The following is a 72,089-nucleotide window of genomic DNA, read 5'->3' as shown; positions in this document are numbered from 1 at the left end:
AAGCACCCCCTGCACAAGCAAAAACAGCTGTATTTCCCAATGTTTGTTTTTAGAAGACTTCGGCACAAGGAAAACATGTGGGGACACATACTGCTTGTAAATCAAATAGGTGTCACTGGTAGCTAACTTACAGTTTCTTTGACAAGACTGCATTGCAACAAACACATGTGGGGACACGTGTTGTTTATGACAGTTGCAATGCCTCCTCTGCTTCATCAAACCCGCCCTGTCCATAGTCTGTGTCTGATGGCCACATTATGGAGTTACCATCCCTGCTAAGCAGCCAATGCTTGAATTGACTTTTTTGAATCACGCTGGTTCACCCATCTTGAATCCTGACGTTCTCAAATTGGCTTTGAATCATTCATATTCATGGTGGCCCTGAATCATGTTGTGCCAATCAACGACTTTGAATCATGGTATGCACATGCTGGACTCTTGCATCATTATGTGTTCATTATGGATTATTGTTTCATGGGGTGCTCAGTCCATCTGTTTGTTTGCTCCTTAACACTGAATTTCGTCAGATTTGCATCCTCTCACATTACTCACTGTCTTTCAGTCTTCTCTTCCTCAACCTTGCTTGTACCTTTCTCTCCTCTCTGTCTCCCCTCACCATAAGTGATGCACTTGCACTATCAAAAATGTTTTCAGATCTTGTACGATAGTCACTGTTTGTTCCTCCCACCCACCACCTCCCTTCCCTTCCCTCACCTATTGTCAATTGCTCTTGCACTATCTGAAATATCTGAAATGTCATCAGGCCTAGTACGATAGTAAATTACCCATTCTTATGTCTCAAGGCCTTGTAAGAATGTTATTGTATTTTTCCCTATGCTCCCTCCCCTGCCTTGAAGCGCTTTGAAACACATGTGTATAGGCGCTATACAAATAAACTATCATATCAAATCATAAATCAAGTAGCAAAAACAAAACACTAACTTGCAGCTGCAATTAAGCCATTAGCCCTCACAAAACTGCCTAGAAATAAAATTGGCAGGTCCTTTGCAGTAAAAAGCTTGGTGTTATTGTGTGATAGAGATAGCTCAAAGAGCTCCCAAGTTGGTGTGTTTTAGGCAAACAAGGCCAGGTAGAGGGTAGGATTGGCAATAGGGCAAAACATGACCATGGGTGGCCAATGGGTTGATAAAAAGCCAAACACCCAGAAGCTCTGTGTCCCTCCTGGCATGGCCTCGTCCTTCTATCTGTACTCAATGGAAGCTTGTGGGTAACACTTCACAACTAAAAGCTAGTTAGAAGCCTGTGTTGGTACCAATTCTGGGGCAAAAAATAGCCTACTCAAGACCTAAAACTGTTAATTATTTGGATAGCTATGAACAGAAAAAAAGGCTCAGTTCCTTACGAAAAAACTAAATTTGGGTTCCAGGCAGGAAAAACAACAAAGAACAGCAAAGGAAGGGTCTCGTCAGACGACACCATGACACAGCAAGGCAATGCCAGAGCATTCAAACAAAAGAAGTTTGGTGGTCTCTTTAATATATTCACTTACAGGCATTTGGACAATTTCTCATATCTACCAAACAATAGAAAAAGCGATAAAAAGTAATTTCCTTAATTCGAATAATGTTGACAACCAATTGTGTACTTTTCTCAATGTATTATTTACTTGCAAGAAAAAGAAAAAAAAATGCAGCACCTGCAAGTGATGCTCTACATGCTGTGGCTTTTAGCTCATGATATTAATTCTTGTAAACGTGATTCTACTGTTATTGTATCTGTACAAACAGATCTACAAATAACTCTGATGTAAACTGGTGCAAGCTTTATGCTGGACAACCTACACAAGATAAGTGGTGAATTGGAGTCTAGAAAAAATGACACACTAAATGTGCCAGCCTTTAGCCTTTTTTTTAGATAGGCACACGAACAAATACAATTGTGGCATGTCAAACAAAGAGTTATAATTGAAAACAATCAAACTGCTTCAAAAGCGTGTTAGGGAGAATTCTCTGTAAAGGCTAATTTCCCAAACCTCCCCAGCCGCTTTGCTGGATTTCTGGGGTTTATTCCTTTCTCCTGCTAAGAGAGAGACTCTTTTCCTGCCACTCTTAGACATGTTTTGAGGTGTTCCTTTGACTTTGTATGTGTTTTATGGGCTATGGGGTCCTTTACCCCATAGGGCTTCATGTGTTTTTGGTATGTGGGTTACACAGCACCCTCCGTGCTGTAACCCAGGGGTGTCGTAGCGATCCCCAAACATAGACTCCATACCCTGGGACTGACTACTGTCTCCCAGGGCATGTAAAGTCACCATTGGCTTTACTAGTCTCAGATTATGAACAGAACCAGTACAAACCATCCTATTGTGGACGTACTGGTCGGGGCAATTTGATTGCCCTGGGGTCTGTTGTTCAAGGGGGCACTGTCCAGTCCCCCCGATGAGTTTTGGCTGGTGGCAGTGGATACTACTTTTTATATTCGACCGCAAATATATTCCTATAGGTTTTTCCGATTGTTTGAGGCTACCACTTTTCAATATAGCCAAGAACATACCGCCGGTTTATTAAATTAATATTAATTCACCGGTTGGTAATTTTTGCCGAAACTTGGTTCCAAAATGGTGTTTGTGTTTGCTTCTGTGACTCCAACCCAAGTCGAGCCCTTTGTTCCACTTGTTGGCGGGCTTCTCCACAGAAGCCTCCAAAAGTGGTGCCAATCTGTCTGGGTACAACAGGGGGTGTGGGAAGGGGTCTAGGCACCCTGGACTGAGTTGCCTCGGCAACTCAAGTCGAACTCTTGTGTGATTGGCACAAGTGTGAGCCGCCCGGCTCACTACTTAGCATGCTTGACAGCTAGGCTGAATGAATGGGGGTTTTCTGCATAAAAGCAGGGCTTTGGGGACTGGAACTGCAGAAGTCGCCACAGGACCTAAAGAATCCGAGGAGGGAGAAGCCGAGCCGACCTGCAACGATGACACCACCGGTGGAGCCCTGCGGAACCGTCTCACCACTTTTCCCGACGACAGAGGAGATCTCCAGCCCGGAGAGTCTTCTTCCTTTGACTGGTGGGGATAACCAGTTTGCCCGTCTTTTCGCCTTCCTGGACCATCTCATGGCCACCTTGCCCGTGCCAAGCACCCCGGCAACCGGAATACCACGGTTTACTACTACCGCAAAGAAAAGGGTGGTACCTTGTAATTGGGAAACTCCATGGCTGGTTTCTTCCCTGGCAGCTTAACGACCTTCAGCTTTCCTCCACGTCGAGACCGCCTCTTCCTCTGGACGAAACACTAACTTGCACCCACTGCCAGGAACAACTGCCCCCGCTGGAGCGTTCTTCCCACTTTCAGGTACTGTGTCCCGCCTGGCTTCCCTTGCGACAGATCGTTTGGGGTGACAGTAAACCCTCGACTTTCTAACCTGGGCTAGCCTGGGACCTGTTAACTAACTTTTCCTGGCTTGATCTCAATCTTTGTGAACTTTCTACAAAGACTCTTTGGGCATAACCCCACTGTGTGATCCTGGACACATTTCGCTTGCTCTCTCTAAGAGTGGGTCTGGCATTTGAACTTCCTTGCTCCCCAGTAGACTTTGCCTAACCTGCCTCACTGTGGTTCTTTGAAAAGTATTGAAATTTGTGTGCTGTCATAACTCTGCCTTTTTCCCTCCCTTTTTAATAACTTATTAGAGTACCATCTTATGTTAAGCGCTCACCTCTGTCTGAAAATAAGTGGTGTGTCTTTAAATAAATAATTATATACTTTACACCAAAGCTCTGGTCAGTGTTTGCTTGTGCTAGTGTATCTCTGCACCTATTGTGTATACTCTATATACTGCCTAACTCAGCTTGAGAGAAGTCTGACTGCTCAGCCGCAGCTACCAGGTAAACCTGGGTGGTACAGACTGCTACCAATTGGGTTTACTGCCAACCACCTGTAGTCCTAAATCTTTTGCAGTGGTCCCTAAGGGAACTGCACAAGTTTCTGCCTAACAAAGCGTAATTATTTTATCTCGTTTTTATTTCCTGAAAGGAAGGTAAATGTTCAGCAGGTACGTGTGGCTGTAAGCGGTTTTACAACTCTGATTTGAAAATAAACTCACTGGGGGTCATTACGAGGTTGGAGGTAAGGGGAAAATGATGCAGGTAATGGATTACCGCATCGCTTACCACTCCGCACGATTAAGACACGCCAACTCAATATTAGCGGCACTGTAATTAATGTTGCCGCTAATAGCGGCAGGGGCGCAGGCACGCGGCCCTTCATGCCGGCAATACCGGTATGGCATAAACAGGAGAACATCACAAGTCAGGCGGACATGCAAATAACAGCCTACTGAAGCCCGAAAAGTACCTTACCGGCATGGAGCAAATACCGGCATTGCGGACCACCCGTAAATGGCCAGGTGCAGTGTTCCCAACTGCCACAGGTGCACATAATCAGCACAGGTGGAGGCAATATAGACTGTGCCAGCATAAAAGGAGCACACCCCACCCCTTCCCACACCCAGTTACACACCAAAATGCTTCCAATATTACTCGCAATGCTGGGGCTGGAGAACATGATTGCAGTGGAACTGCTGAAACAACAACAACAGGAAGCACAGAGGAGACGCAGGAGGAGAAGGAGGGTGAGGCAGGCCCAGCATGCCCCACCAGTGCAGCCAGTGGTACCACGCAGGCAGCCCCCAATCCCTCGCATCAGAGCCAGTCCATTCAAACTAACCCCTGAGCAGATCCACACCCTGTACCGTATGGACCGGGACACCATCACCACCGTTGTGGACATGATACATGACGACATTGTCAGCCTGATTGAAATACGCACCGCCATCCCACCCCTACTGAAGGTAGTGTCTGTGCTCCACTTCCTGGCCACAGGCACCTACCAGCACACAGTGGGGGACATGCATGGCATATCACAAGCATTATTCTCACGTACGCTGAACCAAGTGCTTGATGCCCTCCTGAAGAACACAGGCGACCACATTTACCTACCAGGGACAGCCCAGGAGATCTACAACACCAAAGTTGGTTTCCATTCACTGGCCGGCATCCCTGGTTGCATTGGCGCCATCGACTGCACCCATGTGGAATTGGTGGTCCCACATGCCATGGAGGTAGTGTACCGCAACCGTAAATTATATCACTCCATCAATGTGACTCAAACAAGATCATCACACATTGCTTTGCCCGATTCCCCAGATCAACCCATGATTCAATAGTCATGTGGAACTCCACGATACCACGCTACATGGAGCGACATGCAGGGCAGAGATCCTGGCTTCTCGGTGAGTTGCATGTTAGGTTCATGGAAATGATTTGTGGGTAGGCGATTGGGGAGAGAGATGCATACCTCACCTGGCTGAGATGGGGGGGGGAGATGCATACCTCACCTGGCTGAGATGGGGGGAGATGCATACCTCACCTGGCTGAGATGGGGGGGGAGAGATGCATACTTCACCTGGCTGAGATGGGGGGAGAGATGCATACTTCACCTGGCTGAGATGGGGGGGAGATGCATACTTCACCTGGCTGAGATGGGGGGAGATGCATACTTTACCTGGCTGAGATGGGGAGGGGGTGCATACTTCACCTGGCTGAGATGGGGGGAGAGATGCATACTTCACCTGGCTGAGATGGGGAGGGGGGAGAGATGCATACTTCACCTGGCTGATGGGGGGGGGATGCATACTTCACCTGGCTGAGATGGGGGGGAGAGATGCATACTTCACCTGGCTGAGATGGGGGGGAGAGATGCATACTTCACCTGGATGAGATGGAGGGGAGATGCATACTTCACCTGGCTGAGAGTGCCTGAGAGAATGGACCATGCTCATACCCCAAAGCAGGCCAGACTGGATCTGACCCCAAAATGCAAGACGTAAGCTGCCCTACCATGAAAATGATGCAGTGTTACAACCATCCCATAGCCATCAACATGTGCACTGTACATAATCAGACCGTATCCCCCACAACACAATGCAGCTGCAAGCAATTAGTATGGCCAATGCACAGCACCAAATACCATCAACAGAAAGGACAGTGCTCCATTACTGCATACAAAGGAGTCACATGAAGGCCAAATACATTTAAACACCACTACACTAACACAGAGGTCCACCAAAAATGCATCTCACCATTTGTCATGCATAGTGAGAGCATCATGAGGCTGCCATCAACGGTGACAGGATGAAAGCATAGAAATGACTGCACATCAGCCAGATCATGGGAACAACCAGCACCAGCGTGGACTAACACATTGGGCCTCATTCCGAGTACGGCGCTAACCAATGGCGCTGTTAACGCCTTGGTTGATGCCGTACCCGGAACGGCAGCGCCTTGGTGGATGGCGGAATCACCGCCCCATTCCAACGTTGGCGGGGCGGTGATTCCCCATTCACCAAGGCTCTTCCCCATTCCCAAATGAGCCCCCATAGGGCTCATTGGGAATTTGGAAGATGCAAATAACGGTGACCGTTCATTACGGTCACCGTTATTGGCTTGGAGGCCCCTTTGCGCCCTCGATTTTAACACCTGCTCAAAGCAGGAGTTAAAGGCGAGGGCGCAGAGGGAACTCGGAGTATGGCGGTAAGGGAATACCGCCACCGGTCTCGTTACCGGTGGCCGCTATCCCTTACCGCCATACTCGGAATGAGGCCCATTGCATGATCCCTCATAAGTAATAGGACCCTCCTGTGCCCACTAGACGATGGCACGCACACCTGTCCATAGGAGGAATACACACATAGCAGTCACATCATGTGTCTCTATTCATGCATGGATATGTGGTAGCAAACAGGAAATAAATGCATGCTATGGTGTCATTGATACAGGTCCCATATGATGTGATGACTTATACATATACATTTTTTCCCACATGCAGGTGATGCAGGCTATCCCTTGAAGAGGTGGCTACTTACCCCAGTCCAGAACCCGCAGAACAGGCACAAGGAGGACTACAAGTGTGCGCATACCCGTACCCGTGTGGTTATTGAGCAGACATTTGGCCTCTTTAAGGCACGGTTTCGCTGCCTCAGAAGGTCTGGTGGGGCACTCCTGTACGGCCATGAGAAGGTGGGCAAGATTGTCATGGCATGTGTCATGCTACACAATATGTGCATCAGACGGAATGTGCCTCTGCCCCCTGACGCTGAACTGCAACAACCTGATGATGAGGATGAGGAGGGTGGAGATGGGGCTGCACTTCAGGGAGGCAGCGATGCACAGGAGGGACGTGACATGCACCTGACTCTGATTAACCAATGTTTCTAGCACACATGGATGGGGGGTGTGACATGGAAGTGGCACTCAGGGCATGGGTGTGTCAGGGACACAGGCACTGTGGACTATTCACCAATAAAGCACACTTACACAATAAGCAATGTCCGCACATGTGAATTATGATTTTCCAACAGGTGTATTAAAGAAACATAACAAAGTGCACAAGCCCTCCATCCTACACACCCTCTTCCCGCTCCCCCCTCAACTCCCCCACACACCCTCTCCCCCTTCCCCTCTCAACTCCCCCACAGACCCTCTCGACCCTCCCCCCTCAACTCCCCCACACACCCTCTCCCCCTCAACTCCCACACACACCCTCTGCCCCCTCCCACTCACTCCCTCACACACCCTCTCCCTCCTCTCCCCCTTCCCACTCCCCCCTCAACTTCCCCACACATGGTGTGCACTTGCATGCACCGTAAGTCAACATGAGTTCAGGATGCCTGCCAGAGCCTACACCCCTTCTCCTCTTCCGGCATCAGGTGGACCCTTGGCCGACCTGCGCAGGTTCTGGCCAGACCTATGCAGGGGGCTGGACCTCGTGGAGCTGGCATTCGACGATGTGGCGGGTTGTTCGGCCACCTGTGCCGGAGCCATGGCCTGCATTGCTGCCACCATTTGTGAGAGTACCTGCCTCATTGCTGCCAATTCGCTACAAATTTCTTTGGAGCTTGTCTCAATAGCAGATCTGATGGAAGAGGTGCTTTCCCTCATCTCATCCCTTGCATGTCCACATTCTGTGATATGCTGGGTTAACAGCCCTGCCAGCTCCTCCTGCCGCTGTTGAATTGCCCTCATCCCCTCTTGGCTGATTGGGACACTGGTGGAGCTATGATGTGCCACTGCCAACGTTGGTTCCTCATGCAGGCTTTGTGGGGGGGCTGAAACTGGCGGCCCATGACTCCCCAGGAGACAGCTCTTGCCTGTTGATGTTGTCAATGCTGGTTGGTGACATTTGTGGCGAATGCAGTGGTCCTGTAGCGGCAGTTGTGCCTTGTGTGAGACTTTCAGCCTCATTGACGGACACGGCTGATGTGGCAGCTGTCTCCCCAACAATACTGCTGGCACCCGAAACAGTGCCTTCAGCCACTGGCTCCTGGGTGTTGGTGGCTGGTGTGGGTCCTGTGGTGTTGGCCGTAATGGAAATTGGTGGTGTAGGTACTGGGATTGTCTTGCCCTTGTGCAATACTGCAGCTTGCACTCTTCCCCTTGATGTAGAGTGGCAGTTTGGTCCCTCCATGCCCCTGGCCTTCTTGTGGGGCATCCTCCCTGGTGGCTTGCTCACCAGTGTCTGATTGCGTGCCTGTGGGGGAGCAAGAGAGGGAGGGCATTAGTGATGGGTCAACGTGCATCAGGCATGCATTGGGGTTTCTGTTTCTCTATGGAATGGCAGGAGATTGCCATTGGGGTAGTAACATACGGGTTGCTTGGTTTTTGGGTGGGTAATGAAGGGATGCATCTGGGAAGAGACATATATGGGGTGCATCATGCATGTGGACGAGTTGGTGCTGTGCACTGCATGTAGGCAGTCTTGCAAAAATGTGTCTGGTGAACCCTGCCTTCCATCATTGCACTGTCAGTTCAGGGGGACATCATCGTGTTGTACTTTAGAGTGTTTATTTTGTGACACCTACCTGCATCTGCCGAAGACGGGGCTCCTCCCTCCATGTCCCCCACTCCTTCTATGGCCTCCATCCCTATTGTACTTGCGCAGATCTCCTCCCACGGTTGCAACTTGATGGGGGAGTCCACACCACCACCTGTAGCCATCCCCTGTTTCCGGTTGACCACGAGGATGTTACGCCACCTCCGCCCATATGGCCTTCTTGCGCAGCAATGAGGGTCGGGACATGTTGGTAGAGAAAACGACCTCTGCATGTTCCTGCAGCGTCTCGGCGAGCATGTTCAGCTTCTCCTGTGAGAAGCACTCCTTGTGCAGGCGGTCTGTGCTTTTTTGAAAGATTTTGGCATTCTTATATGCTGCAGTTTATGGTACAGGTGAGGAAGAGATGTGGTTGGGATTGGGTCCTGTTTACAGAGGATGACAATGGATTGTGTTTTTAAAGATGGCCGCTGTGCTGTTTCCCGTTCCTGTCCGATGATGCTAGTTCCGGTTCCGCTTATTAGCGGTCACCGCTAATAGCGGTGGCTGCTAATACAGATGGCTTGGATGGCGGTGGAGCTATCTACGCTTCGCACAATGCCGGTAAGGGGGATTTTTCGCCCTTTACCGGCATGGCGGTAAGCTTGTCCCCGCAAAGTCGTAATAGGCCGCTTTTAGCGGTCTATTTCCAGCACAGACACGGTATTTGCTCCATGCTGGTAATGACCGGTACTTACCTCCAACCTCGTAATGACCCCCTAAATCTTAATTTACCTTAAACCAGAAGCAGAGCATACACGGTGCCTTTCTTTCCGAGAGCAAAATAAACCAGAATTTCTACGTGTGCTTCAGCTCCTGCTTTCCCGCTCGAGGAAGACCAGCAGTTTGAAGGGTGAACTTTGCGTGGAGCATGACGTGAGCCTCACGCTGAACTGACACATTGCCAGGGCCATTCCTCAAATGCTTTTTAACTAAAACTGTGCCGGTGTCCTGGGAGCCAGTCTCATTAACTGCTGGCTGCATGAAAGTGTTTGTTGTGCCTCGTGATTTCACATATTACTGTAGCAGGCTCTGCCAAGCTACACTTGTGGAAGTGGTGACATTCTCTAAAATAAAGGGCACCTTCCTGCTGATGAGAATAATATATGTTATTTGTCTAGAATGAATTTAATTACTGAAGGCAAATATGTGAGCTTTTAATCTGTTATCTCTTGGCCAGCAAACACGTTATGTACATGTAAAATAATGGGTCTGTTAACAAAGAGAGGCTGGCATGTCTGCCTGTGTTTAAGGACATGTTGTTCTGGCTTTCCCATTAGAAATCCAGAACTTCAACTTCCAGAAGGCAAAGAAAGCAAGCATTGCCAATGCCAATAGTTCTGGCACTAACTGCTGCACTTTATATTTATATGCAACAGGGTGCAAGGAAGAGAGTACACATTTTCAAATGGGAAAGCGACAAGGGATGCAGCTATTCAGTAGAATGAGAAGGGGAACAGAGCAACGGAGGAAGCTATTGGTAGAGGATTTTATTGTTAATGAGCAGGAGGAAATATGAGTGACGAAGGGTGAGAGTGAGAGGGTAAGAAATAAAGCGAAAGTGCGAGAGTAAGGATGAAAGAGCATAGGGAGAGGGGGTTAAGATTGGTGGGCGTTCAGAGAGGGGGAAGGGTGGGTGGGGTAGAGAGGGGTTCGGGTAGGTTGGTGGGGGTAGAGGTTAGGGTGGGAGGGGGTAGAGATTCGGTAGGGTGGGTGTGGGTAGAAAGAGTAGGGAGAGTGGGTGTGGGTATAGAGAGTTGGTAGGCTGGGTGGATGGTGTAGAGAGAGTTGGTAGGCTGGGTGGGTGTATAGAGAGTTGGATACGGTGGGGAGATGGGGTAGAGAGAATTGGGTAATGTGGGTGGGGGTAGGGTGGATGGGGTAAGGTGGGTGAGAGTAGAGAAAGTCAGGTTTGGGTGGGTGCGGTAGAATGAGTGGTGGTAGGGTGGGTGGGGCAGAACATGTGGGGGTAGGGTGAGTGGATGTAGAGAGAATGAGCCTAGGGTGGATGTGAGTGGAGCCTGGAGGCATAACTCCCAACTTTTTGTGTCAACAAGGCGGTTGAAAACACCCGATGTTCTTTTTGGCCGGTGACAGCCCACAGAAGTGAATGGGTGTATGAGGGTCTTGGTGGGTGATTCAGCTGCTTGCAAGGCGGGTGACACCCGCCAAAAGCGGGTGAGTTGAGAGCTATGGTGGAGGTATGGTTGATGGGTGGGGGTTGAGAGTGGAGATAGGGTGGGTGAGTGGGGGTAGAGAATGGAGGTAGTGTGGGTGGATGGTTGGGGTAGAGAGTGTAGGTCTAGTGGGTGGGAGTAGAGAGTGGAGGTAGGGTGGGTGGGTGGGGGTAGAGAGTGGAGGTAGGGTGGGTGGGTGGGGGTAGAGAGTGGAGGTAGGGTGGGTGGGTGGGGGTAGAGAGTGGAGGTAGGGTGGGTGGGGGTAGAGAGTGGAGGTAGGGTGGGTGGGTGGGGGTAGAGAGTGAAGGTCGGGTGGGTGGGTGTTTGGGGGTAGAGAGTGGACGTAGGGTGGGTGGGTGGGGGTAGCAAGTGGCGGTAGGGTGGGTGGGTGGGGGTAGAGAGTGGAGGTAGGGTGGGTGGGTGGGGGTAGAGAGTGGAGGTAGGGTGGGTGGGTGGGTGGGGGTAGAGAGTGGAGGTAGGGTGGGTGGGTGGGGGTCGAGAGTGGAGGTAGGGTGGGTGGGTGGGGGTCGAGAGTGGAGGTAGGGTGGGTGGGCGGGGGTCGAGAGTGGAGGTAGGGTGGGTGGGCGGAGATCGAGAGTGGAGGTAGGGTGGGTGGGTGGGGGTCGAGAGTGGAGGTAGGGTGGGTGGTTGTATTTTGGTAGAGAGTGGATGTAGGGTGGGTGGAGGTAGAGAGTGGAGGTAGGGTGGGTGGGGATAGACAGTGGAGGTAGGGTGGGTGGGGGTAGAGAGTGGAGGTAGGGTGAGTGGGTGGGGGTAGAGAGTGGAGGTAGGGTGGGTGGGGGTACAGAATGGAAAAAGGGTGGGTAAGGGTAGATAGACTGGGGTAAAGTAAATTCACAAAAACCTACGATTGTGAACACCCAGACTTGGTTCATCATCTGCATTTTGTCCTGTCAGTAGATCCCTTCAGATCCGGCTCAGAATTGTATGGGGTTCTGGAGCCCATCGATCCCAATGGTATGTCACCCATGTTCATCAGTAGGGTAATGAAAGGATATGGTTTGGCAGGGGCAATTTCTACAGTGATTATAAAGGTTCCATCAGCAGAGAATGCAGCACCAGCCTTCCTTTGCATGGCTGCACTAGTCACAGACTGGTCTTGCTGTCTGCCTCCCACTCTTCCCAGCTGTACTTCTCCCCTTATTGTGATATGAATAGGCTTTAACTGGGAGCATCCAGTGCAGCGAAGCAGCAGAAGAGAGGAAGTAAGCGCAGCTGGCTTCCGAGCTGTCAACATCAGGAATCAAGAGAGTGCCTAACAAGGGAAGAGGGCTGCTACTGCTGTGTGTGAAGGGCCAAGCCAACAGTCACAGAGGCTACTGATGGGGAATGTTTTCGCCCCTAAACTTTCTGATGGACCCTTCTTAGGCAAGTGCTCCAGGAGGCAAGCTCGAATGTGTGATTATAATGCCTCAGTGTTTCAACCTAACAGAGATGTCTGATGCGTGCCTGGGAACCGCCACTGTGCATATGATTTGTGCATTTGTTATGCAATGTTCATAGAGGGGTGCTTCTGGTACAACGGAGGACACTGTGCGATGCAACTTTTATTGCTGGAAAGTTTTGCATTTGAAAGTTGCTTGATGCCATTGTTGCTTATGAGGCATATATTACTTGCTGCTTTGTACTTTCATTTTCTTTGGCAAGCTCTATGGGCATCCATCCTATAGCAGAAGACTGCATGTGCTCTCCTGTGCCCCCTCAGGAGCGTTCACCATCTGAAGTGCATGGCTACACTTCAGACCAATGACGAAAACTAAGTGCCACCAGGGGAACAATGTTCCCATCATTTTCTCTTAAACTTAAACCACATTTGCTAAACCCTCTTCGAGAAGCAGCGGTAACCAAGGCACAACTTTAATAGCTCCTCCCCTGTTAGAAGATTGGCCCCTACCTAGTCTTGGTCTCTTTTGCTACATTCATGCTGGCTAGACCCAGCCTCACATCAGAATAATGGTGAGAAAGCTGGAGAAGGGCCCATGGCCAGATAGCCCGCCCACCCTACCCACATACCACCATTCGTCTCTGGAAGACAACATTACTTTAGAACCCGCAGGGCATCTGACGTCTACTGCCCTGTGAATTCATTGTCCAACAGTGGAAAGGGAAGACAAGAACATATATACACGAAAAAAGGTGAAGGATGTTGACTTCACTTTATGATTCGTTTAAGTAGTCGCTACCATGCAGCTACCATCCTTCAGCATTTAATTTGGCTACTCCAAACATAACAGAGACAACATTTGAATAGTGATAGTGGTAGTGTATCTATAAAGCATTTATGAAAAGCCCTATATAGGTTTACATAGTATGCACATGCTAACAATGACATTTCTTCGTAACAAATGTACTAGTGAATCATTTCTCTCTACCAGAACCATATTTCTGCAGCATTTTTTTTAAAGGGCCTTACTTTAATCCATTGTACTGTGAACGCATCCTGAAACAAGACACAGATAACAGATTCAAGGTTCAAACAAAGCACCTTTATTTTCTTGAATGTCAGGATGGTGTAAGGCCTAACTTGTCCTATGCTTAGGTGGAATTTCCCTACCTAAAGAAACATTACAACACCGGCGGTAACCAATGGCGCTATTAACACCATGGTTGTTGCCGGTATTGTAACGAGTTTGCGGGGCGGTAATTCCCCATTTACCATTGGCCCTTCCCCATTCCCAATTTTGCCCTATAGGGCTCAATGGGACTGGGGAAGGTGGTAATTACGGTACCGCAAATTGCGGTACCGTAATAACTCGAAAGTCCCTTTGCGGGTCCCTACTTTGACGGCTGGTCCAAACCAGCCGTTAAGGTCGGGAGCCGCAAAGGGACCTCGTAATCAGGCGTTAAGGGTTTAACGGCGCCAACACCTTTTACGGCACCGTTAACCCCTTAACGCCAGGGTCCTAATGAGGGCCAGTAAGTTCAACTAAAAAGTCTGTCTATGTCCAAAACCTATACTTGCCCTCACAACTAAAGTGAAACAATGTGTAGCGATGTCAGCAACAAAAGAAATAGTGTTTTAAATAAAGTTCTAAGCTTCTTCAAGCTCTTGGGTTACTTTTCAGCTCCCCTTCTTCAAGTTCAAGACTTTACACTCCTTCAGGCTCTTCAATGTTTTATACAGATTGCTATCTTCCAAATTCACTTCAGCAATCTAATTCACAAGTGGAGATGTTTTTTCTTTACTTTCCCTGGCTTTTCCAGAAATGGTATCCTCAGTCTAGGTGCAGTTGTTAGACCACACGGTCCACACATTACAGGTCACGCAACCGATAACTGTAGGCTTTCTTGCCCACAGAGGTTTCTCTTTCACTGCACCAGTGTTCTGGTTTTCATTCACTATGGCTTCTCCTTGACAGTCTCTTGGCTTTGTAACAGCGTGTTCTTCCACACAACTCACTTCATGGTGCTCACTCTCTTTCACCACCTTGCTTTCACAATCTTCATAAGTGATTCAGTCTTTGTCTTTAAGTGTTCATTATGTGTGTTTCACACATGCTTTAACTTCATCCGTAGGCTTATAAAAGTTTTTCTTTAGTTTGGTATTCAACAATGCTTGCTTTATATTCAAGTTATTTTGCGTATAGTTCACCGTTTGCTCATGGTTTTAAAACACCCCTCACTTTGGGTTCACCATCAATTGCACACATAATTGAGTTCATCTGGCATTACCATGTGCCCGATTCTAGCCCCAAGGAATACCCCGGTACTAGTTTTCCCTGCAATTCACTCACGTGTTCTCGGTGGCTCCTCTGGGCATACTCTTTCTCCATTCTGCTTGGGGTTTTTGGCTCTGCACACACTTGTCTGTAGCTCTGTGAGGATCTCATGCCTTCTGCGAATCTCAGTGTGGGTTGCAGGTAGCTCTGCTCTTCACTCACCGATGATAACGGTGGACTGGAGCACTTCAGAGTCTTCCGTACCTCACAGCTCCAACTGTGGGCACCAGGCAGAGGAGACTCTTGCAGCCTTGACCCTATCATGGCCCGCTCAGGCCCCAGCATCCCAGTTTCTCCTTAGTGGTAAACGGTGAGCAGGAATTCTCTCCTCTCATGCCCATCACTTCCAGCCTGGCTTCTCTCCTGCTGGTTTCCCCTTCCTTGCTGGTGGCTCCACATTTCATACACCTGTGACCTGTTAACAGGTTGCAGGTGCGAGCCCTTGATTTCAATTGCCTGACAACAATTACTTAGCTTCTTTGGACATGCCTGACCCTCGCAATCGTTTCCAGGCTTTTTCATCATCTCAGTACCAGAGTGGTGTATTTGAGTGTTACTGTGTTGCATCTTCCTCGTCTCAGTACTAGAGTGGTGTGACTGAGGGGAAACAAGAGGAAATTAATGGCAACAACCTATGAAAGTAGGGGGAGTGTTTTATTATCACAAGGGAAAGTTGGATACCATGCCTCGCACAAAGACATTCTCAACCAACTCCCCATGGACCCTCGCATCTCCACCCCCAGGTTCAGGATCCAAAATCAATGGCATTTCCCTGGCCACCTGGGAAGAGGTGTGAGGATCTCCTCAGGTTTCTCACCATACACACATTTGTGAGAAAATATTTAAAGGGCACAAAGATTGCCACTCAAAGTAGTCCAAAAATAGCCAATTTATACACAAAATAGGACAAAATAGCCCAAGTAGGCAAATCACCATGTGGCTGGTAAAAGGAAAGCCTGGCCACCTTGCTTCTTACAAAGCTACTGATTGGAGCAAAAAGCAAAGCTCTTTTAAACTTTTCCCAAATGTAATGTTTATTTGCGTTTACACAACATTTTAATGAGTGTATTCAATGTTTTGAAATGTTTTACATAAATGTAAACTACTTGCAATACCTTGTATTTACAAATGTTTGCTTGTTTGTAAACCTAACCATGAGTAAGTTTTAAAAGGTTTACACATGTCTGTGAACCATTAAAGCAAATGGTCTGCAAAATTGTTGTAAATGGCTGTAAATCTCGTTTAAAGGATCCGCAAACCATTTGTAAATCTTTCAAACCATACATTGGGTATGGTTTACAAGCAAACAAACCAGTGTAACTGCAAGGTTTTGCATGTAGTTTACATTGCTGGAAAACATTTGTAAACTTAGTGTACACGGATTTGAATGGCGTGTAAACTCCAAGTAAACATTTTGTTTGCAAAGTGTTTAAACCACCTTTGTAAATGGTTGCAAAGTTGAGGTTATGCAATGGTTTACATATCTGAGGACATTGGTAAACTATCGTTTTCATGCAGTGATTATTAAACTCGTTTTTCAAACCTTAACATTTATGAACCATGTCAATGCACAGATCTGCTTCAAAACATTTTAAAACGTTCTAGTTAGTACTCGACAAACAAACACAATACATTTATGCAATCAGACACCTTGGAACATAGAACATAGCGCATGCAACAAATAGCACAAACAACATAAACTCTCCCTCCCTATCTCCCTTTGCCCTTGCACATCTTAATACCCTTATTTTCGGTTTGCTTCTTTTCCTAACTCTCCGGTACCTTTAAAGAGTTTTCTCCCTATGCCTTTTTGTCACCCAGGTGAGAAGGAAGAAGAAGAAAAAGTAGGAAAAAAACGCATTTCTAAATACTACTCAGAGTCTTCCTTTAAGACCCCTACGTTTTTCACTTATTTCTCTATATGTATACCCAGCACTAGTCAAGATAGCACTATGCGGCGCCGTCTTCTACCCCCCCACGGACATAGGATCCCATATCCTCTTTTCACCTTTTATTTCCGTCACTTGTCCTAATGGCCATATGCGATAGAAAAAGAATAGAATATATAGAATAGGCCAAGAGATCCCCCCCGTTGCTTTATAGTCTCTTTCTCTTACGTCCCCTCTGAATTCCTTTTCCCAAAGGCCCTTATTCTGACTCCTAGTCCTATCTCCCTTCTTTCTCGCTTTTAATATCACCCACACCTGATACTCACACGCCCATCTTGATCCGAGACCCTCTGGACCCGATCGGTCAGGGAGCCGCCCGCGCACTCAATGACCACACCCTGCTCTGGTGAGAGGTACGTGGATTTTGTAAAGGGGGATCCTGTACGCTCTCGCCCTTTTGCGTGCGCACGTCTAGGTGTACTGGTTGCCGTTGATGGGTAGCTCTTGAGGGGGCACCCTCCGGGTCGTGACGCGGGCTTCCCGTGCCAAAAGGAACAAAGAGAACGCAATCGCGTCGGGGTCACCAATGAAAGTGAGAAGTCCCCAAAAATACATCCACAAGCTCCCAATAAGAGTCAGTTAGGACACACCCCTGAAGGGAATGAGACCCAGACCAAGTGCTGGTGATAGCAAAAACTCTTTATCTAAAATAGGGTAAGCAAAATCTACTTTGCAAACTCCGAGAGCGCTCTGCTGAAGTACACGATAACACATAGTTTTGTTACAGTTTATTGTAATCGATGACGGGGCAGCCTAGGGGGCATAGGAATAGTTGTTATTGGATACTAAGGGCTGGTCCATATGCCATCTATAGGGTTGGTGCGTCGTGGTTGGTGGAGGCTCATGTGGTGCTTTGATGATGCTCCTTGGGTCAGTCGGTCAGCTGGGCTTATTGGAATGGCATGCTGTACCGGACGGCTCTCAAAGTGATACATGTCGACTTATCTAACATTGCTAACATTTGCCCTTGTGGCCACACATACCTGTTCATCTAACACTACAATTTGTATGTCCTGCAAATCCTAAAAATCGTTAATCTAACATCATAGGAGAAACAGTACATAATTCAGGTTATTTAACACGGGTTAGAGGTCAAAAATGGTTTCACGGGCCCTGGTGTTAGACCTATCAATGGACAGGTTAACAATGTGTTATTGCAACGTAAGATACATTGTTTGGGGGCTCACAGGTTCAGTATGGATGGTTGACTTTGGAATATCTGCCTGGTACTTCAAAAAGAGGGCGTAGGATTGGGGGTGTATATCACAAAACAGGGGGTCAAGTCGTGAGCGGTGCATATCATAGTGATACTAAGTTTTACTGCAGAGGTTAGGGTCAGTTTTATATAAACATCATTATTTAGTACTCTCTCGGTCAGCCCTGGCATGGTGGGCTGTTGGGGGGGATGGAGCCCATTCAAGGTGCAGTTCTGTGTCGCATCGGGAGACGGGATCTCATAAATGGTTCTTTTAAGCATGCATTTATCACATTACAATTATAATCTTCATATCACATGGATACATTATCATCATTACATGGCTCTGTGCTTTTGTTAATATAAAACTCAGAAAGGTGATTTGGGTACACAGGTGCGTTTTGTAATTCACATTAGTTACTGCTGGCTAGTTCCACAACACACTCACTTAATATACAATATAGTATAATCTAATACACTTTATATGAGACAAACAGGTCTTATTAGTCGAAATTGGCATTCAGACATTTTTCATAAGAAGGGACTATGCACAGTAATTCGTTGTAATTCTGCTAACACCCAAAATGTGGAGTGGCATTTCATGAACAGACCATTCTTGAATATGTTGTTAGAATGGGATTTATTACTTCACATTAAGGCATAAGTAATAAGGTTGAAGGCAAACAGTGCACACTCGTAGGTCACTATCAAGTGATCATACAAGATTAAAGGCTGTGGGGGTGATGTTCTTTATGGTCAGGGTCTGCATGCTGGAAGGCAGATCTGCAGAGACAAACGTCTGTCTTCTCGACCAGGCGGAAAGCAGAAGATACAGTGTAAAGTTTGTTTCGCTCACACGGCCAGTCTCCCATAAGAAACGGACAGCTGCAGAGATGACAGAGGGGGATGAGGTGGGGGGAGTCGTTTACTCTCTCTGCGCGTCTCAAAGGGGAGTGCTGCAGACCGCCTGTCTGGTTCCAGTGCTGGTCCTGTCATTGAGCGACCACAAAATAGAGTCAGTGGGCATATAAGATGGAGTCTTAATGGGTTATACTTTAGACTGGTCACAAGGGTTACAGTTCACTGGTGTCATTTATACACAGGTGCTCTGTGGCTGGGGCACTACGCCCAAAGCAGTTGTGCCGAAAAGTGACCAGCCAGGAAGTGCACATGCCTCGGAATGCATGGGGGGGGTTGTGACCCCTCCTCCCATAAACTATCAAGGCTTTATTGGCCTTCATGACCCGTTCTTACACTGCCACTTGTTTGTTGAGCCCATCATTCTTTTCACAGAGAGCCTCATTGCTCTCTGTGCATCCTGTATGGTCTGGGAATAATGAGACAATTTCTGCTGCAGGAGACTCACCTCCTGAGCTTTAGCATCTTTTTTTCTGAGTGGTCTCTTCCAGAGCACCTTCTACGTGCTCCAGTAGATTCCCATACTCTGTTTTTAGCTCACTGAGTTTCTGGAGGGCTAACTTCCCTATAACTCTATTTTTAATTTGCTGATTTCCTGGCATATGGCATCTTTCTCCTGATTTAGGGTGCCTCTCTGTTCAGCCAGGTCATCCCTTTGTTGCCTGATGATATTGAATTTCTGGCACTCTTCATCAAATTCTGTTTGAGAGTGGAGGTCTCTCAAGATTAACTTATTGATGTTGTAGAGTAACTATCTGCTCTGCACAGGCCCTGTTATAGGTTAATTGTTGAGTCAGCTTCTAGAGAGTCAACCTGTTCCTGACATTCTATTCTTACTGTGTCTAATTTGGCCTCTTGATCTGCATTATTTTACTGTTGGTGAGCCAAATCTTCTTTTAATTTTATTATGTAGTTTTCAGATTCTACCTCCAACTCTTGGCTATTTTTTAATGTTTGTTCTGTTAAATTTAAATCAATCTGGATTTTATTTAATAGTTCAGATTGATTCTGTGCTAGAGTTTAATTTTCCTCCTGCTTTTCCCGCATCACTCCCATGTGCAGATACAGGTAGGCCGTGATTCTGGCAATTTTGATTTGCTCCTCTTTAATTTTTTGGTTCATATATAGCTCGCCGAGAGCTCGGTGTAATAGGCCATCGCCCTGCCATGTATCCAGGTTCATGGTGGTGACCTGTTTTATTATTTCTTGTAGCCAGACTTTTTCATCCTGATCTGGCCACTCACCACTTGTGCAGAAGATGCTCCCTAGCCATATTGATTTCTACTACGGTCATTTTGGACAGGTTCTTTCTTTATTAATTAATTTATTTATGTACGGGTAACCTGTATTCTGTTGCTTTTTCTTCCTTTTTTGGGGTAGATTTCGCTTTAATTTTAGACAAAGGCCTGGTACTTAGAGTATTTGTTTTGGGAGGCACTTGTACATTGTAACCCAGTATTCGAACCCCACAAAGTATTACTACCTTGCAGGTTAGTGTGCTGTGTTAGACTGCCTCGGGTCGCAACCAAAACCCAGATCCTGGACGAGCCCCAGGTTTGTTAAGGATTTCAATCAGGCGACACACCTCCTTGGTCTTGGCCTAGTATGTAGCGCCTAACTGAGGTGCCTTTCTCATTATATATGTGGATTCAATTTTGGGATGATACACCACCCATATCACACCCTCCGTTTCAAATACCTGGGTCACAATAGACCATGAACCAGGCTGGTTGGTCAAATGCAATATTTATTTAAAATTCAAAAGAATCACACACTTTTTAATATGGGGCAGCAATCACCAATGGGGTGATAGTTAAAATGAGAATGTGAGCAATGCACTGAGTTTGACTTTTTAATGGAGCAGATACACTGCACAGCATAATAGGAACACTTTTTTATTTAGGACAGATAGCACCCAAGTTAGAATTTCCCCCTGCAATTTTCCCTCAACCCACCAGTAATCAATTCTGAGTGGATACAGGGATTTTAAACCCCATGTAATGTGGTGAAATGACATTCAGAAATGAATCAATCAATAATGAATGTGTGTTAAAAACCTTGTAGCAAATACAATTCCTTACTAAAGCAACAATGCAAAGATACTATCAATCGCAAAAATGGATTACCAAAAGCTTTTTGCAATTCCCGTCTAAAATCAGCCAAACTATTTTTAATAAAAACAGGTGAAATACACTGATTTTGAGTGTGGTTTCTATGTTGGGGGATAGATATATATCACAGGTACAAAATAGAATTGAATGTAAGTCTCTAGCTGGCAAATTGAAACAGTTATGCAATATAGAAGGAGGGGGGCGCGCTTTTAGTAAAATGAAGGGTGAAATTGGAACGGAAATCAGTTTGCGAAAAGAACGGTTTTACTTTAAACTAGATTTAATGACTAAGAAAAGAGGAACGCCACCCAGGAATTCTAAGTTACGCTGCAGATGTAACCCTTCACGCAGTGTACCCCTTTTCTTTAAGGAACATTACCTTATTTAATCAAAATATAGACATATGATCTATGCAAGACAGAAATGAAGAGTAAAGTACCACTGATACTTGGAGATTAATGACAAAATGCACAGAGAATTCTGACAGTTGGACAAGTGATCAGGATAAGGATAGGGTGACTTATAAAGTGGGATGAGGACAATGCAAGACAAGGTATACTATAGATTTCTATGGGGGTTGAAATACTCACAATCCACTTTTTAGTTTTTGGCTTTTTTTACAGTCAACTGGGTGTGGTCACTACACATCACAGCAGCTGGCAAACAGCTGTGCGGTTCTGGTCACTGGCTGTCAAGGACTGGACAGGCAATTCTGGTCACTGGATACTACAGGTCATCAGGATACCAGGATTGCTGCAGCATGCAATTAGGGGCAGCAAGCCAGGCTGGATCAGGATGCAAAAGGTACCACCGCTTTCCCCTTAGTGGGAAATTTAGTGGGTTTTAGATTTGAGGTCTTGCTATGAATGGGATCAGCACCGCTTGTGTTTTGCAGTGGGCCCAGGAGTAGGATCAGCAATGTTTGGCTTTCTAGTTATAGTTTGGATTTGGAAGATGATGGGAACAGGAACGCAACGCAGGAAATCAGGAAGAGTGTGTGTCCAGAGTCTTATCAGGAACCCTTATTTATAATGACATCATCACGGTACAGGTTGGGCAGGGTTAACTAAGCACACCTCTAAACTACTTGGATTGGACAAGGGTGCTAGTCTCCACCATGCTCTTAACTGGTTGGATTTCCAAGGGAATGATGTCATATTTATGAAGTGAGTTTTACAATGTCCAAAACTCGCACAATTACTTTACTTAAAATCTGATTTTGCCAAAAACATACATTTATACAATTGCAAGCTCTTAGCAACTTTTATACACAGGTTACATATAAACTCTGAAGGCACTCACCACTCGTGTTTCTTCAACTCAGGTACCACTCTTGGTAATATTTTTAACCCTTGTATTAACGTGGATTTACAGGTACACAGCATATTTGTGGGGCGGTTGCTTGAGTGTGTATCATTAACATAGCACGCATTGCACATATCCCTGGTGTTGAACACACTATTCCACTCTCAGTAAAAGATATTGTCATGTTGAGCTTGCTGAGGAGCTCCCTCCCCAGCAAATTAATGGGTGATTCCTCGTAATACAGTAAAGGCACTCGCACTGTATCCCCCCCCACTGTTATGTACAACTCCTCAGTGTACAGAACCTCGACCACCGCCCCAGAGAACCCATGCGTTTCCATTGTCTGATTAGAAAGCGGAAACCTGCCTTCCCGTAGGCATGATCTTTCCACTCCCGAATCCACCAAGAATATTAATTGTTTGTTTCCTATCGCCACCCCTACCAGTGGTTCCACTGCTGCGTTAATGGTCATTGACAGTACTGGACATGCAAGTGTTTCCTGTGGGCTGTCCTATGCTGAGTACCTTGGGTGCTCGACAGTGTCGAAAACATTGCCCAATACTACCTCTTCCCCCGTAAAAGGCGCAGGTGTGCCGTTTGCTGAGGTGGAAAATATCTTTCCGCGGGCGGAGGCCATACGTTCATGACACTGTGGATGCTGCTGTGCATGTTGTGGTGCTGTTGGGGTATTTGATGTTCATTCATATACCTAGCATCAGTTTGCTCTTCTCTTATCAGTGCAATCCTCCAGTATGCTGTGAGACCTTGTTTTGCCCTTCTGATACATTTTGGTAATTTTTAGCATAAAAGATTCGGCATAAAATTCCATAACTTTATACACAGATGCAAATTATCCAAAGGGATGTATGTACAAAAATGTATGTTTGCAACATTGATACTTTTCTATTTATCCTCAATATTTTGCCCTTTCTGTCCCCCAAGGTGTCAGTGAATTCTACCATGTCTCAAAAGTAAGCACAACAAAATTACTTTTAAACTGGAACATTTTTACAATTTTTCAAAGTATTGCTGCAGAGATAGACGTCTTTAAAGTTTATTCCTGAAATAGTCTTTGGGAACAAATGGCAGTCCCTTTGTCCCCAGGTCATTTTCTTTTTCTTTCCTTCAACTGCTTCCAGCTGGCATTTCCTTCGGAGCATGGTGGGGGTTTCTCCCTTGACTGAAGAGTTATTGCCCCATCACACTTCAGACTTCCTTCCCTGGGAGCTTCATTGTCAGGGTCCTAGCAGAGACGAAAGTCTGTTCAACCCTGTAATTATCAGGGGGTTGACAGTATCTGCTGAGAGAGAGCCCTCCTTTTGGTGCCACCCCTCCAAGCAGAAAACCTGTTTTTCAACTTGCAACTTCAGCCACCATAGTTTTAAACTTTATTTTATGATATTAGATCCAGAATTAAAACAAGCCTGTTGCAGATATAACCCATGTTATATAGTCTCACCAGCAACAAACCCCTTCATATTGCTAAAAACATGCAGGCTTTCATTCACCAGTGTACTGTTCCAACACATGGGCATTTTTTTTTGTTAGTTTGCAAAGGCCCTTTTTTTTTACAAATGGTGAGGCTGGCCTTCCTTCTAAATTCAACTTTTCAACTCCCACAGATTCACACAGTGTCCTGCGGCTATAGTTATTCTTTTGAATGCTGGAGTTGGTCTGAGCACAGATACTTTGAAAGAGACATGGATCAGCTAGTTAGAGTCTCTCTCTGAACAGCTGAGTTTTGGATACTTTTGCAAGAGTTGATTTGACAGGGCTTGTCAATTCAGAATCATGCCTGGATTTGCTGAGGCACAGTGAGACACACAGGGCTTGATAGGGCTTATTAATGACAGTGGCTTTAAAGAACAGAGGGAATTAGCATCAAAGCTGCATTTTTTAAAGGTGAAAAAGTTTTTTTTTTTCTATGGAGATTTCGGCTTTGGCAGCAAAGCAACGCTGATTTTTCCACTTTCGTCCTTTTGTTTATGTTGGAACCCACTGGCAATCTCCTTCAATGTGCCCCTGGTTTCATCCTGCCCGATGTGTGTTTCGCAGGACGGTGCAGCCATTTTTGTTGTCGTTGAAAACACAGTTTTGAGCCATGCCGCTCACAGGAGCCAGCGCAACCATTTGGCTGCTTCTGTGCAAATGCAGCTTAGTGATGTGGGGAAATACTATTGAGTGGTCAATCCATCCCACACAGCCACTATGATCCCTACGCTGCAGAGGGTACACAATGTACTGAGATTTCATACATTTGATCATGTTTCACCAGGACTAGCACATACGCATTGGCTCCCAGTCATGCACAGAGTAATTTTTAAATCCCTGGCTTGACTCTTTATGGCTGTCTACCTATTCTGCTGTCACAGAGAATCTAGGTGATATCTTCGGACACCTTTAGTCACAGATGTCCTCCACCTTAATTGCTTCCAAATCTGCCACAAGGTATTATTTTGCCCGTGCCTCAAAATCCTGGAACAGTTTACCTTTCTCGAGAAAAATCACTTGACCTTTCGAAAGAAACTCAAAAGTTGACTTTTTAAAATGTAATTGCTCATATTCTTTACATCTGCCAAGTACATTTCTATATTTCTGGAGAACACCATTCTAGTTGTTTTGGTTCTAAATAATGCCCAGATGTCTAGTCTGCATATGGTTTTGAACTTTAACTTACATTATTCTGTATCAATACCAACACCATTTGATGTGAGTACCTGCTTGATGGAAATGCCTGCAAGCAATTTGAGCATGTGGATGTTTATTCAAAATACTTGGAATTTGATTCACATGCCTTGGCCTTTGCTGGCAATACATATAATATGACAAAAGTTTCTGGTAATATGATGGCAATACACAAAAATCGAAAACCTGCTAAAGAATAATTTCAAATGTTCCAATATAGAGGCTTTGTCGAGATCCAATGTTGGGACCTTGAGCATGAAACACATTTTGAGATAAGTGGGGTTCAGAAATATATATCAACATATTCTAATTGACCAATTTGCCAGTGCACCGATCCGGGGAAAGAATGAAGGCCAAGAAATTGCAAGACATTGAATCAGAATCACCTGATGCCAATAAAGGAATACTTTAAAATAACCTCTTCAAATGATCCTAAACCAGGAAGTCCAATTGTTCTTCTTTACAAAGACAACATGATCACTAAAGACTCTGGTTCAGGAATGCCATGGAAACCACAATGCCCAAACAAACCACCCACGTTAAATAAATTGAGATAATTTCAGCAAACACACGATAACGGGATCTTGCCCATCTCTGAGTATAGTGATGTCCGTGATCATCAGCAGTACGAGTATTCATATACTCCCATGTGCCTGAAAACTCCTCAACATCACACCTAACAACGCTAGGGAATTCTTCCCCATGACAGAACTTTGATAATCCAATGGAGCTGTACTACCCAGTCCAGAGTTACTCATCATCAATGTGCCCTGTAAAGGTGTGTAGCTGTGCTGCCACACAGCTTTGATTCTGACGCCACACATATCATTTTGTTTAACACTCACATTCATTTTCCTTCCCTGTCCTCCCTTCATTATCATTCATCATCACTATGAATTACAAGATACTTCATCCAATCACGTCATGGACACGGACCTCTGATGCACACCATGCATTCAATATGCTTCGAATATGATTGGCTGTAGCAGTGCTTGGCTGCGTGTGCTGCGTGATGCTAATGCCAATCAAATATGGTTGCTCCAACTCTGATGGTCTGACCTCATGTGTAAGGCATGTTTTGTAGCTCTCAGTGGTGTGGCTGTGTGATCGCTCATGCTCCAGTCCAGGACCATCATTTGTTCAGGCCCACTGGTGGTGGGCACCGGCAGGTCCTTTACAACCAGTGGCAACGAGAGAGTGGCCTGCTCTTAGTTAACAGGTATGCATTGCACAGAGCTATAGCAGTGGTAAAACAAGTGTGTGGGGCTGGCTGTTGTGGTCGGCTTGGGAGTCTATATTTGGTTCCTCTGCTCTCTTGCTCCACATTGTCTGATCCTTCAAAAACACTAGTGGCCATTTTTAATTCAGGCAGAAGTACTGTGCTGCAATGATCTCGCATTTGTCCCTTGCTGGATTAATTTCAGCTTTGGTACCAGCAAACAAATTTGGTGTCACCTGCACTTTGAGGGTAAGTCCTTAGAGTTACTTCTCTCCCCACCCAGTACACTGACAGACCGCAGCTTTGTGATGCAGTCTTCATTGCGTGCCCCTTTCTCCCTTTTAATAGAACCATTTTTCTGTGCTGAGTGAAAAGATGTATTGATTCTAGAACAGTTCTTGCAGGTAATTTTCCTTCCCAGTATTCTCTCTCTCTTACTCCTGGCTGCAACCGTACAGGTTTCTTGCGCAGCACACCGGGATCATTCCCTGCACCAAGATCATTGACCTGTAGATAAGCACTAATACAATGGAGCAGTGGCAAAAGATAATTGTTTCCTCTGAATTAGACATGACGCCACTTTTCTCATGGCAGGGGCCATATGTGGAGTAGTGTGTGGAGCTTCCCAAATATACTAAAACCAGGATAGTCACTTGGGACTGGGAGTGTCCTTCTATTGATGGCCTCACTGTGCAATATAATTACAGTGCTAATTACAGTGCTTGCTTACAGAAAGGAATAAAGCCCTTTAGAAATTCAGAAGAATTGCGTAGAGGAGGATTACCATCACAATGTGTTTTTACTTAATTGTCCCACCCAAATCATGATGACATGTGTGTGTGTGTCACTGCCATACATATCTGTGAATGTGTGTGTACCCCAGCATGTTTTAGGACCAGTATGTGGGTGTATCCTGGGCTAGCCCTGATTGTGTCAAATATCAGTGTGTCTTTGCCTTCTTAACTGTAATTCAGCTTCTGTACCGCACTGCCTGTGCCCCTCTACCCTTCACATGTGCCAGTCAGCATCATATTGTGGGTGACTAAAACTTCAGAACATGCCAGTACACATCTGTGTCTGCAACATGTTTCAGCCTGTGGAGTCCACTCTGCACTGCAGCATCTCTGTGGCACACGTTAATATCAGTGTGTCTTTGCCCAGAGCACGTGCCGGTGCTTGTGCCCCATTGCCCAAAAAACATTCCCATGAGTGAGCATCAGTTTGGGGCTCACACTTCAGTAGATGTGAGCACCAGGGAGTGAGTACCTCTCCTCATGCACACATGGGTATAACTGTAAGTGCTCCTGAGCAGCACGTGCCAAACTGTAATACTTCTGTGTTTAACCAATCGTGGCATACAACATATAACCTTATACTGCAAAGAAGCTTAAGGGTCAAAGGTTGTCCATTCCACGTTACCACAGACATGATAACATACCATTTGAATGCCACAGGTTTGGGTAGCAATGGGGTCGGACACTAATTTGGACCCATCTATTGTTTTTATAGGCTGTGCTTGATCCTTGTTTTGAGTAGGCATTCCTAAACAGCCAGCATACCCCAAATTCATGAAATATCTGGTCTCCCTGCGATCCTCCATTCTCCATGGTCATGGCTTAACTCACTGATCTATCATCACATGCTAGATGCCAATGGCATCCATACAGGATGAAGTTGGTATAGCCCTCTCTGTGGGCGACAGTTAGAAACAATCTTTCAGAAAGAGTATCATTGTTCCACTTATCAAGGACTATTGGAAGCCACCCCCGCTTTTGGTATGATGTATACATGTGTTTGTTAACATGCATATATATACATACATATATACATATATATATGTTTATGTATATATATATATATATATATATATATATATATATATATATATATATATATATATTCAATGAAAAAACTTTGTTAAAGGGACGTTATGGTTAAGTTGCGCTACTAAAAACCTATGAAATTCAGGGAAAAAACTTTGTTAAAGGGACATTATGGTAAAGTTGCGCTACTAAAAACCTATGAAATTCAGTGAAAAAACTTTGTCAAAGGAACGTTATGGTTCCAAGTAAAACCAAAAAACCCTTGAAATTCGCCAGTTATGGTAAGCTAAGCAACCATAACTCGCGCCACCACCGTACACTGCTAAGACTAACACCCAGGACATCAAAGATGACATCACAAATGTCATTGATGACATCACTGATGACATCACATGTGTATGTACTTTTCATGAAATATGTGTACAAGGGATTCTTATTATAATGTTGCGAAACAAGTGTCAAAGATGATTGCAATAAATATCATACCCTAATTAGTGCATTGAACGATGCATTGAAATAAAAAGCATTCTATTATGGAGTTCTATCTAGTATACTAAGCTACTGATACAGAAACATAACATGGTGTGCAGTGTACAAGATGAAGGTATAATATTCGTAATGTTAATATGTTGAATAATGAAATGATAATTGTTTTCGTAATAGATTTTTGTGGAGTGTGAAATATGTAATATGTAGCTAATAAAACATTACTATAGACAAAATACAAAGACACAAGAACACATACCAATATGGGTATATACAGGGAAAGTGAAGTTAGCAAAAAAGCACAAGTAGTAGCAGAAACAATTTATAACTTAACTGATTATTTTCATGCAAATAAATGATTGCTCTGTTTCAAAGCTGCTATTCACCCTATGTATATGTATCACTTGTTGTGATTGGACCCACAGGGAAAGTACAGCCATAAAAAAAAAAACAACAGAACTATCAGAAAGTGCTCATAAGTCTATTGATTATCTTTATGCACAAAAAGGATTGCTGTCTTTCAAGCTTGTGTCTTCCCGTATGTATATGTTTCATATGATGTGACTGGACTCTAACAGAATTACTGTAAGAACCTACTTGAAGTATACATCTACAAATAAAATAAAATGTATAGTTTCTGACTTTTACTGAAGAAAACCATGTGGCCTAGATATGTCAGCAAAAGAAAAAAGAGTGAGCCAGACATGTGATGTCATCAGTGATGTCATCAATGACATTTGTGATGTCATCTTTGATGTCCTGGGTGTTAGTCTTAGCAGTGCATGGTGGTGGCGAGAGTCATGGTTGCTTAGCTTACCATAACTGGCGAATTTCAAGGGTTTTTCGGTTTTACTTGGAACCATAACGTTCCTTTGACAAAATGTTTTCACTGAATTTCATAGGTTTTTAGTAGCGCAACTTTACCATAACGTCCCTTTAACAAAGTTTTTTCCCTGAATTTCATAGGTTTTTAGTAGCGCAACTTAACCATAACGTCCCTTTAACAAAGTTTTTTCATTGAATTTCATAGGTTTTTATTAGTGCAACTTAACCATAATGTCCCTGTAACATTTTTTTTTACTAAATTTTAAAGGTTTTTATTAGTACAACGTGACCATAACATCCTTTTCAATAGATGAAGACCACTAACATCTTATCTCCTCAAAGTGTGAATGCCGGGTGGTAAAAAAAACAAAAAGATTTTCCTTCCTACGCCGGGACGCCTGCGGTGTCTCGGTGTATGAAGGAAAATCTTTTACCAAGATGGCCACCATGGAAAGGGAAGGCGGGGTGTATAAAGAACACAACGGCGCATGAGCGGGGTTGGGGAGGCACAGGGGAGACACATGAGCATGAGCGGGGGGTGAGAGGGAACAGGGTACAAACGGGGCATGAGCAGGGGGTGGGGGGAAAAGGAAGGAAACACAGGGCATGAGCGGTGGTGGGGGGAACACGAGAGAGACACGGGGCATGAGCAGCGGGTGGGGAGGAACATGAGGGACACACGGGGTATGAGCAGGGGGTGGGGAGGAACACGAGGGAGACACAGGGCATGAGCGGGGGGTACAGGGCACATACGGGACATGAGCGGGGGTGGGGAGGAAAGGAGAGAGACAAGGGGCATGAGCAGGGGGTGGGGGGAACACGAGGGAGACACGGAGCATGAGCGGGGGGCGGGGGGTAACACGAGGGAAACACTTGGCATGAGCGGGGGTGGGGGAAACAAGAGGGAGACACGGGGCATGAGCGGGGGTGGGGGGCAACAGGAGACAGACACGGGGCATGAGCAGGTGGTGGGGGGCAACAGGAGACAGACACGGGGCATGGGTGGGAGCAAGAGGAGACAGACACGGGGCATGAGCGGGGGGTGGGGGGAACAGGAGACAGACACGGGGCATGAGCGGGGGGTGGGGAGTACAGAAGACAGACACGGGGCATGAGCGGGGGGTGGGGGGCAACATGAGAGAGACACGGGACATGAGCGGGGGGATGGGGGGGTACAGGAGACAGACACGAGCATGAGCCGGGGGTGGGGGGGTACAGGAGACAGACATGGGGCATGAGCAGGGGGTGGGGGGCAACAGGCGAGAGACACGGGGCATGAGCGGGGGGTGGGGGGAACAGGAGACAGACACAGGGCATGAGCAGAGGGTGGGGGGAACAAAAGAGACAGACACGGGGCATGAGCGGGGGGTGGGGGGTAACAGGAGAGAGACACAGGACAGGAGCGGGGGGTGGGGGGCAACAGGAGACAGACATGGGGCATGAGCGGGGAGTGAGGGCAACAGGAGACAGACACGGGGCATGAGCAGGGGGTGGGGGGAACAGGAGACAGACACAGAGCATGAGTGGGGGGTGGGGAGAACAGGAGACAGACACGGGGCATGAGAGGGGGGTGGGGGGCAACAGGAGACAGACACGGGGCATGAGTGGGGGTGGGGGGCAACAGGAGAGAGACACGGGACATGAGCGGGTGGGGGGAACCGGAGACAGACACGGGGCATGACCAGGGGGGCAACAGGAGACAGACACGGGGCATGAGCGGGGGGTGGGGGGCAACAGGAGAGAGACACGGGGCATGAGCGGGGGGTGGGGGGAACAGGAGACAGACACGGGCATGAGCGGGGGGTGGGGGGAACAACAGAGACAGACACGGGGCAGGAGCGGGGGTTGGAGGCAACAGGAGACAGACACCGGGCATGAGCGGGGGGTGGGGGCAACAGGAGAGACACGGAGCATGAGCGGGGGGTGAGGGGCAACAGGAGACAGACACGGGGCATGAGCGGGGGGTGGGGGGCAACAGGAGACAGACACAGGGCATGAGCGGGGGGTGGGGGGCAGCAGGAGACAGACACGGGGCATGAGCGGGGGGTGGGGGCAACAGGAGACAGACACAGGGCATGAGCAGGGGGTGGGGGGAACAGGAGACAGACATGGGGCATGAGCGGGGGGTGGGGAGAACAGACACGGGGCATGAGTGGGGGGTGGGAGGAACAGGAAAAAGACATGGGGCATGAGCAGGGGGGGTGGGGGGCAACAAGGGAGAGACACAGGGCATGAGCGTGTGGGGGGAACAGGAGACAGACACAGGGCATGAGCGGGTGGGGGGCAACAGGAGATAGACACGGGGCATGAGCGGGGTGTGGCGGGAACAGGACACAGACACGGGGCATGAGCGGGGTGTGGAGGGGAACAGGAGACAGACACGGGGCATGAGCGGGGGGTGGGGGAAGGGGAGAGACACACAGGGCATGAGCGGGGGTGGGGGGAGGGAGAGAGACACACGGGCATTAGCGGTGGGCAGGAGGGAGAGAGACACACGGGGCATGAGCGGTGGGCGGGAGGGGGAAGACACAAGTGGCAAGAGCAGGGGTGGGCGGGAGGGGGCAAGAGCGTGGGTGGGCAGGAGGGAGACAGACACACGGGGCAAGAGCGGGGGTGGGAGGGAGGGAGACAGACACACGGGGCAAGAGCGGGTAGGGGTGGGAGGGGGTAAGAGACACGGGGCCAAGAGCGGGGGTGGGTGGGAGGGGGCAAGAGACACGGGGCCAAGAGCGGGGGTGGGCGGGAGGGGGCAAGAGACACGGGGCCAAGAGCGGGGGTGGGCGGGAAGGGGCAAGAGACACGGGGCCAAGAGCGGGGGTGGGCGGGAGGGAGACAGACACACGGGGCAAGAGCAGGGGCGGGAGGGAGACAGACACACGGGGCAAGAGCGGGGGTGGGAGGGAGACAGACACACGGGGCAAGAGCGGGGGTCGGCAGGAGGGAGACAGACACACGGGGCAAGAGCGGGGGTAGGAGGGAGGGAGACAGACACACAGGGCAAGAGCGGGGGTGGGCGGGAGGGGGCAAGAGACACGGGGCCAAGAGCGGGTGTGGGTGGGAGGGGGCAAGGGACACGGGGCCAAGAGCGGGGGTGGGCGGGAGGGGGCAAGAGACACGGGGCCAAGAGCGGGGGTGGGCGGGTGGGGGCAAGAGACATGGGGCCAAGAGCGGGGGTGGGCGGGAGGGGGCAAGAGACACAGGGCCAAGAGCAGGGGTGGGCGGGAGGGAGACAGACACACGGGGCAAGAGCGGGGGTGGGCGGGAGGGAGACAGACACACGGGGAAAGAGCGGGGGTGGGAGGGAGACAGACACACGGGCAAGTGCCGGGATGGGCGGAGGGAGACAGACACACGGGGCAAGAGCGGGGGTGGGCGGGAGGGAGACAGACACACGGGGCAAGAGCGGGGGTGGGCGGGAGGGAGACAGACACACGGGGCAAGAGCGGGGATGGGCGGGAGGGAGACAGACACACGGGGCAAGAGTGGGGGTGGGCAGGAGGTAGACAGACACACGGGGCAAGAGCGGGGGTGGGGTGGTACAGGAGACAGACACTGGGCATGAGCGGGGGGTGGGGGGCAACAGGAGAGAGACACGGGGCATGAGCGGGGGGGTGGGGGCAACAGGAGACAGACACGGGGCATGAGCGGGGGTGGGGGGAACAACAGAGACAGACACGGGGCATGAGCAGGGGGTGGGGGGCAACAGGAGACAGACACAGGGCATGAGCGGGGGGTGGGGAGCAACAGGAGACAGACACAGGGCATGAGCGGGAATGGGGGGCAACAGGAGACAGACACGGGGCATGAGCGGGGGGTGGGGGGCAACAGGAGACAGACACGGGGCATGAGCGGGGAGTGGGGGGAACAGGAGACAGACACCGAGCATGATCGGGGGGTGGGGAGAACAGGAGACAGACACGGGGCATGAGCGGGGGGTGGGGGGCAACAAGAGACAGACACAGGGCATGAGCGGGGGTAGGAGGAACAGGAGACAGACACGGGGCATGAGCGGGGGGTGGGGAGAACAGGAGACAGACATGGGGCATGAGCGAGGGGGTGGGGGGAAACAGGAGACAGACACGGGGCATGAGCGGGGGTGTGGGGGGCAACAGGAGACAGACACTGGCATGAGCGCGGAGTGGGGGGTACAGGAGACAGACACGGGGCATGGTTGGGAGCAAGAGGAGACAGACATGGGGCATGAGCAGGGGGTGGGGGAACAGGAGACAGACACGGGGCATGAGCAGGGGGTGGGGGGTACAGAAGACCGACACGGGGCATGAGCGGGGTAGTGGGGGGCAACAGGAGAGAGACATAGGGCATGAGCAGGGGGTGGGAGGGGGTACAGGAGACAGACACGGGGCATGAGCAGGGGGTGGAGGGCAACAGAAGGGAGACACGGGGCATGAGCGGGGGTGGGGGCAAAAGGAGAGAGACACGGGACATGAGCGGGTGGGGGAACAGGAGACAGACACGGGGCATGAGCAGGGGGGGCAACAGGAGACAGACATGGGGCATGAGCGGGGGGGCGGGGGGGTACAGGAGACAGACACGGGGCATGAGCGGGGGGTGGGGGGTACAGGAGACAGACACGGGGCATGAGCAGGGGGGCAACAGGAGAAAGACACGGGGCATGGGCGGGGGGGTGGGGGGTACAGGAGACAGACACGAGCATGAGCAGGGGGGTACAGGAGACAGACACGGGGCATGAGCAGGGGGTGGGGGGCAACAGGAGAGAGACAGACTCGGGGCATGAGCGGGGGGTGGGGGGCAACAGGAGAGAGACACGGGGCAGGAGCGGGGGGTGGGGGGCAACAGGAGACAGACACGGGGCATGAGCGGGGTGTGGGGAGAACAGGAGACAGACACGGGACATGAGAGGGGGGTGGGGGCAACGGGAGACAGACACAGGGCATGAGCGGGGGGTGGGGGGCAACAGGAGAGAGGCATGGGGCATGAGCGGGGGGTGGGGGGAACAACAGAGAGACGCGGGGGGTGGAGGGCAACAGGAGACAGACACGGGGCATGAGCGGGCGGTTGGGGGTACAGGAGACAGACACGGGGCATGAGCAGGGGGTGTGGGGAACAGGAGACAGACACGGGGCATGAGCGGGGGTTGGGGGGAACAACAGAGAGACACGGGGCAGGAGCGGGGGGTGGGGGGCAACAGGAGACAGACACGGGGCAGGAGCGGGGGATGGCGGAAGAACAGAGAGACACGGGGCAGGAGCGGGGGGTGGAGGGCAACAGGAGATAGACATGGGGCATGAGCGGGGGGTGGGGGGCAACAGGAGACAGACACAGGGCATGAGCGGGCGGTGGGGGGCAACAGGAGAGAGACACGGGGCATGAGCAGGGGGTGGGGGGAACAACAGAGAGACACGGGGCAGGAGCGGGGGTGGGCGGGAGGGGAAAAGAGACATGGGGCAAGAGCAGGGGGTCGGCGACAGGGGGAAATACACACGGGGCAAGAGCGGGGGTGGGCGGGAGGGGGAAAGACACACGGGGCAAGAGCGGGGGTGGGCGGGAGGGGGAAAGACACATGGGGCAAGAGCGGGGGTGGGCGGGAGGCAGAAAGACACACGGGGCAAGAGCGGGGGTGGGCGGGAGGGGGAAAGACACACAGGGCAAGAGCGGGGGTGGGCAGGAGGGGAAAAGACACATGGGGCAAGAGCGGGGGTAGGCGGGAGGAGGAAAGACACACGGGGCAAGAGCGGGGGTGGGCAGGAGGGGGAAAGACACACGGGGCAAGAGCGGGGGTGGGCGGGAGGGGTAAAGACACACGGGGCAAGAGCGGGGGTGGGCGGGAGGGGGAAAGACACACGGGGAAAGAGCGGGGGTGGGCGGGAGGGGGAAAGACACACGGGGCAAGAGCGGAGGTGGGCGGGAGGGGGAAAGACACACGGGGCAAGAGCGGGGGTGGGCGGGAGGGGGAAAGACACACGGGGCAAGAACAGGGGTGGGCGGGAGGGGGAAAGACACACGGGGCAAGAGCGGGGGTGGGGGGGAGGGAGACAGACACACGGGGCAAGAGCGGGGGTGGGGGGAGGGAGACAGACACACAAGGCATGAGCGGGGGGTGGGCGGGAGGGGGAGGGACACACGAGGCATGAGCAGGGGTGGGCGGGAGGGGGAGAGACACACGGGGCATGAGTGGGGGGTGGGCGGGAGGGGGAGAGACGCACGGGGCATGAGCGGGGGGTGGGCGGGAGGGGGAGAGACACACGGACATGAGCGGGGGGTGGGCGGCGGTTGGTGAGAGACATACGGACATGAGCGGGGGTGGGCGGCGGGTGGGGAGAGACATACGGACATGAGCGGAGGTGGGCGGCGGGTGGGGAGAGACAACACGGACATGAGCGGGCGGCGGGTGGGGAGAGACAACACGGACATGAGCGGGGCATGAGCGGGGGGTGGGCGTGAGGGAGAAAGACACATGGGGCAAGAGGTGGGAGGAACAGGAGACAGAGACGGGCATGAGCGGGGGTGGGGGACTTACTGTGCAGGCGGGATACAAAGTCTCTCATGCGAGGAACAAAGATGGCGGGCGTCTCTGAAGCCAGACGCACTGCACGCTTCCACGCATCCAATGAGAGAGCACGTCAGATGTCCGCGGACATCACGCAAGCTGCTGGCCCAATCACCGTCCTGTCCGCGGAGCGAACAGGGAAGTGTGTCCGCGAAGCGAACACAGATATCACTAATTTTTTTCACTTACATTTTTGTCATTTTTTTAAAACTACTGGAAGATTTACACCAAATAAAGCAAAGCACGCTTTCGGGACCAAGCCGCCGCTCCTGCCGCTAATTTGGTGTAAATCCGTCCAGCGGTTTGGGCTGTAGGCGTGAGCAAAGTTTTTTCCCATTATGTCTATGGGGAAAAAAAAAGTTTTGGGACTCCCCCTATAACTTGCCCCCCCCTGGACGAATCCTCACCAAACTTTGCAAAAAGATTCAGAGTGACCCAACTGAGGATCCGTCCAGGGAGAGCGAAGTTATAAGCCATCCAAAAAGTGCTCTTCCTATGGAAACAGCAACTTAACCATAACTACATGGCCACTACCGTGGCCATGTAATTTTTGGCAAAAAGAAGCTTTTCCTGAGAAAGGCAGCTGGTGGAGTGCACTCCCAAGAGCAGGAGCAGAGGAAAAAATGTCCCTGCAAGAAATAAGAGGAAACCAGACACCTCAAAGATTCCTGGCAACAAAAATGTCTTCTTTATTAGTGTTTATGCATCAGGAAAGGGAAACATTCTGGTAGAAAAAATGACGCTTTCGCGGTATGCAAACCGCTTGATCACATAGGTTACAAACAACATAGATGATGGACTATAGTTTTAAAGCCTTGACAACTCTCTGATTGTGTGTAGAGAGTGTCTGCCTGCTATTAACCGCTTTCTTTCTCGTATTACCCTGCGGACATCTTTAAACATTCAAAAAGATACATGATCATCTTGGGTAGTTACACATAGAGTACATTTTCACATAAACCACAAATCTAAAAAGTATTAAGATGCAGTTGCTTTTTTTAAAACTAGCATGATGAAAGTATTGTAAAAGCCGTGTATGAGTAAAATGACTTTGTTGAAAACATTTGAAAGTATGATGCTAGAGTAATATATGTTAACTAGCGAAAATGGGCAATGCTAAAAAGGCATGATAATAATATTGCCCGTTCAGTTAGGCTGTGCAAATACGCAAAAGAAAAAAAATACAGAAGTTAGTGCACAAAGCATTTTAACACTGAAATGGTTTATATTTATAAAGCAGTGAGAAATAAAGTGCATAGCGCTCTCCGTTCATGCATGTAAACCATAAGTATGGTGCTTGATAGACAAATGTTTAAATATAGATACAAATATCCTAATATTTATTTATCTATGGGAGCTTTCAATACATGCATGGACTGCTTGCTTTTATTTTTTTATTTTTTTTAAAAAGAGGGGGGAAGAAAAAAAACATTCCCTCTTTTAATAAAGTGCTAAGTGCGTGCAAATGTTGCATTGATCTAAAGTGCAAAGTGCATTACATATCCATATTCTTTTTAAAAGGAAAATAGTTTTTGCCTATAAGTCATATTGAATAAATATTTTCCCATATTCATGCATCAAATTGTAAGTTAAAAATACAATAAATTTCAAATGTATTTAAAAATTACTATGTGTTACACCCATTGCCAATGATCTCGAATTTTAGCAGTAAGACAAATAAAACAAGTCCAAAAATCTCTGAGTTGAAAGGGCACTTAAAATAAGTACCTAAACCTATACAGCTACCCATCTTAAACAGTACTTAAAAAAGGGGATAAACATCACTCTATCTATAGAGAAAACAATCCAAACCAACAATGTATATAAATTCACAAAGAATAACTCAAAAATCAAAAAAAAGGAAAAATATTCATACATAAAATACTCCAATATAGTTAAAAATGTATTTCATGTTTCACGGAACAGCAAAGACTACGTTTAACCCAATCTATACCTAGAAAGGAATGAATGATTAGTAGACCACAGTAAGATGCATATAAATACATGGCAAATAGTTCTAGGAAAGACTCTGAAAAAGGCCTCATGTACCCAGGAAGGTATATAACTCCTCATCGAGGTTGTGACCCCTGGGTTTTTTTGTTTCAAGGTCTAAAACACATTTGGTTTCCAATTGTCTTAGTGTAAGTTCACGGTTACCCCCTCTTAGTAGTTTATTGACGGCATGTAGTGGCCATGGTTACGTTGCTGTTTCCATAGGAAGAGCACTTTTTGGGCAGCTTAAAACTTTGCTCCCCCTGGACGAATCCTCACCAAACTTTGCAAAAAAAGTATATGGGCCACTCTGAATTATTTTGCAAAGTTTGGTGAGGATTCGTCCAGGGGGGGAAAAGTTATAGGGGGGTCCCAAAACTTTTTTTTTTTTCCCATAGACTGAATGGGAAATTTTTTTTTGCTCGTGCCTACAGCCCAAACCGCTGGACGGATTTTCACCAAATTTGGACCAGGAGCAGCGGCTTGGTCCCGAATGCGTGCTTTTGCAGATTTGGTGAAGATCCGTCCAGTATTTTTTTTTTAAATGACCAAAAAGTAGGTCAAATAAAATTTGTGATATCTGTGTTCGGTCCGCGGACACACTTCCCTGTTCGCTCCGCGGACAGTGTCCTGATTGGCCAATCGGCTTGCGTGATGTCCGCGGACATGCAACGTGTTCGCTGATTGGAAGGTGTTAAGCGTGAAGCACGTCAGATTTTCGGCAGCGCCCGCCATTTTGGATTTGCGGATGTCCGCGGACAGCGCGGTGAAAGTTTGTTCTAAATGTGTATTTAGTAGAGTGTGTTGTTGTGCAGGAGTGTTTGGGGAGGATGGAAGGGTATGAGATAGGTGAAATGTTGTGCTTTTTTATGTGGTAGACGTTCTTTTCATGTTCGATTTGTCTGCAGACATCACAGGTGTTCTGAAATGTTCTAAATAAACTGAATGGGGGGTGTTCTGAGGACTCAATATGTGTCAGTTTTATTCAAAAGTAAGCTGAAACTGCTCTAAGAACACTCACGGTGTTCTGAAATGTTCGCAAATAAACAAAATGGGGGTGTTCTGGGGACGCTGTCCGTATTGTTCTGTGGCAAGTTGAATGTGTTCTAAGAACACTCGGGGAGTCCTGAAATGTTCGCAAATGAACAAAATGGGGGTGTTCTGATGACGCTGTCCGTATTGTTCGTTGTCAAGTTGAAAGTGTTCTAAGAACTCTCGCATTGTCCTGAAATGTTCGCAGGGGGTGTCCTGAAGACGCTGTCCGTGTTGTTCGATGGCAAGTTGAAAGTGTTCTAAGAACACTCAGGGTGTCCTGAAATGTTCGCAAATAAACAAAATGGGGGTGTTCTGAGGACGCTCTGCGTATTGTTCGTTGTCAAGTTGAAAGTGTTCTAGGAACTCTCGCGTTGTCCTGAAATGTTCATACATAAACAAAATGGGGGTGTGTTCTAAGAACACACGCGTTGTCCTGAAGTGTTCTAAGAACTCTTGCAGTGTCCTGAAATGTTCATAGGGGGTGTCCTGAAGATGCTCTAAGAACACTCGAGGTGTCCTGAAATGTTTTCAAATAAACAAAATGGTGGTGTTCTAGGGACGCTGTCCGTAATGTTCTGTGGCAAGTTGAATGTGTTCTAAGAACACTTGAGGTGTCCTGAAATGTTTGCAAATAAACAAAATGGGGGTGTTCTGATGATGCGGTCCGTATTGTTCGTTGTCAAGTTGAAAGTGTTCTAAGAACTCTCACGTTGTCCAGAAATGTTTGTAGGGGGTGTCCTGAAGACGCTGTCCGTATTGTTCGATGGCAAGTTGAAAGTGTTCTAAGAACTGTCTCGGTGTCCTGAAATGTTCGCAGGGGGTGTCCTGAAGACGCTGTAAGTATTGTTCGATGGCAAGTTGAAAGTGTTCTAAGAACACTCAGGGTGTCCTGAAATGTTCGCAAATAAACGAAATGAGGGTGTTCTGAGGACGCTGTCCGTATTGTTCGTTGTTAAGTTGAAAGTGTTCTAGGAACTCTCGCGTTGTCCTGAAATGTTCGTACATAAACAAAATGGGGGTGTGTTCTAAGAACACAAGTGTTGTCCTGAAGTGTTCTAAGAACTCTCACGTTGTCCTGAAATGTTCGTAGGGGTGTCCTGAAGACGCTCTAAGAACACTCGGGGTGTCGTGAAATGTTCGCAAATAAACAAAATGGGGGTGTTCTGGGGACGCTGTCCATAATGTTCTGTGGCAAGTTGAATGTGTTCTAAGAACACTCGGGGTTCCTGAAATGGGGGTGTTCTGGGGACGCTGTCCGTAATGTTCTGTGGCAAGTTGAATGTGTTCTAAGAACACTCGGGGTTCCTGAAATGTTTGCAAATAAACAAAATGGGGGTGTTTTGATGACGCTGTCCGTATTGTTTGTTGTCAAGTTGAAAGTGTTCTAAGAACTCTCACGTTGTCCAGAAATGTACGTAGGGGGTGTCCTGAAGACGCTGTCTGTATTGTTCGATGGCAAGTTGAAAGTGTTCTAAGAACTGTCTCGGTGTCCTGAAATGTTCGCAAGGGGTGTCCTGAAGACGCTGTAAGTATTGTTCGATGGCAAGTTGAAAGTGTTCTAAGAACACTCAGGGTGTCCTGAAATGTTCGCAAATAAACAAAATGAGGGTGTTCTGAGGACACTGTCCGTATTGTTCGTTGTGAAGTTGAAAGTGTTATAAGAACTCTCGCGTTGTCCTGAAATGTTCATACATAAACAAAATGGGGGTGTGTTCTAAGAACACACGCGTTGTCCTGAAGTGTTCTCAGAACTCTCGTGTTGTCCTGAAATGTTCGTAGGGGGTGTCCTGAAAATGCTCTAAGAACACTCTCGGTGTCCTGAAATGTTCGAAAATAAACAAAATGGGGGTGTTCTGAGGACGCTGTCCGTATTGTTTGTTGTCAAGTTGAAAGTGTTCTAAGAACTCTCGCGTTGTCCTGAAATGTTCGCACATAAACAAAATGGGGTGTGTTCTAAGAACACACGCGTTGTCCTGAATTGTTCTACGAACTCTTGCCGTGTCCTGAAATGTTCATAGGGTGTGTCCAGAGGACGCTCTCCGTATTGTTCAATGGCAAGTTGAAAGTGTTCTAAGAGCTGTTTTGGTGTCCTGAAATGTTCGCAAATAAACAAAATGGGGGTGTGTTCTAAGAACTCACGCATTGTCCTGAAATGTTCGTAGGGGTTGTCCTGAAGACGCTGTCCGTATTGTTCGATGGCAAGTTGGAAGTGTTCTAAGAACTGTTTCGGTGTCCTGAAATGTTCGCAAATAAACAAAATGGGGGTGTGTTCTAAGAACACACGCGTTGTCCTGAAATGTTCGTAGGGGGTGTCCTGAGGACGCTGTCCGTATTGTTCGTTGTCGAGTTGAAAGTGTTCTACGAACTCTTGTGGTGTCCTGAAATGTTCGCAGGGGGTGTACTGAAAATGCTGTCCGTATAGTTCGATGGCAAGTTGAAAGTGTTCTAAGAACACTCGAGGTGTCCTGAAATGTTCGCAAATAAACAAAATGGGGATGTTCTGAGGACGCTGTCCGTAATGTTCTGTGGCAAGTTGAATGTGTTCTAAGAACACTCGGGGTTCCTGAAATGTTTGAAAATAAACAAAATGGGGTTGTTCTGATGACGCTGTCCGTATTGTTTGTTGTCAAGTTGAAAGTGTTCTAAGAACTCTCACGTTGTCCAGAAATGTTCGTAGGGGGTGTCCTGAAGACGCTGTCTGTATTGTTCGATGGCAAGTTGAAAGTGTTCTAAGAACTGTCTCGGTGTCCTGAAATGTTCGCAAGGGGTGTCCTGAAGACGCTGTAAGTATTGTTCGATGGCAAGTTGAAAGTGTTCTAAGAACACTCAGGGTGTCCTGAAATGTTCGCAAATAAACAAAATGAGGGTGTTCTGAGGACACTGTCCGTATTGTTCAATGGCAAGTTGAAAGTGTTCTAAGAACTGTTTTGGTGTCCTGAAATGTTCGCAAATAAACAAAATGGGGGTGTGTTCTAAGAACTCACGCGTTGTCCTGAAATGTTCGTAGGGGTTGTCCTGAAGACGCTGTCCGTATTGTTCGATGGCAAGTTGGAAGTGTTCTAAGAACTGTTTCTGTGTCCTGAAATGTTCGCAAATAAACAAAATGGGGGTGTGTTCTAAGAACACACACGTTGTCCTGAAATGTTCGTAGGGGGTGTCCTGAGGACGCTGTCTGTATTGTTCGTTGTCGAGTTGAAAGTGTTCTAGGAACTCTCGCGTTGTAATCCTGAAATGTTCATACATAAACAAAATGGGGGTGTGTTCTAAGAACACACGCGTTGTCCTGAAGTGTTCTAAGAACTCTTGTAGTGTCCTGAAATGTTCATAGGGGGTGTCCTGAAGACGCTCTAAGAACACTCGAGGTGTCCTGAAATGTTTTCAAATAAACAAAATGGGGGTGTTCTAGGGACGCTGTCCGTAATGTTCTGTGGCAAGTTGAATGTGTTCTAAGAACACTCGAGGTGTCCTGAAATGTTTGCAAATAAACAAAATGGGGGTGTTCTGATGACGCGGTCCGTATTGTTCGTTGTCAAGTTGAAAGTGTTCTAAGAACTCTCACGTTGTCCAGAAATGTTTGTAGGGGGTGTCCTGAAGACGCTGTCCGTATTGTTCGATGGCAAGTTGAAAGTGTTCTAAGAACTGTCTCGGTGTCCTGAAATGTTCGCAGGGGGTGTCCTGAAGACGCTGTACGTATTGTTCGATGGCAAGTTGAAAGTGTTCTAAGAACACTCAGGGTGTCCTGAAATGTTCGCAAATAAACGAAATGAGGGTGTTCTGAGGACGCTGTCCGTATTGTTCATTGTTAAGTTGAAAGTGTTCTAGGAACTCTCGCGTTGTCCTGAAATGTTCGCAGGGGGTGTCCTGAAGACGCTGTACGTATTGTTCGATGGCAAGTTGAAAGTGTTCTAAGAACACTCAGGGTGTCCTGAAATGTTCGCAAATAAACGAAATGAGGGTGTTCTGAGGACGCTGTCCGTATTGTTCATTGTTAAGTTGAAAGTGTTCTAGGAACTCTCGCGTTGTCCTGAAATGTTCGTACATAAACAAAATGGGGGTGTGTTCTAAGAACACAAGTGTTGTCCTGAAGTGTTCTAAGAACTCTCACGTTGTCCTGAAATGTTCGTAGGGGTGTCCTGAAGACGCTCTAAGAACACTCGGGGTGTCGTGAAATGTTCGCAAATAATCAAAATGGGGGTGTTCTGGGGACGCTGTCCGTAATGTTCTGTGGCAAGTTGAATGTGTTCTAAGAACACTCGAGGTTCCTGAAATGTTTGCAAATAAACAAAATGGGGGTGTTCTAGGGACGCTGTCCGTAATGTTCTGTGGCAAGTTGAATGTGTTCTAAGAACACTCGAGGTGTCCTGAAATGTTTGCAAATAAACAAAATGGGGGTGTTCTGATGACGCGGTCCGTATTGTTCGTTGTCAAGTTGAAAGTGTTCTAAGAACTCTCACGTTGTCCAGAAATGTTTGTAGGGGGTGTCCTGAAGACGCTGTCCGTATTGTTCGATGGCAAGTTGAAAGTGTTCTAAGAACTGTCTCGGTGTCCTGAAATGTTCGCAGGGGGTGTCCTGAAGACGCTGTACGTATTGTTCGATGGCAAGTTGAAAGTGTTCTAAGAACACTCAGGGTGTCCTGAAATGTTCGCAAATAAACGAAATGAGGGTGTTCTGAGGACGCTGTCCGTATTGTTCATTGTTAAGTTGAAAGTGTTCTAGGAACTCTCGCGTTGTCCTGAAATGTTCGTACATAAACAAAATGGGGGTGTGTTCTAAGAACACAAGTGTTGTCCTGAAGTGTTCTAAGAACTCTCACGTTGTCCTGAAATGTTCGTAGGGGTGTCCTGAAGACGCTCTAAGAACACTCGGGGTGTCGTGAAATGTTCGCAAATAATCAAAATGGGGGTGTTCTGGGGACGCTGTCCGTAATGTTCTGTGGCAAGTTGAATGTGTTCTAAGAACACTCGAGGTTCCTGAAATGTTTGCAAATAAACAAAATGGGGGTGTTCTGATGACGCTGTCCGTATTGTTTGTTGTCAAGTTGAAAGTGTTCTAAGAACTCTCACGTTGTCCAGAAATGTTCGTAGGGGGTGTCCTGAAGACGCTGTCTGTATTGTTCGATGGCAAGTTGAAAGTGTTCTAAGAACTGTCTCGGTGTCCTGAAATGTTCGCAAGGGGTGTCCTGAAGACGCTGTAAGTATTGTTCGATGGCAAGTTGAAAGTGTTCTAAGAACACTCAGGGTGTCCTGAAATGTTCGCAAATAAACAAAATGAGGGTGTTCCGAGGACACTGTCCGTATTGTTCGTTGTGAAGTTGAAAGTGTTATAAGAACTCTCGCATTGTCCTGAAATGTTCATACATAAACAAAATGGGGGTGTGTTCTAAGAACACACGCGTTGTCCTGAAGTGTTCTCAGAACTCTCGCGTTGTCCTGAAATGTTCGTAGGGGGTGTCGTGAAAATGCTCTAAGAACACTCTTGTTGTCCTGAAATGTTCGAAAATAAACAAAATGGGGGTGTTCTGAGGACGCTGTCCGTATTGTTTGTTGTCAAGTTGAAAGTGTTCTAAGAACTCTCGCGTTGTCCTGAAATGTTCGCACATAAACAAAATGGGGGTGTGTTCTAAGAACACACGCGTTGTCCTGAATTGTTCTACGAACTCTCGCAGTGTCCTGAAATGTTCGTAGGGTGTGTCCAGAGGACGCTCTCCGTATTGTTCAATGGCAAGTTGAAAGTGTTCTAAGAACTGTTTTGGTGTCCTGAAATGTTCGCAAATAAACAAAATGGGGGTGTGTTCTAAGAACTCACGCGTTGTCCTGAAATGTTCGTAGGGGTTGTCCTGAAGACGCTGTCCGTATTGTTCGATGGCAAGTTGGAAGTGTTCTAAGAACTGTTTCGGTGTCCTGAAATGTTCTCAAATAAACAAAATGGGGGTGTGTTCTAAGAACACACGCGTTGTCCTGAAATGTTCGTACGGGGTGTCCTGAGGACGCTGTCCGTATTGTTCGTTGTCGAGTTGAAAGTGTTCTGAGAACTCTCGTGGTGTCCTGAAATGTTCGCAGGGGGTGTACTGAAATGCTGTCCGTATTGTTCGATGGCAAGTTGAAAGTGTTCTAAGAACACTCGAGGTGTCCTGAAATGTTCGCAAATAAACAAAATGGGGGTGCTCTGAGGACGCTGTCCGTAATGTTCTGTGGCAAGTTGAATGTGTTCTAAGAACACTCGGGGTTCCTGAAATGTTTGCAAATAAACAAAATGGGGGTGTTCTGATGACGCTGTGCGTATTGTTTGTTGTCAAGTTGAAAGTGTTCTAAGAACTCTCACGTTGTCCAGAAATGTTCATAGGGGGTGTCCTGAAGACGCTGTCTGTATTATTCGATGGCAAGTTGAAAGTGTTCTAAGAACTGTCTCGGTGTCCTGAAATGTTCGCAAGGGGTGTCCTGAAGACGCTGTAAGTATTGTTCTATGGCAAGTTGAAAGTGTTCTAAGAACACTCAGGGTGTCCTGAAATGTTCGCAAATAAACAAAATGAGGGTGTTCTGAGGACACTGTCCGTATTGTTCAATGGCAAGTTGAAAGTGTTCTAAGAACTGTTTTGGTGTCCTGAAATGTTCGCAAATAAACAAAATGGGGGTGTGTTCTAAGAACTCACGCGTTGTCCTGAAATGTTCGTAGGGGTTGTCCTGAAGACGCTGTCCGTATTGTTCGATGGCAAGTTGGAAGTGTTCTAAGAACTGTTTCGGTGTCCTGAAATGTTCGCAAATAAACAAAATGGGGGTGTGTTCTAAGAACACACGCGTTGTCCTGAAATGTTCGTAGGGGGTGTCCTGAGGACGCTGTCCGTATTGTTCGTTGTCGAGTTGAAAGTGTTCTAAGAACTCTCGTGGTGTCCTGAAATGTTCGCAGGGGGTGTACTGAAAATGCTATCCGTATTGTTCGATGGCAAGTTGAAAGTGTCCTAAGAACACTCGAGGTGTCCTGAAATGTTCGCAAATAAACAAAATGGGGGTGTTCTGGGGACGCTGTCCGTAATGTTCTGTGGCAAGTTGAATGTGTTCTAAGAACACTCGGGGTTCCTGAAATGTTTGCAAATAAACAAAATGGGGGTGTTCTGATGACGCTGTCCGTATTGTTCGATGGCAAGTTGAAAGTGTTCTAAGAACACTCGAGGTGTCCTGAAATGTTCGCAAATAAACAAAATGGGGGTGTTCTGGGGACGCTGTCCGTAATGTTCGTTGTGAAGTTGAAAGTGTTCTAAGAACTCTTGCGTTGTCCTGAAATGTTCGCACATAAACAAAATGGGGGTGTGTTCTAAGAACACACGCGTTGTCCTGAAATGTTCGTAGGGGGTGTTCTGAAGACGCTGTCCGTATTGTTCGCTGGCAAATTAAAAGTTCTAAGTGTTCTAAGAACACTGGTAATGTCCGCAAACACTAAAGGTTTCCATAGGCCATAGTTGAAATGTTTTACTCTACGGGTGTGATATGCTGCGGTGGTTGTGGCCAGGGCATAGAGTGTTGGGTGCATGTCCATGCACCCAACACTCTATGCCAAGGCCACAACTACCGCAGCATATCACATTTATAGTTGCTTATAACTTTGGGTCAAAAACAAATTCATAAGGAACAAAGTTATAAGATACTATGGGTGTGATATGCTGTGATGGTTGTGGCCAGGGCATAGAGTGTATAATATACGTACTGTTTGGTTTAGTAACTGGAGTACATGTATTTCTTGTTCATTTCTGTGATAAAAGAAAATAGCATGTTAGTATTAGTATTTTGTAATGACTTTTTACATTGTATAATCAACATTTTTTTTTTGGAACCTCATATTTAGTATATTACAAACCAGAGTACTGTGCAATTTGCTCAGTTTCTGTGTTCGTTGCTAAAATCATTGGGTCTGTGGGATAAAAAAAATCCATGTTGGATTAAAAAAAAACTTTTTCTGTTATGCTACAGTTTATTTGTTTGTTTGTTTTCAGTGTTCATTGTTGTTTCTGGCTAATGCTTTATATATTGGGTTGTTGCATTTTTTTTGGAGCAGTAACATATTATTTATTTGTTTGGATATTATGAAATTTTGGAGCAGTTAGATACCAGCAGGCATATTCTAACTGTCTATTTTTTTTTATATATTTTAGTGGTATTGATTTATCTGTTTGGATATTGTTAAATTTTGGGACAGTTAGATACCAATTGGCGTATTCTAATTGTCTATTTTTTGCCCTAATTTAGTGGTATTCATTTATGTGATTAATGGTTGTAGAATCTTTGGGCAGTTAGATAGCTTTTGGAATATTCTAACAGTTTATATTTTTTGCTACAAGTTTATTTGAGGTTTAAGTACAGTTTAGTTATCACATTTTGGTTTTAAGAACATTAAATAAGCGTTTGTAAGATTTGCTGGTAATCTCTGCTTTAGAGTAATGGTACTATCATTACATTGAAACATCCACATTTCTTTTTTATATATGCAGTGTATTGCCCTGAATTGGTTGTGGCTCCTGCGTGGTAGATTATACCTATTGTTGTGAAGGCTTTCTTACCAAGTGATATTTGACCATGTGTGAATCCAGTCAGCTTGCAGTTGTTATTGGTACCATCTGCATTGTAACGTAGAAGCATTAGTATTACGTATTTACTATGTGTTTGTATTAGTAACGTGGAGCGATTATCTGAATTGCAGGTCGAACATAATCTACCATGGTTTGCATTTTGTACAAGTTACTCAAATTGAATGGATTCACAATTAGGTATTGATATATATATATACAAAGCGTTCATTGGGGATTTGTTCTTCTGTCACATTGTTGCAGAGAGTGCATGTATGTTTCCACATGTATGAAATCTGGAAGATTTCATTTATAGGTATGTTTTTTTTGTTTTCCAGAACTTGTAGTAAGTACATTAGAAATTCTTGTGGATCTTCCGGTGAGTTTATAGTGAATTTCACCATTCCAGCACAGTAGTCCAATTGTTGTCTTATTCCATTAACACGATATGTGTTATCAGGATTGTTTGCTGCATTTCTGTGAAGAACTAACATTTGCAAATACAATGGGTCTGTACTGTGTAAGTAAAAGTTGTCAACAATTGGTGGTAATTGAAATAGAATATTCATTGCTACATTTGCGTAGCAACTTACACCAATTATATTTGAGATTTTAAATGGACCAGGTAGTTCTGTATCTGACTGCTTTTTTTGGAGTTTGCCTTCCTTCTTTGAAGAAGTACCTGGCTTACTTTCCCTAATAGATTCTTTTTTGCTTGGCGTAGTTGATGATTAGTTTCTTTTACTCTCTTTGGAGGATTTGCAGTGACATCCTGTTGCATTTCTGTTTGATTTATTTTTCTTTTATAATGTTTTACTTTTTGTGGAACAGAATATGTGTTTAGATGGGGGGTGTATAGTGAGCGAAGTCTATTGTATTCTAAAATGCAAGGAATATCAGCGTTTACTTTACTTGCATCAAAGTTGATTAGAAGTAGACTGTCAAGTGTACGTAAGCGTGATAGTGCTACGTAGGTCATGCCTTCTTTAAAGACTGTGTTACCAATATCTATCATTGCTTTGTCTATGGAAAGACCTTGTGATTTATGAATTGTGACTGAGTATGCAAGAGTTAGAGAAAATTGTTCTCTGCGTACATACATGTCTTTGAAGAGAAGGAATCGAGCTGTTGAGCGTCCTATCCTTTTTACTTCTGAAAGTTTTTCAAAGAGAATAATGACAAACTGAATTTTGTTGTCACATGGGTATGTTTGAAAGCCAGCAACTGTACCCAGTGCTCCATTAACTAGTCCTTGGTCCACGTCAAGGTTACGTTTAAGCATTACTCTGTAATTTAAGGATAATTTTAATATCTTTTCTAAGCCTGCTGTGTTTGAGATTGATTTTTCTAAACTATTTAGTCTTGTTGTGGTTGGTCACACATAGGTAGTGTCATACCATGAACATCTAGTTTGTCTGTGGCACTAATTTCCATTATTGGTTGCATTTCTTTACTTAACATTATTTCATTGAATTTGAAACAGCTTGCAAGAGTTGGCATTAAGGCCATACAATTGACATTTTTGTGGGCTAATGCTGTCCACTGACACATGGTCTTTTCTACTTCTATCATAGCTAATTCTGCCTCATTTATTATTAGTGGTTCTCCCAGTGGTTCTTGGCTTCCTGTTACAGAAGGTTGACTACTGTCAGGAGTTTCTTTATCTAGTTGGGCCTGGAGTTCTTCTTTGTGTTGTTGTTCATGGTGCAACATTGTTTTGTACTGTGTAAAGTTTACATCAGTTATAGTGCTTTCATTTGCTTTGAAAGCATCTTCATATGAGTCATAGTTATCTAGTATTTCTTCTTCTTTTCTCCATGGTTTAAAGAGTGGTAGCAGGGACATATAATATACTTCTTTATGTTGAGGAGTCTTTAATGATATTTTGATATGATTAATTAAATTTGGTTTAGTGAGTTTAACTAAGCTGCCTTCACAGTTTGTCACTCTGTATTTACCTTTTTTTTCATCAGGTTTTATATTATTTTTGTATGTGTAGTTTTGGGCTATGTGGTATAGACACATGGTTTCCAAAGTAGTACTTCTGTTTGGGTAGTATATGTCCAATAAATTGTTTTTTAAAATGTCTGGGCTGTTGTGATCACGTTTAGCTATTGTTTCTATATCTTCGTAGGGTTTTAGAACTTTTTTTCTAGATTTAGCAGGACCAAGACTTAGCCATACTATATTTTCAGATTTACCATACAATGCAGTACCAGTTAAACAATTAGCTGCTTCATATGACCCACATTCTCTATGGGAGAGCATTTTTATGCCCAAGCTGTATAATTTCTGAGACACTGTTTTATCTGATGACAGGTCATTCCAGAGGTCTTGGAGCTCTGTCTTTTCTGCTTTGGTTAAGTGTGTTGTGACATATCGTGCAACTGCAGTAGAATTGTCTGCAATGTACTGCACATCTGTCTGCATTCCATAAGTGGGCAATGATTGCATTGTAATCATTGATATAGTTTCTTCTTCTTTTCTTTTTATGTAATATGTATTTTTAGGTGACTTACCTTTAAGACTATGTCTAACTGAAGACATGAGGTTGTTTACTTGACCTGTATTTGTAACTGGTCTAGGCAAACCAAATCGGCATTTGGTGTAGTATTTCCCTATGTTTTTGTATTTGCAACGAGAATATTTTCCACATTTGTGTCTTTGAAATTGTAAAATTTGTGCATGAAGATCACTATTTGTTGCTTCCAATGGAATTTCACAAGTGACATATTTTTCAATAAACTGTAAAACAGTGGCATCACTGTCTTGGCCAAATTTAGGAGCATCTTTAATCCATAAAAGCATGTGGATATGTGGTGCTCCTCTGGCTTGGTATTCTTTTCTCCAAAAGAAGTGTTGCACTTGTCCATCGGGAGGAACAGTTTTATTACAAATAAAATGTAGCATAGCAATGAAGCGATGGTGAAAATGTCTTGTAACATTAACAGGATCCAAAGAAAAAAGTTCTCCAGGTGTTAGTATATCTATGTTTGTTTTGTTTTTGTTTGATATGCGTAGGAAATCATGTAAATCTTCCCATGCATATTCTGCACAACTTAATGTAACAAACCAAGTCGGTGGCCCAAGGTTTCTGATCATACAACATACATCTCCATGGCGTCGAAACCAGTACTGTTTAGTACGACGCATATTTGCTAATAGATGTGTAATATTTCATTGTAAAACCTCATCCTTTTGTTGCACTTGTTGTAATAATTGTGTAGCTGTCATGTTTTGAAAGTGTGATCCTGATTTTAATATGTGTGTAACTCCGTAACATAAAGTTGCTAGTTCACTTTCAAAGAGTAGGTGGAATATGTATTCCACATTTTGTCTAAATCTGGGATCTTCAGAATACATCCGTAATGAGCGGGATTCTGAAGCTGAATTTGAATAGGTCTATTATCGTACCTTGCTACTTTGCCAGTAGGAAAGAGTAGAGGAAAAGCATGTGCTTCTATACTTTTTCCCCATATGCTGATTGGTGATCCTTTTGTTTTACACATTTGGTATGTTTCCAGTGCATCCTCTATGGTGTCATTAGAGTGCAAAGGATGAATTGTATAATGGTCTAAAGTATTTGATATTGTAGCAGGATCTAGGAGCTCAAATTGACCCGCTTCTTGTGTTTCTTGAATTATTTCAGTTGTATCCTTCAAGTTTTCTTCAATATTAATTTCTTTGTAATATTCATTATTCTCTTTAAGATATTGCAAGGCATGTCTAACTTTATGTAAATCTACCAGCTGTTGCCATATTTTTTTGTCTTTTGTAGGTACTCCATTTACTAAGATAATTAAAGATTGCTGCATTGGATGTTGCACTCCTAGAGTATGCACATTTTCTTTTAAATCTAATGGTAAATAAACTACTTTTCCACGAATGCCTTTTACCAATTCAGAGGGAGGTAATTTTGCTGTTTTTGGTTGAAGGCGTATTAGTGCTTGAAATGGGTGCACTGTTTGAATTATTATGCTCTTATATAAATTAAGTTGTTGTAGGGGTTTTGGTAGTGGGTATAATTCCAAATTATTTGTGATAGCACGTGAAAGAGTTTGGTTGTTGTCAAGTTTTGTAGTGCAGTAACTGCAAAGTATTAAGGGGTCAGTTATTTCGTATTCGTTTTCTGATACAAGGAAGAGAGCTAATTCAAACCATTTAGAATCTTCATTATCTTCTATTTTGTATGATTGGTCTTCAGTTTTTGTGTTACTTTTATAAAAAGTTCTGCGGCAACATACACACACATGGTTTGGTACTTCAGCTGATGTTCTTTTAAATTTTAGTATTTCTTTTTGTATGTGTTTAGTAAAAGGTTGCCATGTGTAGAATTGTTGCTAATTTGGTTTAAAGCTATTTCATTCTGTAAGTGGCTTTCACTTCCAAAATATTTTTTCTGGATATAGTCAATTTCTTCAAGTAGGTCTTTTTCTGTACCATGTAGAAGAATGTTATTTAAATTTGCTAGTGTTAAAGCAGGACCGTTAGCATAGTACAGTTTATAAACTAGATGTCTTATAGTTGAATGATGTGTTGATATCCTTTTGTTATCCTGGAAGGTGGTTTTACAACTAGGTCCTGTAATGCAGGCCAATGAATGTCCTTATAGTCCTGTATACTTGCGCACTGGACAGGTATCCATATTTTGCAGTAGTTTAATTTTGATTTTGGCTTTGCTTTTTACATATTGATTGAGGAATTGGCGTAAAGACTTGAAAAATTGTTTGGGAATTTTACACTTTGATGTGCATGGCCATTTGTACACTAGATGTTATGATTCAGTTGAATGAAGGGGTAATTCTAAGTTTTCAGGGCATATTTTTGTAAGGAGTACTTCTTGTTCCATTATGGTATTATCCACTTTTTCATAACCTCGACCACTGCTATGTATGGCAATTGTATTTGTTTGCTTTTGTTTGTACGCTTCTTCAATAACATATGGTTCTGTGCTCGTAGTGTGATTCCATTCACCTGCGCAGATACTTAAGAAGTTCTTTCTGTTGACAATTTGTTTATTGAGAAGTCTTTTCTGTAATTTAGTTTTTATTTTTGTTAGTGGTTTCATTTTGTTTAACACTAAAATAAATAACTTTCTTTTGAGAAGAATTGCACTATCTATCAATGCTTCTAAGATTAATTTCCTACGATAGGTTTTAAGGGTTGAACCTGGTTTCTCTCCAGTTTTTATAAGATTTTGAAGGACTCTATGAAGGAACATTTTGGCTAAAATACTTTTCTTGGTATGCTTACTTTGAACTTTATCAAGATTTATAGAAGCAGTTTTATCTGTAGTGATAGCTGATTTTTTGTTAATTGTTGTCTGGTTTGTTTTTCATTTTGATAGAGGAGGCAAAGTTTTTCCACTTGAAACTTCTTTTATTTCACTAAATGGGCCTCATTACGACCCTGGCGGTAAGGGGTTAGCGCCATCGTTAGCTGCGCCGACCCCTTACCGCCAATCACGAGTTCCCTTTCCGCCATGGCGGTTTTTACACCTGCTTTTAGCGGGTGTAAAAAACCATGGCGGTAAGGGAACTTGGTGTTAATTACGCCACCGTAATTTACGGTGGCGTAATTAACGCCTTCCCCACTCCCATTATGCCCTATGGGGCAAAAATGGGAATGGGGAAGGGTAAATGGGGATTGGGGATTTACCGCCCCGCCAAGGTCGGAATGGGGCGGTAAATCCCCTTACCGCCATGGCGTTAACGTAGTTAGCACCATGGCGGTAAAGTCACGGCCCTGGCGGTAACTTTCCGCCAGGGTCGTAATGAGGCCCAATGACTGTATTAGCTGTTTTGTTTCAACTTTTTTTTACAAATTCCGCTAGATATGGATGCTTATGTTGCACACTTTTATTTTCATTTGCTCTACTTTTGCGTTGCTTTCTACGGACTTGACTTTTGGTAGGCATTCTTTAGGGTCGGTTGAAATAATAAAGAAGCTATGGGTTGGGGTGTTCTGCAATGTATGTGTGCTGTGTTCATGAGTGTTTGAGTAAGATGATAAAGATGTATGGTGTGTGATTGTGCATTGGGAACTACAACTAGTAAGGATGGGTATTCTTGAATGTATATGCTACTAAACTGGGGTTCAGATGACAGAAAAAAGTAAGCTAGTGGTGTGGAGAAGTACAAATAGTAAATCTAATGTATACAATTAAAACAGTTGTTTGTTCTATAATTTCCAAATTGTAGCATTTGAGTTGGGTAATTTGTGTGTCAAAAAATAGGAATTTGTAGGCCATTCTGTCTGTAAATCGCTGTTTAAGACATGGGGATTCTTTGGACAGAATGGTGCCTAATATCTATTTTTAGGCACAGAAATAGCATGAATTAACTTTACAGTGTGTTTCAGTAATAATACAAATATTATTGTGATATTCTACTTACTTTTTTTCTAAAATGAACAGGTTACTTCTTAGTTCTTCTTTGTTCTTCAAATTCCGTTGCTTCTTTTAAGGAGAATGGTCTTCACTGAAATTGTAAAAGAAACAAATTAGTAATTTTGTTTGTATATAGCACTGTTTGTAATTTAGACATTGATTTTTTTTATTGAAATGCTCAGCGCCTTCCTCAAAACCATTAAAACTATCTTATTTACATAAGATACGTCGCACAAGTTCAATACATATGATATGTTCTTAATGAACAAATTGTATTGTAATGACTAACTTTAGCAAAAAAAATATCTTTACTATGTTTCTGAAATTCATAATATACCACCGAAGACCACTATTTCTGTAACTAAGCTCTTCCAGGTAATAGTGCATCAATGTCATGCTTAAATTAAAGTAATTGAATAAATAAAGAAATAAAACAAAAATATTAAGTCAGTTTGAAAATGTGTTCATGTATTGTACAGAAAATATGCATACCTGCAGTTTGTGTTCATGCATTTGGATATGCATGGAGCTGCAAGTAGAAATCTTGGAGACTTGTACAGTTTTTATTGTAGATGCTGCTTGCCAATGATATGACACTTGCCCTCAGAGAGATTCACAGTACATTTGCAGTGCTGATCTATGATGATGCAGTTAGATGTAGAGGTCTTGAATGTGATTGGTGGATGGTCATGTGACTTCTTAGCTACATCCAATGAGGGAATGGCACGGAAAGTGAAGCGGAAATGGTAGAAGGGCTGTTCATGTTACGATATGTCCGCGGACATGGCAGTAGTTCGCGGACATCGGGTGTTACATCCGGGGATTTTTGGGTTCAGAAGTCATGCAAATGAGAATGAGCACTGAAAGGGATTAGTCAGGAAAGTTTAGTGGGTGTGTTGTGCCAGGAGAGAGTTTATCAGATACTCTTTTTGCTGAGAGAACAACAGATAGCTATGGCTGTGTGTTTCAGAAAACAGATTGTTTGGATTTTGTGAGATTCATGGATACATTGGTTGAAGGTGCATGGAGAAAGCTGTGGAGTAGCTGTAGATCTTGGATTTCCACATGTCGAAGTACACTGGCATGGAGTACGTGGAATGAAGTGCTTGTGCTACTTTGGAGACAGAGCAACATCCAGACATAATTGTAATTCATTGTGGAGGGAACAGTTTAGGACATGAGTCTGGAATTTCTTTGCCATTTTCTATGAAAGAAGGACTTTGGAAGGTCATGGACATGTTTCCTAATTCTCAAGTAATATTTTCACGAATTGCACAGAGACAAATGTGGCTTTATTCTTCTTCATTTGGTCCACAAATGGAAAAAGCAAGGCGCAATGTTAATAAGGCTGTTTGTGCCTTTCTAAGAGATTTTGGCATGTCCTCTTTTCATAATGTAAATATTATGTTTCGTAATACATACATTTTTCACAGAGATGGAGTCCATCTTACTTATGCTGGCAATCAGAATGTTTTGACAAATATATAAAATGCATTACAACCTTTTTTAGATTTAACGCATCCATTTTGAAGTAGGTGTTAAGTATTTATAATTTTTGACACGCAACACCTCCCAAAGGCTCTTTTCAGAGCCACCACTTCCTACCAGAGAAAATTGCAATGGTTATGATAGGGTATCAACCCAATTTTTTTGATGTCCGCGGACTGTCCACAGACTTCTAAAAAATACAAAGGGCCCTGCTTCATTTATTTTCACTTCTATTTTTTAACTGTGAAAGGCGGCTCTGAAAAGAGCCTTATTTATTTTGATTTTTGTAATTTTGTATTTATTTAGTTTTTTTATACACGACACACTAGGAGAGAAGGGGAAAGGAGGGTAAAGGGGGGGACACCAACAACAGGGATAAGAAAGGGCGAGCTGAGAGAGGAAGATGTAGAGTGGGTTTTATTTGGGTAGTGAGCAGGTCTTCTCATGCTCTGAGACGATAGTCTCAAAAGCACTGCAAAGTCGCTCCCCCCTGCAGAGTACTTTGTCACAGTACATGCATACAACTGTGACCCTCGAAAGGTAAGGGTCATCAGAATTCTGTATGGCCTGTGAGGCAGCTTGAGGAAGACGCTATCCCACAGAGGTGGCCCTTGTGGTGACAGGATCAGAAACAGAGGATGAAGTAGAGGAAATCAACCTACTACGTTCTTCACAAGGTACAACCTTGAGAAGAGCCCTAGAGTGAAATGACCTCAGGTGTCGCTTCATGGTCGTGGTCCCAAAGGTGTACGAACCATGCCTCCTGCGACTGAGTATCATTTTGTACTCATTGCATGTGACACGGTTCGCACAAGGCTTAGGACCATTCCCATGAAGGTAAACAACCGCCACACGCAAGACTCACGCCTAGTGCGGGTAGTAGGGATTTCCTCTACCTCATTCTCCTCATCCTCTTCTTCCTCCTCTGCATCCTCACTCCTGCTGCCCTCTTTAGGCCTTTGGGGAGGTGGTGGTGTTGGAGGGGGTGGGGCTGGTGCTGAAGCAGGTGCAGAACCAGGTGGCAGTAGTGCAGCCATGGATGCCATCAAAGATGAGATGGAAATCTGCAGTTCCCAGTTGGCAGCAAAATTCTCTGTGCTCCGTACAAAAGACAGAAACACAATGAGAATAAGCTCCGCGGACAGATCGAACACAAAAAAAGGATCAAATAGTTTCAAAAAGTATGTAGAAACTCAGGATTACTATTTGAGACTTGTGCCATGGTGAGTTTTTATGGAAAAATATTGTGGATTACTTGAAAATGTACTTTTAAATTGTTCGGGGACACAAACAGTGTCCGCATTCAGAACACACGATCAGCATGGGCGCGGTCACATGATCGGTTCGCGAACATGTTCGCGAAGGAAGCGGCTGTCCGCAGGACACCAAATGCATGACATTGGTTTGCTCATGCACGTTGATGTTCTACGGACACTGTGTGGGTCCTGAAGTAATTAAAAGTGTGTCACATGTCAAACAGTTACTGACAGGCGTTTGTTCTTAGAACAGTTTCAACTTGCTTGCGAACAATACGGATAGACATAGCGTCCTCAGGACACAGCCATTTTTGTTTCTTTACGAACATTTCAGGACACCGCGTGTGTTCTTAGAATAGTTTCAACTTGCTAGCGAACAGTATGGACAGGTATAGTATTCTTCAGGACACCTCCATTTTCGTTTATTTATGAACATTTCAGGACACCGCGTGTATTCTTAGAACAGTTTCAACTTGTTATCGAACAGTACGGACAGGTATAGTGTTCTTCAGAACACCTCCATTTTCGTTTAATTATGAACATTTCAGGACACCAATTGTGTTCTCAGAACAGTTTAAACTTGCTAGCGAACAGTACGGACAGGTATACTGTTCTTCAGGACAACTCCATTTTCGTTTATTTACGAACATTTCAGGACACCAATTGTGTTCTCAGAACAGTTTCAACTTGCCAGCGAACGGTACGGACAGGTATAGTGTTCTTCAGGATAGCTCCATTTTCGTTTATTTACGAACATTTCAGAACACCCGCGTTGTCCGCAGACACCTAATTGTTTTTTTTTAAACAAAACGGAAACTAATTACAACTCAATATAAAAATGTAACTTTATTTAACATATATTAATAATTTATGACAGAGAAGGTGAGGCAGAAACAGAAACAAAACCAGGAGAATTAGGAGTTTCAACATGATTGATATCAGGTGAAGAAGGGATGGAAGTCTCATCAAAACGTTTTGGGTTATGGAGAGGGTTTAGGGATAATTGACAGGGATACTGTGAGGTGGGACAAGTACATGTGTGGAAATGGTATGACGTTTTTGTTTTAAAATGATCTTCTACAAAATTTTTCAAATTACTGAAATTGGTCAACCATAAATCCATTTTTTTTTTATGCTGTCAAGCGTGTTTTCCATAACAGCTTCTTCAGAGGTATTTTCTATTTTGGTATGCTCTGTACAAAAAATATATATATATATGTTAAATGTATATAAAATAATAATAATTAAATTGTTTATATTGTAAAGTGTTTACCATTAGTTTCACTATCTTGTGACATTTCCTAATGTGGGAATTGCTCCTCTAGCCATTCCAGAGTACTAGACATTTCTGTGAGAAAAAAAAAGATATTATATTTTTTTTAATCTAATACAGAAAGTTTATAAATATTTGAGTAAAATGAAGTACACTTACTATTTCAGGTAAAATATGTTCTAAGTACTGTGTAGGTCTGGTTTTGTTCTTAGTTCTGTAGTGTCTGTGAGGTAATTATGTTGGAAGCCAATTTATCTTCTTCTGGTATATTCCATTTTAGAACATATTGTATTTAAATGAATGGTTAGTGTGTTACATATATGGGTTACATTTCTTAGTATTACTACATACTGGGGTAAATCATAGAATTAAGCAACAAGTGGCGCATGCGGCTGGCGCACAGTGTGCGCATGCGATAGTCTGCGCCAGCCGCATGCGCCAAAATCCATTTCGGCGCAGAGCATATTTATGGATTTCAGCCACCAAAAGCAGCCGCGGCTCAGAGTGGCACAGTGATGACCCTGCAGCAGCGCCAGTAACGCCCCCAAGAATGCCCCTCGTGCAAGGAAAAGCCATCAAAATCCCCAATCCAGCGCAAAGGGCTGCGCTAACCCTGGACCAGTATACAGGGCCGCCACACAGCACACGGCAAGCGGGGAACGTGTATTCCTGGGGTGCACGGGAAGTTCCAAACGCGATTGCAGCAGGGTACATGTATTTCTGGGGTGTGGGCAAGTTTAACACGCGATTTCAGCAGGGTACGTGTATTTCTGGGGTGCGGGCAAGTTTAACACGCGATTTCAGCAGGATACGTGTATTTCTGGGGTGCGCGGGATGTTCCACACGCGATTGCAGCAGGGTACGTGTATTTCTGTGGTGCGCGGGAAGTTTAACACGTGATTTCAGCAGGGTACGTGTATTTCTGGGGTGCGTGGGAAGTTCCACACGCGATTGCATCAGGGTACGTGTATTTCTGGGGTGGGGGCAAGTTTACCACGTGATTTCAGCAAGGTACGTGTATTTCTGGGGTGCGCGGGAAGTTCCACACGCGATAGGCCCTCTGCGAGTGGGGTACGTGCAGGCGATTCCTACACGTAATCCAAGGAAAGGGCCCATGTGCGTAAGTGACGTGACGCGCGCGGGCGTTTCCCTCAACACGGGTTAAAGGTGAGCGGGGGCAGGAGTTCGCTGTATGTGCCTTTTGTGGAGACCGACGTGTGTTGCTGCTTCCTGTTGTTTCCCGCGCCATCACAACTTCACAGCTATCAAGTATGTATCTCTTCTTTTGGTGGGGGTATTGGCTATGCGTCTTTTTCTGCATCGCGCTAGTCAGACGGTGAGTCGCACACACTATTTTTCCCACTGTGGGTGCCCCTGTGTATCGCACCCATTTTCGAGGTCATAGTAGCCTGCATGTCCCACGCGTATGCGTTATTCATGTTACTGTGTGCCACTGCGTACTGCGGGAGGTTAATTCCACACACGTAGGCTGCAGGGTTGCGTGCACGGTTTTACTGCAGTTTTGGGGTGCCTGAGCATTGCGTGACCTGTCACTACATCACCAGGGTCACATACAGCCTTGCAGGTGCAGGGGGGCTGTTAACATCTTACTTCCCACCCCCTTCACCTCAATTGCCCAGGTCATTTGTGCTGTACACCTCCCATTGGCACTACTCCATCTGTGCCGCACTACTCCATCTGTGCCATGGTTGGGAGGGCAGCAAAGGTGAGGGGTGCCTCAGCTGGGTGTACTCCTCATGGCGGGCGTGGTCGGGGACGTGGCCATGGTGACCAGGGAGTAGGGGGACTCCAGGGTGTCCAGGGCGGCCACAGAGGGGGAAGAGGCAGGGGTGCGCCACTTGAGCACAATGTTGTTCCATGTGTCAGTGCAGTCATGCCACCACCCCCTGTGGTTCCGGGAGATGCAGCTTCTGCATCTGGCACTGGCGTCCGTGTGACCTGGCAGTCCGTTCCATCGACTGCCACGGGCCCAAGGGTAGTGGGAGGTGCAGGTGCAGCTGTGGACACCACCACCCAGCCTCAGGGTCTGCGAGCGCAGGCTGCGTTGGCACTTGAGGAGCCCTTGGAAGATTTACAACAGGCCAGGAGGGAAACCGTAGGGGCAGGCAGGGCTGCTCTGACCAAGACACGTGTCCCTGGGGCAGTTATGTCATCTGCTTCCCCGAACAGCCGGGTGTTGGCAAGTGCAGGGGCAGATGCACCCAACAACTCCCCAGTTGTGAGTCTGCCAACCAGGACCGTTGCGGTCAATGACCCTGCCACAGCGGATGTTGCTGCGCAGGGTCCATTAGAGGGCACCCAGCTGCCACTGACACAAGTCAGACCTTTGGTCGTCGCTCCACCTGCCACTCCCTTGGCTCAATCCACCGAACCCACTGGCCATACAGGTCAGGGTGGCATTAGCCAGCCAGGGTCTGCGCCACAGTCCAAGAGGAGGAAGGTTGCACCTGCAGCACAGGCTGGGACCCCACACACAGCCACGACCTCCTGCACGTCGAGGAAGAAGCCTTTCTGCAAGCAGGAACTGGACTTCCTCGTGGACTATGTGCGGGGCCACAGCCGTGACATGGTAGTGGGTGCCAATAGTCAGACTACGGCTGCCCACCGTGACACCCACTGGAAGCATGTTGCGGAACATGTTAGTTCATTCAGCCATGAGGTGCGCACGGCGCAAGAGTGCAAAAAGCGTTGGAATGACCTCAAGCGCAGCGCTAATGCTAAGCGTGCCTCAAATTACAACTTGACTCTGGTGACTGGCGGTGGGCCTGCACCAGAGGAGGAAGAGCTCATTTCGCATGAGTCACTCGTTGCGGAGTTCATACCACCTGAATCGGTCGAAGGAGTGGGAGAGATGCTGGACTTTGATGCCCAGTCCAGTGAGTGTTGATGCGTGTTTGTTGAGGAAGTGTGCGTTTTACTTGTGGGATGTGTTGTGCATGATTGCCACTACATGTGACGTATACATGGTTCTGATGTGCAAGTAATGCAATGCTTCCGTGATGCATGTCTGCTCTGCTGGATGGTGGACATGTGGAGCAGACGGGGACTGTCTGCATCACCATTATTGCAACCTACTCACATGGTGGTTACCAGTATACTCCTCCAGTCCATGTTCCAGCTCACTGGCCCTTCTGCATGTGGCGTGGGGTGACCTTCCTCTCAGCTCAGGCACAAAGTCATAGCATGACTGACGTGCATGTGTCCTCTGCCTGCATGCAGGTTCTCCATGTAGGTATGCTCCCTTGCACTCCAGTTCCACCTTTGCACTGATCTGCTTCAATCTTGCCATTGTGTACTTTCCTGTTCATGTGTCCTGTGTACATGCTAACTTCCAGCGTACAATCTGCCAGATATATGCTGTGTGGTACGGCCTTAGTACTTGATGCAGGGTATCTCACTTGTACTGTGCAGAGGTCAGATGCCCCGCAGGGACATGAGTGCCCATTCATGCTCCATGTACATTGCACGCATGCCCCTATGTGTCCTTGACTGGATGATCACTGTAATACAAGTCCTGGGTGACATACATTGCATGGCATCTCATCAGCCTTCCCATGTCAACTGTGGCTCACTACTGCGTTGCACACATGTTTAGGGTCTGACAATCTGTGTGGGTCGCAGACCTCAGCCTGATTAATGGCCAATGATTCTGTTCAACTGTTGTAGTGTCTTCTTCACACGTGGGCGGCCTCCAGAGTTTTCATCATGTGTCCTGCTTACTGTCCCATCATCATTTGCAGTGTTGTCACTTGAATCACATTAAGCTGTTGATGCCAGTCAACACTGCCTGTCAATACATAGGTCTAAGGTCAGCCTTTTGATACCATGCTAGGCATCCCTGCTTTTGTACTTGGGTGGAGGGGTGCTTTGCTTGTTTATATGCTACCCATTGAATGCACAGTGCACGTGATGCCTGAATTTGACCTTGCACTGCCTTCACATTTCCTGACACACACCATGGAGTCCTTGTACATGTAGGTAGTGAGTGACATACACATTTGCTGCACTGCATAGACCCACTTCTATGCAAACTGCCACCTTTCAACAGGTCTGATCACAGAAGCAATTCAAAGTTGACCCAGCATGCATGCCAGGTTCTATTTTGTGTGACACATGTCTGCCTGATGTGTTTGCTGTCGGTGTGTGTGTGCTGTGTGCTTCTGACATGTGTAGTGACCTTTTTTCTCTCTATTTTTCAGGTGAGGACGCAATGGAGGCGGAGGATGGTGTTGTCATGCCAGACACAGGGTTGTTACCACTACATCAACCCGGCACAAGTGGGGGTCATGGGGTGGTAGGCCACGAAAACCCCCGAGTGCTACAGTCCATCTTGTCTCTGGTTGCCTATGAGTCCAGCCCTGATGACAACTCTGACGTCCATGTCTTGTTGGATGAGCATCAAGTCCATGTGTCAGGGGTGAGTGATTCTGATGTGGAGACTCCTCTGTCCGCGACACCTGCACTAAGGAGTCAGACAGTCTTGGTTCCTCCGCCCGTGGTGGATCGGGATGCAGGGTCACCCTCCACACCAGTCACTGATGTGCCTGGGACATCACGTCGACAGGGGCATGTAGTCGTGCAGCCGCGGGCGGTGCCAACACAGCGAGGACACCCAGTCCTTGGGTCCCGCAGGGGTCAAGCCCAGCAACGCGGTCGCCGTGCGCAACCACAGTATACTGAGTGGGAGCAAGACATGACTGCCAATTCAGAACGGCAGGGGGCAGCAATGGAGAACATCGCTGAGAGCATGGAGCGTGTGGTCCGATCTGTGCTCCCCACTGCTAGGCAGGTGCTTCTCCAGCAGCAGGCGGCACGGTACACGGCCCGCTCGCTCAGGCTGGGCATGGCGGCCTCAGACAGGGCACGCCAGGCTGAAATGTCATCTCTGCCTCAAGCAATTGCTGCTCATGCAGAGGCGCACATGCATGCCCTTAGGGAGGAGTATGCTTCCCTCAAATCCACTCTGGGTGTCCTTATGATGTCCCAGAGGCAGCAGGCAGAGGAGAGGTTTGCACAGCTTGAGCGTACCATCTCGGCTGAGCTACAGGCTTGCCGGGTGGTGCAGCGGTTGTCCAGCCAGGCCTTGCAGGAGGAACTCTGTGTTACACGTGCTACCTTGCAAGAGGAAGCACGTGTATCACGTGAGGTTCTGCATGCAGACCTACGTCACATCACCACACAGAACCAGGTTCACCTGTCCAGCAGACTTGCTGCCGTCGAGGGGCAAGCTGTGGCTAGGCGTGGCCAGGCTACTGTGCCACGTCCTCCTTTCCAGGATGAGCCAGACTCGGACGACCATCTATCTCCCACATAGGTCGGGCTGTGCAGGCGTTGAGCCCATGGAGGTTTTTTTTTGGCTCAGCATCATGCACCCACCGGCGCCTGACTTACTGCATTTACTGTGTATGAACCATCACAGGGGGGATGTTACGTATGGGTACGAAGCATCCACACCAGATTGTCTGTTTGTAGAGTATTGTGTTGCTATGGGGCATATTTGGTGGTGTGTTTGTGTGTTATGGGCACGCACAGATTATTAACTGTGGCTCTCTTTGCAGCATTGAAGTGCTCCTGTAACCAGACCTGAGAGTGCGTAGGCAGGAGGCCAGCACTCAAAACCAGAGCTGAGTGTCTTGTTGTTTTTCTTTCAAACTACTCTACATAGGCTTGCTGGGGGGTGCACTGTTGCATGGATGAATGTGTAATTAAATTTGGTATGTTTTTTTTTCCATAATCACCCCGAGTCCTATCCAATTCTAAACCCTGTATCCTCTACCCGGTGTTCCTGCTTTCCGTACCTATCCAACCAACGTTCCCTAACCCTCTTTCCCCGCTGGGGTTGCGGATGCCTGTGTAAGCCCCAAGCTTGCAGGCGCCAAAACCCTAGAGGGGGTGGTTGGTTCGTGCCACTCCTGCGCCTGGACTCCAGAAGGCCCTGACAATGACGTACAAGTTTGTTATGATTTTGTATGTGTTAATGCAAGTACTCCATTTTAGTGCATTCCCTACTTTCACGTGTCATTCATACTCCCCTCTCCTGCCCCTCATTCCAGTTATCCAGTATGCCAATGGCTGTCCCAACTGCATATCCCTGACCCTCCTTCCCCACCAGGGTCTCAGAGGCCTGTGTGAGTTTTCCTTTCAGGCACCCAGGCCACAGTGGGGTTGGTTGTTTTGTGCCACTCCTGCGCCTGTACACGGGAGCTGTGACAGTACACATCCGTTCGTGGTGCATCATTCTATGTTATGTACCACACATGGTTCACATCCTGTTGTGACATTGTTTTACTGTGCTACCTTGGTTGTTACATCATTGTGGTAGTACTTGGACTTTGTGAGGTACTGCTACTTCAAGTCATCTACTGGAGGCTGTTCTAGTTCATTTTTCAGCCTTGGATTTTGTGTCTTTGCAAATGAAGGTGGACTCTGAGGGTGCAGGCAACTTTTGACACACAAGGTGGGAGATGCTGACGAAGGGGAATGGTGATCCTGTGGCCAGGTGTAATTGAGGGTTGAAGGCTCCATGACCCAGGTGCAGTTGTTCAGTAGGTCATGGTCATTTGTGAGGGAGGGGGTGTTTTGTTGTTGATAGTTGCCTTGCCCTGCAGTGTGATGGGAACCCTGACATTGTAATTGTGGTATCCTATGTACATGATGTGTTCTGCTGATCAATGCATGTTCATGTGTTGTATTTACCTTTCAGGTGTGAGGGGATAGTTGTGGTTTGACATGCTGGGGTGTACACATGGTGAATGTTCACATGTGATGTGTAGAGGACACTGATGGTCAATTGATTGCACATGCATATGTTGAGTGCATGTCCTCGCTGACCCGCACACTCGCACTATGATGCACTACATGTACAACCACCCTTCGATATCCACATGTACACTCTGTTTGCCTTCTGCTGCCCACTGTGTCCCTGCAGCACATGTTCTGTGACCAAGTATGGATCCTGTACATGCCTATTTTGCTTTTTGCTGTGGTTTGTCGCTTAGATGTGAGCTCAGGGTGTGCATCACACAGAATGGCTGTTCACTGTGCTGTGCGCTGAGCAGTGTGTTGCAGGAGTTGGACACAGCACACAGAAGCTACAGTGTTGATTGTGCAATGCACAATGTGCATGTAGACAGCCATTCTTTGTTATGTTGCGGCTACTACTTTTGTGATGCATTTGGGAATTACTTATTTTGGGTGGGAGGTTGTTGGTCAGTCATTTCATCTGATTCCATGTCAGGCATCATTGTCTGATGCCAATTTACATTTTTTACATGGCAATGTGTACCTTATTGTTACTGTGTTGGTGTATGGCTATTGCTTGCCATGTCATGTTGTGGTTTGGGAGGGTTTGAGTGACATAACAGTGATGGTCATAGCCTGTTTCGCAGGTCTGTGTGATTCACACCTTGCATGTCAGGGTCAGCCGCTTCTCGAAGCAACAAGCTCCTCCCTGTAACTTGAGGAGAACCATCTCCACTTCAGGAAGCACCTCAACACCTTCCTCTTTGCTTCTGCTTTCTCTCTCCCTCTCCCTTGCTAATTTTTCACTGAAACTGCACTGAATCTGCAACTGGGCCACTCTCACCAACCTCGGTCCCTGGCCCAGCCACTCTCCACTTGCACTGCCTCCCTGGCAACCCCTGCACTGCGGGACTGTCTCTGTATCCCTACAGCCCCCCTTCCCAGCACTTGTCTGCACTTACCTTTGCACTTGTCACCAGCTGGCCTATTTATTTATTTTTTATTCTACTTACCCTGTACTGCACTCCCCCCCTCCCCTTCCCCTTGCACTTTTCCGTTCCACCTACCCCTGCACTTGCGCAATCTCAATGACACCTGGCCTAGTTGGAACGTTGTCTGTCTTCCCTTGTTCCCCCCTCCCTGCCTAGTTGCACCTTGCAACACTTGCGTATAGGCGCGTTACAAATGCCATATCATATCATATATCATATGTGTGCCTTTTGGTCACACAGGATAGCTTGTGTTTAAGTAGCTAGGGATGCACACAATGTGGCACTTCCATGGCAACAATCTCAGGGTGGTAAGGTTGTGACAGTTGACTGTCTCTTTGTCATCATCGATTGTCACCTGGTATGTAGTTAGTGTTAGCAGTGCACGGTGGTGGCGCGAGGTATGGTTGCTTAGCTTACCATAACTGGCGAATTTCATGGGTTTTTCGGTTTTACTTGGAACCATAACGTCCCTTTAACAAAGGTTTTTCACTGAATTTCATAGGTTTTTAGTAGCGCAACTTAATCATAACGTCCCTTTAACAAAGTTTTTTCACTGAATATATATATATATATATTACATAGCCGCGGTAGTGGCCATGTAGTTATGGTTAAGTTGCTGTTTCCATAGGAAGAGCACTTTTTGGGCCGCTTATAACTTCGCTCCCTCTGGACGAATCCTCACCCAAAAAAGTATATGGCCCACTCTGAATTTTTTTTGCAAAGTTTGGTCCAGGGGGGGGGGCAAAGTTATAGGGGGGACACAACATTTATTTTTTTCCCATAGACATAATAGGAAAAAACTTTGCTCACGCCTACAGCCCAAACCGCTGGACGGATTTACACCAAATTTGCGGCAGGAGCAGCGGCTTGGTCCAGAAAGCGTGCTTTTCTTTATTTGGTGTAAATCCGTCCAGTAGTTTCTTTTTAAATGACCAAAATGTAAAGCAAAAAAATTAGTGATATCTATGCCCGGTCCGCGGACTCACTTCCCTGTTCGGTCTGCGGACTGGCCTCTGATTGGCTGTGATGTCCGTGGACTGGCCGAAAAAATTTGCAGACTTTTGTGTAGTCCGCAAACACCGGGACGCGTCCGCTGATTGGATGGTGAGAAAATGTGAAATGCGTCTGTTTTCTTGAAACGCCCGCCATCTTGGATTCACAAAGTTTTTTGGGGTCCGCAACAGCGCAGTGAATTTTGTTTTTAAAAAAAGCAGCATTTCACTTTTCAAACTCAACAAACAATCTCTCGGGAGGTGGGGGGATGAGGATGGGATGTGTCCATAAGAAGCCAGAAAACGGGTTGTTTCACCCCCGAAAGTCTGCAAACACTCCAGATGTCCTGGGACAGTCCTGTGGTGTTCCCAAACACTCGAGATGCCCTGGGATAGTCCTGTGGTGTTCGCAAACACCCCAGATGTCCTGGGGCAGTCCTGTGGTCGCGGACACCTCAGATGTCCTAGGACATCTGTACCTATTTCTGCATTACAGGGTTGGGAAAAGCAGTTTTTGGATGGCTTATAACTTTTGCGCCACTCAGTGAAACTGCATGTAATCTTGTTATTTTATTCTAGGATTAATTCTGAATGGTTTTGCAAAGTTTTGTGGGATTCTGTCAAGAGGGGGCAAAATTAGAGGGGGGGACCCAAAATATTGCAAAGGCATATAAATGTGGTGTCATTTGACGAATCTGCACAACATTTGGCAAAACGATTTTGGATCTAGATATAAATGGTTTGGTGGGATTTTCTCAAGAAGGGGCGAAATTAGAGGGGGGTCTCAACATTTTTAGATGGCTTATAACTTTGTTGCTATTTGACGAATGTGGACAAAAGTTTTGAGAAAGATTATAGACCCAACTTTCAATGTTTGTGTAAAGACTGAATGGATTTTGTCAAGTGGGAACTAAGTTATATGACTATTGTATGTACATATATTTTGACACTTTTTAAAAAATAAAACATGGGCGGGTTTCGAGCAAACTAGTGAGGAGCATTGGCAAGGAAATTAAAGCATGGTTTTGCAAATGTGCCTGTGTTTTATTTTTGTCATAATGTAGGTACAAAAAATAGTGATATGCCTTTGGTGACTGAGGTATAGCCTGTGGCCGTGGGCAGTTGCCAGATTGTCTGGGTCATGGCATAAGGTCATGACGCGGATATCTGGCTACTGGCCATGACCGCTAGGGTCTAAAAATGGTGTTAAAGTGGCTATGTCTACCTGGGACCGGCTATGTGGTAAAGTTATTCAAAAGTAGGATAGGTTTGAAAGGGAAAAAAGTGCTTGTGGTAATATGTTCATAGGGTTTTGCAGGCTGCCTTGGCAAGGGAAGAGGGGCTGTGTAGGGATCCCCTGCCTTCTCTTTCCATGTTGGCTGTCTTGGAAAAGGATTTTCCTTCCTACAGCGGGACGCAGAAGGCGACCCGCTGTAGGAAGAATAATCCTTCCATCTTACAGCGGGACGGCGCAGGCGTCCCGCTATAGGAAGAGAAATCTATGTTTTAGCACCCTGGGTTCCTGCTTTGGGAACCCGGGGTCCTAATGGCCTTTATTCCCCATTTCAGGGGCTGCTATGGACGATAATGGTCTGTAGCTCTCCTTATTTATTTATTTATTTATTTATTTATTTATTTATTTATTTACTTATTTATAACGCACGAATGCCCGCAGACATCAGGCTGTGTGGTTACAGTATTTGTTAAAGAAGATGAGGTGGAGGAAGTTCTATTTTTTAACTGTGAAAGGTGCTTCCTAAAGGAACATTTATTTGATTGTTTCTGGATGGGAAATGAGGGAAGAGGCTCCATACACTAATATGGAGGGGCAGATGGACAGGGGAAAATGTTGCACCTGTGTTATTTCTAAGGTAGGGGACAGTGTTTCTCATGCTCCTTGATTACAGCAGTGGTGGTGTCTCTTGGGGAGGAGGGATGGCATAAGCTGATTCCATTTTAAGAGAAATAGCAGTTTTGCTAAAAGTATGTACTGTGTACGAGATTGTTAATGGATGAGTAGGAATATGTGTTGGAGCTGTGCAAGGGAAATTTTTAAGTTGAAAGTTCCTAGATCAGTAGAAACTGTCCGCGAAGGACGGACCTTATTGTGAAGTGCGGACGGGTTCTTGGACACGTCATCCTGCCGCTCGCTAGCGTATGATCATGTGGCACTGTCCGGAAGGTCCGCAATGAAGTCAGATGTTCGTAGACATCTACGGATGCAAAACTAGTTGAAATAGTAGAAGAAAGTGTATAGAAGTGTTAAAAATGATTCTAGAAGTTGGGAAATGGCAGAGTTTTAAGGTGACACTTAGTAAATTGGGCACAAATATTGTTATATTTGGTAAGTATGATATTAGTAAGTTGTAGGAAAATAACATGCACTAATAAAAACCTACGAAATTCAATGAAAAAACTTTGTTAAGGGGATGTTATGGTTAAGTTGCACTAATAAAAACCAATGAAATTCACTGAAAAAACTTTGTTAAAGGGACGTTATGGTTAAGTTGCACTAATAAAAACCTATGAAATTCAATGAAACACTTTTTTAAGTGGACATTATCGTTTCTTTATCGTTTTTAGGTTTGTCCTTCTTACTAGGTCCCTCATAGACCTTGGTGGCATAGAGTTTCGTGAGTTTGAGTTTTCTCAAAAATGTATAAAGGTCCACCCTAGTTGCAGTATAGTCATAACAATATGTAGGACTGAAGGATAAGCCCAGAGATAATACTGATTTTTCCTCATTGGTAAGGGTTTTGGTAGATATACTGAAAATCTTTAGTTGTAAGTTTTCTTGCCCCTCGGTCTTCCCCTCGGTTTGCTTCCAGAGCGTGTGATTACACTGGGTGGGTTGTTTATGTTGGCATCCCCTCCTAGACTTGATTTTCCTGCTTTTGCTGCTGTGCCTCTTCCTTGTCCGGACGGCTGTCATCTTCCTCTTTTTTCCATTCTGCTGTCTAGGTGCAGGAGTTTGAATTCTTCTAAAAAGTTGAGCCTTTTTGATGAAGGCCCATCAGTGTCTGAGATCTCCACATCAGAACTGCTTGGTTCTTCTAGTATAGCTGCTGTGGGTTGGCTATTGGTGGCGATTTGTTCCAATCTACATTTAATGGGGCATCGAACCGTTTGGCGAAGGTATAGATTCTGCCCTGTTCATAATCTAAACAATCTCGTTTAAATTTATGTTGTTTTCTCATTCTGATTTCCCCCTCATATCTTTCCAGATTTTCTTCAATTCTAGGCATACGGTTTTTGAATTTATCTCCATCCTCAGATGAAAAAAGTTGTTCTTCCATCTCTTCTATATCCTTGAGGAGCTTGATCCTATCCAGCTTGGCATATTTCACCAAACTTTCAATCATTTTGAAAGAACATTGGTTGGTGTGTTGTGTCCATTCTTCTATAAGCGTAGGATCAATGTCCTCAAAAGTAGGGATGGTGAGGATTCTCAGTCCTCTTGGAATGCGCTGAACCTCTAGGTAGGTTTGAAGTGTCATCGCCTCCCACCATTTAGAGATCTCTTTTTTCTTTATTTTCTCAAGTTTGTCCAGCTTCTGCTGTACTGTAAGACTGCTTTCTTCAGTAGCTAGAGTGGCTGCTTGGTCATGTTTAAACAGGATTTGCGCTGATGCTCTTCTCTTGGCTTCAACCTGTTCTGCCATTGTACTCAGTCCACATCTAGTGGTGTTGGGTACTGTGATAGGCGTTGGTTAGAGGGAGAAGCGGTTGTCTAACTGGGCTGGATGGGAAAAAGGTGTATAGTCCCTCCAAAAACACACTCAGTCCACTACAAAAGCGGCTAAGGTGCGCCCAGTCGGTTTCCCCAGTTCTAATGTAAAATGCTGAGAAAATCTCCCAATGTCTTTGGAATGTGTATTACTAGAGCGGGGGCTACACCACAACCAGTGAAGTAAAGGCTGCACTGCAGCTAAATTACAGATGAAAATGTCCAAGATTGTGGGAGGCGGCAGCTAATGGCAATATGAGAAAAACAACTGATATGCCAACATAGTGCTCAGCCTACAAGTAGCTGGTGCTAAGGGTAGAAATTTTGGCTGGATTAATTGCACTATGTACTTTTCTGTCTGCTATGGCATTTTCATTAGGATATCTGTGCCTATGACTATTTGATATGGACATAGACTAATGTAGCTTGCCCTGTGTAGTTGTGAATAAGGGTGTAGGCCCCTTTAAGTAAATCTCAACTTTGAGGTTAGTCATGTGACGAAATAGGAAAAAACACCTTTTCAAACAGGAAATGCGCTGCACTCCGCTCTGTCTTTTGTGAAAGGCACTCCAAGCCATGAGGTGTATTGGTCTGCTGTTTTCATCATGAGTGTTGAAACGGAACCATTCAACGTAATATTTGTGCACTTGCGCACATAAACACATTATTACTACCTTGTTATTTTAATTTGATATCAGAATGCTGGATCAGGCTGGTGATATGCAGTTTCTCCCCCGCGCTTTTTCTAATTACACCATGTAACATTTAGTCGAGGTGGGTTGTATTTACATTCATATCTAGGCAAGCGGAACTCCTTCCAAGATGGCCGTAGTTGTATATGCGAGTGACTACGGCCTTGTAGCGATCACATGATCGATATTTTGAAAGCAAAAGGGAGGAGGCTAATATCAACGCCGGTCCGGCATCTGTGTTTATAAAAAGAAAGTGTTTGCACGGATTTGGGAATAAAAAAGCCTGAGGAAGCTTGGTATACAAGCAGAACGTGTGGTGGTTTCCACCCTGGTGGGGTGAGTGTTTTTACAACCTGTTTTGTCAGCTAGGGAGGCATGGGAATGATGCCTACCCTTTTTAAGCCATTAGGCAGTGTTGCTTGCATGAGAATTTTTGTAATGAAATAAACATACCTTTTTGAGAAAGCGGCTTGGTTTTGTGTGCAGGTTTTTTTTACATGTTGTTGGTTTTTTTTTTAAGTATAACAACCTGCCTTTACACATGTGTTTTTTGTATATATATATATATATATATATATATATATATATATATATGCATGTAGTTATGTTAAGTTGCTGTTTCCATCACTTTTTGTGTGGCTTATAACTTCACTCCCCTGGACGAATCCTCACCAAACGTTGCAAAAAAAGTATATGGGCCACTCTGAATTATTTTCCAAAGTTTGGTGAGGTTTGGTTCAGGGGGGCATAGTAATAGGGGGTCCCAAAACTTCTGTTTTTGCCATAGACTGAATGGGGGAAAACTTTGCACACAGCTACAGGCAGGCCAAACCGCTGGATGGATTTGCACCGAATTTGTGGAAGGGGCAGGGGCTTGGTCGCGAAAGAGTGCTTTTGTACATTTTTTGACAATCCGTCCAGTAGTTTCCTTAAAAAACGATCAAAAAGTATGTCTCTAGAAATTTGTGATATCTATGTCCGCTCCGCGGTCACACTTCCCTGTTCGCTCCGTGGAGAAGACTTCAATTGGCTATTCCGTGGCGTGCTGCCCGCGACCATGTTGCGCTTTCACCGATTGGTTGTGCCACAGC

The sequence above is a fragment of the Ambystoma mexicanum genome, chromosome 4p (genome assembly GCF_040938575.1).
Source record: "Ambystoma mexicanum isolate Mex_15411 chromosome 4p, UKY_AmexF1_1, whole genome shotgun sequence".
NCBI classification, from domain to species: domain Eukaryota; kingdom Metazoa; phylum Chordata; class Amphibia; order Caudata; family Ambystomatidae; genus Ambystoma; species Ambystoma mexicanum.
The sequence above is the reverse complement of the archived record's forward strand: the minus strand, read 5'-3'. Positions refer to the sequence as shown.